This window comes from Zootoca vivipara, chromosome 16 (genome assembly GCF_963506605.1).
Source record: "Zootoca vivipara chromosome 16, rZooViv1.1, whole genome shotgun sequence".
Taxonomy (NCBI): Eukaryota; Metazoa; Chordata; class Lepidosauria; order Squamata; family Lacertidae; genus Zootoca; species Zootoca vivipara.
Window position 1 is genome coordinate 18,913,211 of NC_083291.1, and position 71,621 is coordinate 18,984,831.

General features: G+C 43.9%; 3 protein-coding genes across 3 annotated transcripts; 1 reads left to right on the forward strand and 2 right to left on the reverse strand.

The window, feature by feature from the left end:
* Positions 1-3,729: 3,729 nt before the first annotated feature.
* Positions 3,730-6,533, reverse strand: LOC132591260 (uncharacterized). Its single transcript, XM_060269046.1, has 2 exons — positions 5,261-6,533; positions 3,730-4,949 (listed from the first exon to the last, which is right to left on the reverse strand). The coding sequence occupies exon 2, from the start codon at positions 4,937-4,939 to the stop codon at positions 3,950-3,952; it is 990 nt and encodes a 329-aa protein (XP_060125029.1). The 5' UTR covers positions 4,940-4,949; positions 5,261-6,533; the 3' UTR covers positions 3,730-3,949.
* Positions 6,534-7,190: 657 nt separating this feature from the next.
* Positions 7,191-38,980, forward strand: CHRNB3 (cholinergic receptor nicotinic beta 3 subunit). Its single transcript, XM_060269044.1, has 6 exons — positions 7,191-7,380; positions 24,355-24,506; positions 25,178-25,222; positions 34,759-34,868; positions 35,907-36,780; positions 38,009-38,980. The coding sequence occupies exons 1-6, from the start codon at positions 7,311-7,313 to the stop codon at positions 38,150-38,152; spliced, it is 1,395 nt and encodes a 464-aa protein (XP_060125027.1). The 5' UTR covers positions 7,191-7,310; the 3' UTR covers positions 38,153-38,980.
* Positions 38,981-46,442: 7,462 nt separating this feature from the next.
* On the reverse strand, positions 46,443-60,486 carry CHRNA6 (cholinergic receptor nicotinic alpha 6 subunit). The gene is made up of 6 exons (XM_035097443.2): positions 60,408-60,486; positions 55,973-56,112; positions 54,118-54,162; positions 52,931-53,040; positions 51,816-52,803; positions 46,443-46,745 (listed from the first exon to the last, which is right to left on the reverse strand). The coding sequence occupies exons 1-6, from the start codon at positions 60,484-60,486 to the stop codon at positions 46,623-46,625; spliced, it is 1,485 nt and encodes a 494-aa protein (XP_034953334.2). The 3' UTR covers positions 46,443-46,622.
* Between the last annotated feature and the right edge of the window lie 11,135 nt (positions 60,487-71,621).

Here is a 71,621-nt window from a genome sequence, read left to right on the forward strand (position 1 = left end):
TTCCTCTATCACTCTTATCTTATATCTCCACTCTTTATTTTTATAACCCTTCATATCTTTTTATTCTAAGCATGTGAGCATACCCTCTTTTAAAAAATATTTTTTTTATATATTCATCATAACTTTCCCATTCGCTTCTTAACTTTTGTTTCGGTTGATTTCTCAAGGCTACTGTTAGCTTGGCCATTAATAAATACTCACTAAGCTTGTTTATCCACTCTTCTTTCGTTGGTATTTTGGATGTCTTCCAATATGTAGCTATTAGAACCCTGGCTGCTGTGCACGCATACAAGAACACTGTCTTATTCTTTGGGGGGATCTCTTCACTTAATAAACCTAATAGGTAAATCTCTGGTTTTTTCTTTATCGATTTTTTCATCATTTTCTTTAATTCTTCATGAATCATTAACCAAAACTTTTTTATTACTTGACACGTCCACCACATATGTATAAATGTGCCAGGTTCCTGATTACATCTCCAACATAAATTATTTTTCAATTTATATATTTTGGCCATCTTTACAGGTGTTAAGTACCACCTAAAATACATTTTGATAAAATTTTCTTTTATGTTATAAGAAGCCGTAAACCTTATGTCCTGCTTCCACAATTTCTCCCATTGATCGATTTGTATTGTCTGACCGAGATCCTGGGACCATTTGATCATAGATTCTGTCGTCTCTTCTTGAAATAAGTCCCACCCCAGTAGTAGATTATATGTTCTGGATAGCAAATTACTTTTATTTTCAATGAATTCTCTTTCAAATAATGAATCTTCTTTTGCAAAACCTATCTTTTTGTCTGCTCTAAATATATTGACCAACTGTATATATTGCCAATTACTGATACCATAACATTTTAGTTCTTCATATGACTTTAATTTATACCCCTCATGGTGCTCTTCTATTAATTGTTTGTATATAGGCCATTTTATCTCAGTGGTTAATTTTTTGCGTGCATAAGCCTCTATGGGAGAGATCCATAGCGGCGTTTTCAATTCAATATACCTTTTATATTTGACCCATACCTTATATAGTGCCCCTCTTAATATATGGTTGGTAAATTCTTTATTTATTTTAGCTTTTCCGTAATTCAGGTATGCATGCCAACCATAGCTAGAGTTAAAGCTCTCAAGATCCAAAATTTTTGTATTTTCTAATTTCATCCAATCCCGCATCCATATTAAGCATTCTGCCTCATAATATAATCGTAAATTTGGTAGTGAGAGCCCCCCCTTTTCCTTCTTTTGTGTCAATAATCCAAATTTTATACGAGGTTTTTTGCCCTGCCATATAAATTTAGTTATGTCTTTCCTCCAGATATCGAAGCAATCCTCTTTTATTATCACCGGTATAGTTTGGAATAGGTAAAGCATTTTTGGTAATATATTCATTTTGATAACTGAGACCCTTCCCCACAATGATAAATGCAATTTGTTCCACCTATCCAAATCTCTTTTAACTTCTTTCCAAACTCTCTCATAATTATTTTTGAATAAATTTATGTTCTTCATAGTGATATCTATTCCCAAATATTTGGCTTTATTCACAATTTTTAACCCCACCTCCTCTTCTAATTTCTTTTGGTCTTTTTCCTGTACATTTTTTATTAATAATTTGGTTTTTTCTTTATTTAATTTGAATCCGGATACTTCCCCAAACTTTCTAATTACCTCCAATGCTTTGCTAATGCTCTTCTCTGGATCCTCTGTTGTTATTAGGATATCATCCGCGAAGGCTCTCACCTTGAAAATTTCCTTTCCTAGTGTGATTCCAGTAATTTCCTCCTCAGCCCTTATCTGATTCAGCAGTACTTCCAGTGATAAAATAAACAATATCGGTGAAAGAGGACACCCCTGTCTAGTTCCTTTTTCCACTACAAACCAATCTGTTTTATCTCCATTTATAATTATATTTGCAATTTGCTTTTGATATATTGCTTTAACTCCCCTACAATAATCTTCGCCTAGCCTTGCCATTTCCAAAACCTTATAGAGAAAGGATCTTGATAGGCTGTCAAACGCTTTTTCCGCGTCCACTAATACAAAACCCGCTCTTTTACTGGGTCTCAGTTCCAAGTATTCTATTAAATCAATAACTACTCTCATGTTAGTTTTTATATATCTTCCCGGTAGGAACCCTGACTGGTCTGTATTTATTACATCTTTCATAACCCTTTTTAATCTATCAGCCAGGATTCCCGCAAAGATCTTGTAGTCATTGTTTAACAGAGATATCGGTCTGTAGTTATTTACCAATTCTCCATCCGTTCCTGGTTTGTGTATTAGTGTAATAGTAGCTTCTTGCCAGGATTCTGGAATTGAGCCTTCTTTCATGATTTTATTCAGCAGGATTTTCAATGGCAATACTAGCGAATCCTCAACTTTTTTATAATGTATCGCAGCTAGCCCATCTGGGCCAGGTGCCTTTCCTATTTTCATCTTTGCAATTGCCTGATGTACCTCCATCAGCGATATTGGTTCGTTTAAATACTTCATATTTTCCTGATTTACCATGGGGATTTCCTTCCCTTGTAAATATTTCATTACCTCTTGTTCTGTCTCTTGGCCTTTGCTATATAATCCTTTAAAGAATTTTAAGAAACCCTCTTTAATTTTCTCCTCTGTATCTAGTACCTGCCCTCCATATACGATTTTATTCACATATCTTTCTTTCTGTTTTTTCTTTATTTGCCAGGCGAGCAATTTTCCAGGCCTGTTCCCGCTTTCAAATGTTTTTTGCTTCATCCACTTTAATTTATTCTCCAGCTCCTCCGACAAAAGTGTAGATAATTGAGACTGCAATAATTTGGCTTTGTTTTTTAATTCCTTATCTCTTGGGTTCTTATTTAATAGCCCCTCATTCAATTCTATCTCTTTCTGTATCTGTTTTAACTTAAGCTCCTTCGCTCTTTTTTGTATTATACTCTGTTGAATATAGAAGCCCCTTATGTATGCTTTCCCCGCATCCCAGACCGTTCTTATATCTATATCTTGTGTCATATTTATATCAAAATATTCCTTCATTCTTTTTTGTGCCTCTTTTACTATTTTTTCATCATTTAATAACCACTCATTCATCCTCCAACTTTTATTCCTTCTACTACTCCCTTTTAACTCCAGCTTCATCGGATTATGGTCTGTGATGGATTTTGGCATTATTTCAACTTTAAAAATTTTTGTCATTAAAACTTTTGAAGCCCATATGGCATCAATTCTGCTGCAAGATTTGTTAGCCTCCGAATAAAATGTATACTGTCGCACTTTATCATTTTTCGCCCTCCATACATCCTCCAAACCGTGGTCGTCCACCAGTTGGAAGAAGGTCCCTGGTAATCTTCCTGATTTTAATCTTGATTTAGCATTGTTTTGGGATCTATCCCATTCTACTGATGTCACCCCATTCCAATCCCCCATTAATATCATGTCATCATCATTATAATCATTTAACATCTTATGCAATTTCTCAAAGAAGGGTCCTTGCTTCCCATTTGGGGCATATATTCCTACTAAGAGTAATTTCTTATTTTCTTTAATTACTTGTACCCCCAGTATCCTTCCCTCTTGATCTTTAAATTTATATTCAGCTTTTAATTTGGGATTTATATACATGACAACTCCCCTTTTTTTACCTTATCTGAATTTATATATTCTTCTCCCAATCTTTTGTTAATCAAGATCCTTTTGTGTTTTTGTGCGATATGTGTCTCTTGCAGACAGATCACGTCCCATTTTCCCTTTTTTAATATATGTTCTATTTTGTTTCTCTTTTTCTTATCATTTAGGCCATTTACGTTCCAGGATATTATCCTAAGCTCCATTTCTTATATTCACTACAATCGAAGATATTTAATCACTTTATTTGAATACCTTACAGAATCACCAACAGAAATTCTAAACCAAAAGAAAGCAAAGTCACTTATAAAATGGTTCTTCGTTATTGTGTTCGTTTTACGTTGTCACCCCCAATCTCTCTGCCTCCTCCTCTCCTACTCCTTCCTCTTCCTCTCTTTCCGAATCCCCCTCTTCCCCCAGTTCCTTTCTATATGTTCTTCTAACCTTCTCCATCACATCTACTGATCTGATAACCTTCCTTGTGTCTTTAATGGTGAAGGACAGACCTTCCGGGACTAGCCATTTGAATCTAATACCTTTCAGTTTCAGCGCGTCTGTTAGAACCTTATATTTTTCCCTCTTTTTCAAAATGCGCTTTGGAATTTCTTTATATATGATTACATTGTTGCCATCTATTCTCAATCTCCGTTTTTGCAATATCTTATCCTTTAACAATCTGGAATTCAGATACACCAGACAATCTCCTGGACCTCTGTATTGTTTTTTCCCCTCCGGTCTTACTCTAAATATTTTATCCACATCCATTATCAACTCTTCTTCTCTTACTCCCAGCCATTCCGCTAATTCTTTTATCAATTTACTCATAATATCCTCTCCCTGCACCTCCGGAACGCCCCTAAATCTCAAAATTAACTCCCTCTGATACATTTCCAAAATCGCAATTTGGTCCAGGATATCTTCCTGGGCCTGCTTCAGTTGACTCATTCCCACATTAGTGGTATCTTGGTATTTCTTTAAATCTCTGTTCTCTTGCTGGATTTTCTTTGTAATATCTTTCATCATCTCCTCTTGTTTCATCACTTTTGTATTTACTTCCGCCACTGATTTTTCAGTCTCCATGTTTTTGATTGTTAAATCCTTTATCTGTCCTGATAAGTCCGTAATTATTTTCGAATTTTGTTCTATCAATTTGGAATTCTGTTCTATTTTGAGTCCCATATTGTCCAGCTTATCATTCAATGTTTTGTTCATATTTATTATCAGTTCTCTGATATCTGCATTATGGTCCATTTCCGGAGCGGATTGTCTTCTCGGCAGAGCCGCTGGGATCATCATTTGAGATTGTCCTTTTTTAGTTGATGTCATGGTTCTTCCTCTATATACACAATGTACAAAGTTAATCAGTTGCAGTCCCCACCCTATGTTGATCAATTAAATGCACCTTATCCTCCCCCCCTTTTTGAAGGTATCAAAATCCCCCCCACCGCTCAAACCAACAATCTCCCCCTTAAATCAAACCACAAATTTCATAATTGATCCAAGCTAATTAATCTAAATGATCCAATCTGATTAGTCTAATTGATCCAATCCAATTGATCCAATCAATTCAATTTAACCTTCCAAACTTTTAGCTTCTATAAAAATATAATAATTTTCCCTTTTATCGAATTAAAATTAATTATACACCTTTACTTATACACCTTGATTCCTGGGAGTTTAGGGGTAATTACACTCTTAGTTCATCCTTTCCATTCCACTATATGTAAAAAGAAAAAAAGAGAGATACATTCAATACATTAGATTCACTACATTCAGTTCATTTAATAACTCATTCAATTCCCTTGTCCCTCCACTGGGTGTCGCTATGAGAGCGTTTCTCCAAGTTTCTGTGAGATTCCTATTGCGTACGTTAGATGTCACTGTGGTTTCCTTCCAGGTCTGCAATATGTATAGACTCTATCGTTCCTCTGAGCAAGAAGAAGGCGGAAGTGAACTCAGCGTTTTTTAACTCTCTTTCGTCGCCATTAATCCTTTATTTATTTATTTTCTCGGCGATCTCCTGCGCTCTCCCTCGTATTCCTGATTTCTCCCCTCATCGATCCCGTCCTCTTTCTCCTCCTCTCGCTTTTCTATTTAGCTCTTGTTTTGATTTTATTTCGAGAGCCTCCTCGCTCTTTCTCTCTCCCCCCGCCTTCCCCGCTCTTGTTTACTGCTTTTTGCTATGGTACGCGTGCATTTCAGCATATATTTCAGCCTCCCTTGCGATCTCACAGTTCCTTTGCTTTGTATATATTTAACTATTAGTTTCTCTGCCTGGGTTTTAAAAAGCAGTTCTTTCAACACAGTTCTCTTTAAGCGTTGGGGGTTTAAATCCCCTCCTTCGCTTAATACTCTCCCCAGGCAGTCGCTTACTTTATCCTCCCGGTTTTGGACTTCTGCTCACAGCGTTATAAAGAGTGTGTATTTACCGATATGAAGATCTTCCTGCATTCCAGCCCATCGAGTAAACACGGAGCTCCGGTATGTTTTAAATCTTTTTTCAGCCGCCGTTTTCTCTTACTTCAAACTTATCTCTGGCCCCCTTTGTTCTCTTATAATGTATTTCCGCTTCTTAATTGAGTCTCTTGTTTGTGTTTATTGGTAGTTATAGCCTTATTTGGGGGCCAGCTAAGCGCGGCTTTAGAAACGGAGAGTTCGGCACCACTCACCAGATCGTCGCGGCGTCACTTGGCTGAGGCGGCCCTTCTTACATGCGCTGGGGGGGTCTTCTTCTCCCTTCCACTTTTCAGTGCCGGGAATTCAAGAACCCCTCGTTTTGCGCTGCTCTGGTCACCACTGGTCTGAACTGTCCTCTCAGACCTTTTTTGGGGGGCAGAAATTCGCCGAAACTGCCCCCCCAGTCCCCAGCCAGGAGCGGAGAAAATTTCCCTGATCTGCCTCGTGAGAGTGCCTCGCCGGAAGTCCTATATTTATATCTTTTAAAATCACTTTGAAAACAGCTTCTGGGACAGTTTATTATTGTTGCCTCGTAGACAAAGTGGGGAAATATCCTTGCTAGTTTATATAGGATGGACCGACGGAATGTGTGCAAATAATAACCGATTAATTGCCTAACCTTGTTTCAATGTTGCTCTATGATTGCAGCCCCAAATGCCTTACTTTATGGAAGTCCCATTGCTTTATCAGTTTTCTTTAGTTAAACTGCAGTCCCCACCATGGCCAAGAGCCTTAGGAAATGGTCGGGATGAATCCTGCGCTGCTAGAGGCTCCAGTTACATCTGTGGAAAGCTCATCCATTGGTAGTGGGGAATGGGATGTGTTGAGGGTCGCTGAGTCAAAACTTCTTTGGACTCCTGACACAGTATTAGAGTTGGAGAACAAAAAGCATTTAATTTAAATTGAAAAGCCAGAAGGAAAACGGAATTGGGAGAAAAATCAGATTTGAAATAATGAGCTTTTAAAATAAGTACTTCTGACTTTTGAATATTAGGTACTAGTTGGTGGGTTCCCCAATATTTCTCTACACACAGGAGTGCACTTCCCCAGCATTCTTTGAATAATCTCTCTGCTCCATCCACCAAATTCTGCTCAAATTATGTTTTGTATGTAGGTTTCCCCTCACAAGGCCTGATCTCTGTAAGAAATGGGAAGCTGCGGTTAAAAGGAAAAATTTCAAACCAACAAAGTATAGCAGCATTTGTTCTGAACATTTTACTCCAGATTGCTTCAAAAGAGAATGCAACAACAAGCTACTAAAAGACAATGCTGTGCCAACAATATTTTGCCATACAGAACCAAATGTGAAGGTAAGTGAGGTTTGTGGATCTTTTATAAAACTTCTATTCTTCACAGATGCGTTTGTTTATACATAAGCAGTGGTTCTTTTTCTAAGCAACAGATATTGTGTGAAGAGGAGAGCAGTTATTAATTAGCATTGGCACCAAACAGGAGAAGGCTGAATTGCTCAGTTCCTGCTTCTTGATATACCGTGTTTCTCATATTATAAGACACGTCTTATATTTATTTTTTCCTCAAAAAAACACACTATGGCTTATTTTCAAGGGATGTAATATTTTTTCCCTCCTCCTGCTGTTGCAGCCGGCATTGCTGCTGCGCCTATCACTATGTCTTATTTTCGGGGTGTGGCTTATATTCCTTGAATGCTTAAAAATCCTGCTATGGCTTATTTTATGGGTATGTCTTAAAATATGAGAAACAGGGTAGTAACTGGAATTGGCTCTCTACTCCTTTATTACTCTTTTCCATTTTTTTTTAGTTGTTGGGGCCTTCAGTGTAAAAATGTGAAAGTGGCTTTTTCATTAGGTTGCAACTTTTAAAGTGTTGTTAGCACTTTTAAACACTTGGTCCTACAAAAGTCTACACCCAATAAACTTGATGGCTTCCATAAGAGCTCGGAGAAAGTGAATGAGCTGTGAGCAGTGCTTCTCTTTTAGGGTGGTAATACTATTTGCTTTCCTCACCATTGCAACATACTGTCAAACTAAACATTTGACAGTATGTGTGGCTACAAAGTACCCCGTTTTGCTTTATGATTCCTGGAGAGGATCGCTGCTCCAAGCTACTCACTGTAAGGCCTGTAGCCTTGCCTGCCAAAGGTTCCAGGTTCAGCCAGGAAATGTCCCTGGTCTGAAACTGTCAGAGGGCCTGGTATGGCTACTCTAGAGTAACGACTCCAGCATGGTCTTTTAAGGTTTTTATTTAGTGCTGATTATTTACAGTGTTCAGAGCAGTAAAAATGCATCCTTAAGGTGAGGTGTCTGAACTCCCGAATGGCGATTGGCGCGTTTTCTTCCAGCACCACAGCTTTGGCAGACCCAACCTCTTCCCCCTACGTTTGCGTCGCAATTCGGGAGTTGGGGGAATTGGCCTCCCCCCTGTGCGTCCTACTTCCTGTCCCACCTGCGGCCTGGGCTCCACAACCTTGCCTGAGCCTCGGACACCACTTCCTGACTCTCCGCTGGAGGCAGAGCTCTCCTTACTCTCTCCCGCGCTTGGGGATGGGCTGGAACTTAAGATGGGAGGGACTTCCCTGTATCCCTCGTCCCTCACAGAAACATTGGAGACCTGCGGCCAGACAATGTAGACAGTACATAGACCGATGATCTGACTTTTGATAAAGCAGTTTTTGTATTGCATTCGTAAGCTTCAAACCTTCAGTAGGAGAAATGGGGAGATGAACTGCTGGGGGTGGGGGTGGGGGCAAGATGGTTTTCCTACTTCGAACTCAATTCTTAGTTGTAGGGCCGGGTGAAGTATCAATACAGTGTCCAAAATCAGTTTGAAGTCCACATTGCGGTAACAGCTTAATAGTATTCAACATGGCGATATACTGCAAATCACTGATTACTGTTGCCCCTGTTGCTCTGTACCAGGGGTCAGTGAACTTTATCAGCAGAGGCCCGGTCCACTGTCCCTCAGACCTTGTGGGGGGCCGGACTATATTTTGAGAAAGAAAAAGAATCCCTATGCCCCACAAATAACCCAGAGATGCATTTTAAATAAAAGCACACATTCTACTCATGTAAAAACACATGAGCTGATTCCCGGACCGTCCGCAGGCCGGATTTAGAAGGCGATAGAGCCACATCTGGCCCCCGGGACTTAGTTTGCCTACCCATGCTCTGTACTATAAAATATCAGTTGTAACAATATGCTAAAGGCAAGTAAAAATGTATCAGTTTTAGACTTCTAAGTAGTAGCAGTTGCCAGGATATTACCACATTCGCCTCTACATACTTCCACCCTTATTTCAGACATCAAATGTCAGTATATTGCTATGTTTAGCTGGTGAAATATCACGATGTTGAAAATCAGACGTTGCTCAGCCCTGCTTAGAAATTTAAAAGGAGGCATTCCTACGCCCACAGGAATATCCTCTATCCATGGATAGATTATTGCTTTTACAGCATAGCAGCATTCTCATCATCAGCACCATTTTTTGGTGCCCCTGGGAATTTTCTAATGGGGTTTATCACTCTTTCCCATACACCCTGAGAAGTCCCCGGGTTTCTACATGGTGCAGCAGGACAGGAATGTTTTGATGGTGTTTCCTGCTTGGCAGGGGGTTGGACTGGATGTCCCTTGTGGTCTCCTCCAACTCTATGATTCTATGACAGGGGAGCTGGTGTGTAAATAAGTGTTCAAGTCATTGTGGTGTGGATTAATCTATCCTTGGTGGTTACATTTCATATGTGGCTTGGTAGTGAGAAGAGAATGGTATCTTGTGGAAGGATAAGGCTTTTGTATCACTCCATGGGGGGGGGGGGGGAAATGGAAGATTGAGATGCTCAGATATATACCCAACTGTCTTTAAATAGTGTAAAAATGTATAACACCAAAACACAAATGGATAAAGTTATCAATCTCCTGTTAAAACTGGCTATTTAAATAGATACTTAACACTGGAAATTGTGAGATTGCAGTTTTCTTCAAACAAGCTATATTGATTAGCAAATTGTAGATGCTGCTTAAAAAAATTGCAGATGCCTTTAACAAAACAAATTTAAATGGTATGTTCTTGTCTTGTTGTTTTTAGTCTGAAGGCACTCAAGAACCACTTGAAGTACCCTTTCCCCCTTCTCCTTCACCTCCACCACCACCACCACCTCAAACTGATCCAAGACTAGTAGACCCCAGCATCGGATTATTAATGCCCCCGCTTCATACTCCCAATAATATTGCTGTTTTTTGCGATCACAACTATACTGTAGAGGATACAGTACACCAGAGAAAAAGAATTCAGCAGCTGGAAGAGCAGGTGGATAAGCTGAGGAAGAAGCTTAAGACTGCACAGCAGCGATGTAGACGCCAGGAGAAACAGATTGAAAAACTGAGAGAGCTTGTTCAGTTTCAGAAGGAAAAAGACACCCTGCCTGGCAAAGGTGAATATGTGATTCTGCCTAATGACTATTTTGAAATTGTGGAAGTACCTGCCTAGAAGGCTTATGTCTATATTTATGGGGCACTGCCAAATTGAGCCTCACCAGACTAACTCAGAAGTTCATTTTTAAAATGCAATGCTTTCTAGTTCTGTGAAGAAGATACTCCAGCCGTTAAGCATATTAAAAAATTGCTATATAAGAATTCTTTGACTTTCTGGCATTTTTATTTATCAGTTGCTCAATAATGATGGTTGCAGTAATTGCAGGAGGTGATCATTTCGTGCGAGGGTTCTGTTTCCGGCCCCCTATATATACATACTAGTTGTTGTTGTTTAGTCGTTTAGTTGTGTCCGACTCTTTGTGACCCCATGGACCATAGCACGCCAGGCACTCCTGTCTTCCACTGCCTCCCGCAGTTTGGTCAAACTCATGTTCGTAGCTTCGAGAACACTGTCCAACCATGTCGTCCCCTTCTCCTAGTGCCCTCCATCTTTCCCAACATCAGGGTCTTTTCCAGGGAGTCTTCTCTTCTCATGAGGTGGCCAAAGTATTGGAGCCTCAGCTTCAGGATCTGTCCTTCCAGTGAGCGCTCAGGGCTGATTTCCTTCAGAATGGATAGGTTTGATCTTCTTGCAGTCCATGGGACTCTCAAGAGTCTCCTCCAGCACCATAATTCAAAAGCATCAATTCTTCATGGATCAATACCTTGTCGTGGCGAAGGGGCTTGAATAACTCAGAGAAGCTATGAGCCATGCCATGCAGGGCCACCCAAGATGGACAGGTCATAGTGGAGAATTTTGACTAAATGTGATCCACCTGGAGAAGGAACTGGCAAGCCACTCCAGTATCCCTGCCAAGAAAACTCCATGGACAAAGACAACAGGCATATACATACTAGTAACAGACAATAAATAAGTCTTTACTCTCTCATCCCAGAGAGGGTTCTTTGCTTTCAAAGTCCTTGCTGTGCCAAAGCCCACAGGGCAAGTACTAAGTCCAGTTGTTTTCAAAGTACTGCAACTGTCAGAATTCTCTGAGTCCAGAAGTTTTGCAAGTTGTCCAACCTCTCTCTGACAAGCTCTTCTCAAAGTCTGTCATGTTTCCACAGTTCCATAGATTTCTCCAATGGCCTTCACAAGTCTCCACTAATCCCCAACAGTGAGTGCCATAACTTGAACCCTTTACATACCCAGCACTACATGCTAAACTTACCTGGTTACATGGATAAAACAGTCACAATATGCCTGCAGCTGCACATTTGTGCTGACTCAAGTAAATTAAACTTTTCTTCACTTTCCTTAGCTCTTACTCCCAGGGAAATGGGGTTGGGTTTGAACTGCAGTCCTGGCACAGTCAAGACACTTGTGATTGGTGTTTAAAGGTATGATGGAACAAAGAAGAAAAGGCAGTGTCAGGTATGTAGGGGGCAAGCCATGAAGGTCAAAACCAGCTCCAGTGCCAATAACACCTGTATACAAATCCCTTCTTTTAAGAGTGCTGCTTTAATGTGCTTTCTACAGCTTGCCCACATCAACAGATGCACTGCTGCATCTGCAGCCATTTAAGTTGTCAGTGTTAAGGGTAGCTCTGCGTAAAGCCTAACAATCCAGCCTCAAGATTATGGAGGCATAAATGACCCATTATACCCTGAGCAGATATACAGGCTCACAGTATTTTCACTAGAGCATATCTGGAAGGCATAGCTAGCCACTGCTCCAGTCTTGGACTGCAGGCACAGCTGATCACATGGTTGCAAATCTGAGAGGCTGAACGCTATGTGCAGTGGGTGTCCCTATCAAGTCATGAGACCTGCCAGCCATCACCCTCCCAAATCGGTTTAGGTTCATCTTCAGACAGCTCAACTTCATTTGATACTCAGAGTGGAGTAGATACTAGCTAAGTTACCAGCACTGCAGGAACTGGGTTAGTTGAAAAAGGGGTGTATTCGGCTGACATCAGCACACTGAGTGACACCAAGCTGGCACAAAATCTTTCCTAGCAGATCCATAAGCAGATTGAAAAAGTTAGGTAAGAGCGGACAGCCGAGACCCTGCAGGACATTACTGGATGTAGGGAAGAAGCAGATTGAAAGTTACCATTCTTCAGAAGAAAAAAGAAAAAAACAAATTATTCCCTCTCCCAGACAGCTTGCAAAGGAAGCGAGAAAGAGACGTCCGTAGCAAGAGTGTAGCCCCTTTGTCCCAAAAGATTGCAGTTGTGGCGAAAGGAAGATCAAATTCCAGCCAAATGACTGAAGAGGATTCTTGCGATCTGGATTCTTCAAGTGAAGAAAGTGATACCTTTTCTCATGATGACAGATCTGATCAATATGTTCCCCACAGGAAAGCAAATGTTTCTACAGGGGATAGTCTAGACTGTGTGGCTGATAGATATGCACCATGGCCTCTTCCCCAGTATGTTTGTCATTGTAAAGATGACCGGAGGGCCAGGTCTCCCCGAAGTATGAACTGTCACCCCCAGCGGCCCTGTTTCGTTCATAAACCGAGGGAAATGTGCTGTGCTAGGACTGCCAGCGATGTGAATATGGAAGAGGTCCTATCCTTGCTGCCAGGGCGCCAGCGAAAGACACGCCAGCAGCTTCAACGGGAAAAGGAGGCCGCAGTCACTCTCCAGTCTGCCTGGAGGGGTTGCCGAGTCAGAAGGGATATTGCCAAAATGAATAAGGCTGCCACCCAAATTCAGGCAGCTTTCCGAGGATACATGAGCCGGAAGGAATTGCCTCTGGGACTCTGCAGTTATGGCAAGACCAATCAACAAAAGTTGCAGAAGAAAACGAGAGCTGAAGACGAGAGCAAACCTTTTCCCGCACTCCTAGATTGTCTTCAGCAGTTTGGTTTGGTGTCTGGAAGAAAGCCTCCCGGCCAGAGCATTTCCCTCCCAAATGACAAGCCAAGGAACCATCCAAGAAACTTCATAGAAGACTATCCTCTTTTGAATCCGAATGTCACCTTTTTTGAAATTGAGTCCACCCTCAGACCCAACAGGGAAGTGTTCACATACACCTCTTTCAATGTCTTTGCCGCAGGAATTCAGGACCAGAGGTATGAGGATGCTGCCGCCACAATCCAAGCAGCTTGGAGAGGGTACCAAATCCGACAGAAAGCAAGGCCTATGACAGGAGAAGAAAAAAGACCCAGAAACCCAATCTGTTCTAACTTTGCCATGAAGAAAACCCCTTCCGAACACTCATTGCCAGGGCCGACTCTCAAGGGGACCAAGATCCGTCAGATCTTTGTTGCCAAGGCAGACCTCCATGACAGATGTAAAGGCACCCTCTCGCTAAGAGATGCACCGCAGATTCGAAATATTAATATATATGCAGTGGTAAAGGCCATGCCAGATTCTTCCCGGAAGCCAAACATATCCATACGGGTGCTGAGCCCAAATGCTGTGGTCCAGGGATATGAGAGAGATATGAGCAGCGGGGTGCAGGCTCTCTACACTGTCCAAAATAATAGCGCTTCAATGCCCTCTCAGATCCTCATTCATGTGAACACGCAGAAAAGAAAGGATGTTCTCTTAAAAATTGAAAAGAAGAAGCAAAAGCCCTGAGAGGCCCCTCCAAAGGTGAAAGTGCTTAGTAAAGGCTTCTCTGAGTAACTGCAGATAGATTCAGTTTTGATTGTCGATGACGCATGCAGTCATGCATTGTCTGTCTATACAGGCAGAGGGCCTTCTCGGTAATGGCACCCGTTCTGTGGAACGCCCTCCCATCAGATGTCAAGGAAATAAACAACTACCGTATCTGGCTTTTAGAAGACATCTGAAGGCAGCCCTCTTTAGGGAAGTTTTTAATGTTTGACGTTTTATTGTGCTTTTAATATTCTGTTGGGGACCACTCAGAGCGGCTGGGGTTACCCAGCCAGATGGGTGGGGTATAATAATAATAAATTATTATTATTATACATAGAATGCAGGGCCTTTGGGGGCTTGCAGAACTTCTTCACTGGGGAAAAAGGTGGAACCCAACGTTCAGCCTTTTAAAAAAGAAAAGAAAATTGGATGTGAAAAGACAGGAACACTGCAAAGTAGCCCATTTTCATCACTAAGGTACTTTCCATAAATTACATGGTGATGATCCTGAATTTGCCATTACAATGTCACTAGATAGGGAACTGCAGCCAATCCTGCCTTTGGTGAGTGTCTCCAATACAAGCAAAGTACACATATTAGGGTAAAATGTGTACTAAATTGCATATATTTGTGAAAACAGCATACAAAATGAACGTTCCAAGGGAAAATTGGTTTGCAAAAATGTGCATGTTAGGTAAAATTGCTTGCAAACATGTGTACATTAGAGAACCTTGCACTACAATACTTCTGAATTTTCACGAGGACTTTAAAAAAATAAAAAGGAAGCTGATGTGGAAATGTGGAGAAAATTCAGTCTTGCCTGTCGGAACGGCTTCTTTACAAGGAATGGTGAAGGTGCACTGACTAGTCTTTTGGCTCAGGCAGCAAAACACATTGGGCCAACCCTGATGGCATGCCAAATAAGACTTTCTGGTAAGATAGGAGCCATTAGGAATCAGTGCTGTGTTTGTTCTGTCTTCTTGAGATCACCAAAAGATGCTGCTGCTCTTATTTCTAAGCTCCACTAGATGTCCCCATCTTCTTTTCTAGCAGTGACAATGCTAAAGCTTTGCTCTTGTTGCAGAATTCTCCTACCCTCCTCCCTCCCTTCAAAAAGGAAACTTTGTGCTCTAATAAATTTGTTAAGTTTTAAAGTAAAACTGGACTTTGGCTTAAGCGGAAGAGGTTACACTATAGTGTAGTGTATAATTGGAAGGGAAAAAATGAATGGGAGAACACAAAGAAACATTTTTTGTCATTTCCTTTCACTTTTAATTTGTATACCGCCTTTTCTATTTTACAAGGCAGTTTACAAGCTGAAGAAACAAAATAGTCAGCAAAGATCACACACGTAATAGCAATCTGATCCAATACAAAAAGTCACAATAACTTTAAAATAAACAACTTATATCAAATAAAGCAATATTCAAAGAGCTATAAATCAATATTCAATAATCCATTCACATTAGTCAATAACCCATTAGCAATATTCAACAATCCATTAGAATATAATACAGTAGTAAACAAATAAGATGGGAAAAGAGATGCAAGCATGTGGATAAATAATAAGCAAACAAGGAGCCAAAGAAGGGTTGGTTTGGGGGTTGACTGATGACAAGAGGTCTTGTGGCATGATTCCTGCACTTGCTTTGTAGAATAGGGTGTTATGAGAAAAAACTGCTCCTTTTCCCGAGAGCCCATATAGAGTCCTTTTGTAGGTTCTCTATCGGTAGGAGAAAATAACAGAGATCAGCCAGAGACTATTGAGAAGCAAAGCGGCTAGTAAGCCTAATCTTTATTAAAGCTGTTGCAACAGGGTGTTCCCCCCCACACACAGGAGGGGGGGGGAGGGACCCAGGACAAAGGTGTGCAAGCCCTTATATAGATATTTTAAATTGCCCGCCCTGGAGTCCAAGACCACCCCTAGAAACATCATACATACATCACAAAAGGGGCAAACTACAACAGAAATCTGAGTGCATTGTTTTGTCTCCTGTCTGCTAGGTTGCTTCAAACAAAATAATAAAAATAAAAATCCAGTAGTACCTTAGAGACCAACTAAGTTTGTCATTGGTATGAGCTTTCGTGTGCATGCACATACCATCTCAGGGCTATTTAATTGCTCATCTTCGAACATTGTGTATGCCATCAAATGCCAACAGTGCCCTTCAGCTCTCTATAGGCCAAACCCTACGGCAAAGGATAAATGGACATAAATCTGACATCAGGAATCACAAGGCAGAGAAACCAGTAGGAGAACACTTCAATCTCCCAGGACATTCTATACAAGATCTCACAGTAGCTGTCTTATTACAAAAGAATTTCAGAAATAGCCTGGAAAGAAAAGTTGCTGAACTGCAATTTATCACCAAACTTAAAACCACGGAGAAACCTGGTCTAAATAAAGACATTGGATTCTTATCTCATTATACATGATAACACTATCTTTAGCCATCTCACCCCTTGCTTTTCATGTGGGACCAATTTGCAGTCATAAACAGTCGTAAATTCTTCCTGCAAGATCAAATGCGGCCATAAACAGTCCGGTTTCCCATTTGAGTGGTGCCCCTCCCCACTCTCTCACTATATGTGGGGATCTGGTGACTTCCGTTTCAGTGTATCTGAAGAAGTGTGCATGCACACAAAAACTCATACCAATGACAAACTTAGTTGGTCTCTAAGGTGCTACTGGAATGAATTTTTAAAATTAACTTTTTTCGTTTATTTTCTTCTACCAAGCAGCTTTGCCTAAAACCAGAGGTTCTGCCATCATCTCACGTGAGCCGAGCACACATACACATGTCTGTATTATCTCCCGTCACGTCCTATTCCATACTCGGCAAACAGGCAGACTCTGGATGTCAGGCCCATGTAGACGGTGTGTGTGAGATCTGTTGAGAGAGCGCTGCCACCAGGAGGTCAGCTGTTAACTGCTATAAGATTATGAGCAGTCAGTGCTGTCAAGCTGGATTTGGGGTTAGGCCAACTGGTTCGGAGAGTCTGTCGAAACATTCCCCTGATGCCGAGTCCTGCTAATCGCCACAGGGACAGAAAAGTCCAAAATTTAGTTGTGGTTCCATTTCTGTCCTTGTCATTCCCTTTTCTGCATAAAAAAGAAAGAAAATGTTTAAGAGGATCTGATTTCTTCCCTATATCCTCCAGCTGCTGTTTGTAATAAGTGCAGCCCCAGCTTGCTCTCCTGATGTTGGGAAAGACCCTGATGTTGGGAAAGATTGAGGGCACAAGGAGAAGGGGACGACAGAGGACGAGATGGTTGGACAGTGTTCTCGAAGCTACGAACATGAGTCTGATCAAACTGCGGGAGGTAGTGTAAGACAGGAGTACTTGGAGTGCTCTGGTCCGTGGCGTCATGAAGAGTTGGACACGACTAAACGACTAAGCAACAACCACAAAAATCTTGCTCTCCTATCCATCCTCTAGTGGAGGGGTGTGGGAGATTGTGTCCACCTCCCTCCCCCCACCCCCACCAGTCCTGGCCAATAGAGACGGGAAGACCTTTTCCAACCTGACAAAATTGCAGGCATCAGGAATCACAAGACAGAGAAACCAGTAGGAGAACACTTCAATCTCCCAGGACATTATACAAGATCTCAAAGTACAGTAGCTGTCTTATTTCAAAAGAATTTCAGAAATAGACTGGAAAGAGAAGTTGCTGAATTGCAACTTATTACCAAACTTAAAACCATGGAGAGACCTGGTCTGAATAGAGACATTGGATTCTTATCTCATTATACATGACAAAGCTATTTTTGCTTTTTCCTGTAAGACCAATTGCAGTCATTAACAGTTGTCAACAGGTTTACCCCACCTATCAGCCAGTCACCCATTCCCACCACCCTTCTGAGTAATACCCCTCCCCACCCTCTCACTATATATAAGGGTCTGGTGACTTCTGTTTCAGTGTATCTGAAGAAGTGTGCATGCACACGAAAGCTCATACCAATGACAAACTTAGTTGGTTTCTAAGGTGCTACTGGAAGGATTTTATTTTTATTTTGTTTCGACTATGGCAGACCAACATGGCTACCAACCTGTAACTAAAATTGCAGGTCACTTGCTTGTGACAGGAGCAGAGCATATAATGTGACAAAGGTTGCACACCACCCCCAATCTCTGCCAAGCGGTGAACAAAATTCCAGGGGGTCCCAGGCACTCACCTAGGGTTGTATTTCCATAGGGAAAATTGAGGCACACACAGCGGAGGCTATTGTCTTTAAGAAAAATAGTTATTGTACACACATTTACACCTGGAGTCTTTATTAACTTGAAGTTCCCCATGCCTGAAGTTCCCCATTCCTGTTGTAGTCGAACAACATCTACATAGACGCAGGCTCCCCATCCCTGCTCTGGTTGGTGGCAGCTTTTCATTTTGGGGTAATAACCTTCTCTTGTGATCAGCTAGGAGGGCTGCTCCTTTAAATGAGCTCGTGAAAAGTGTGTGCTTTTGATCAGAACAATTCAGATAAAATCCTCATTTGTACCAAATTCGAAAAGCGCCGCCATATAACTCTGATGATAAAAGTTTTTTTCAGTGACAGGGGAAGAAAGAAAGAAAGAAAGAAAGAAAGAAAGAAAGAAAGAAAGAAAGAAAGAAAGAAAGAAAGAAAGAAAGAAAGAAAGAAAGAAAGAAAGAAAGGAGTGTTTGACAAGAAGATGAGTAGATATTTTTGGTCTATTGGGGTGAAAGGGGAGCAATAAACCTTCATTTTAAAGAGATTTGCACAAGACCATCAAACATAAAGCACTGTTTCCGTGAGAAGAGTACAGAAGGTCATGCCAAGAACACAATAATATTTTTATAGCTCTAGCTGGAAAGAAAGCAAAGGCAAACCCAACTGTTTAGTTATTAACATTTTTATTGAATTTCAAACATGAGATTAACATAAATTTCTACAGTTTTATCAGAAAAAAGCAGCAGTGCTATTATCTCCTCAGTGTGCACAGCCTCCCTCTGCATACTGCGGGTTGACAACCCCCCTACTGAGTATAATTAAGGGAAAGAGGCGAGGAACATTGAACCCAAGAAGAAAACACAACAAGAGAAGGTGTGTGTGCATGATGGAGCGGGGGCGGGGCCCTTTTTTGCCAAATGAGCAAGATCAAGCAAAAGATTTAAGTTCAGTTAAATAACATTTCTGGAAATGGTTGCCAAATGCGTTGAATTTTTTATTCCCAAATAATACTCCTGTGACATATAACGTGTTATTTAGTGGGCAAAGCTTTAAAAAAGTCACCAGCTGCAACCCATTCTTCAATTGCAGGTGAGAATGGCGAGTTCCAAAAGTGCAACAGTAGATTTTGTTTCGCAGGTAGTGAGATTAGCAAATGAAAGTCCTTTGGAAGTGTCCGAATGACTGGGTGTGTCTTAGAATGAGTTGACTGAAGGAGAATTCCAGCTTCAAAGAAACTATCGCTGGCTTCTGACCAGTTACTGGGAACCTGGGACTAAATTGCTCTACCATCTTCATTGGTTCCTGGCTCATGCCTGGGGTCAGTTCAAAGTGCTGGTTATTATATTCACACAACAATGTTCTGCATGTTTGCCAAGGGGGTTTACCCCCAGGTAACTGGATATACGATTGCAGCTTCAACACTGCCTCTCTGCCTCTTCTCTGAAATGATGGGGAGAGAGACCTTGTTGCAGGTCCTAATATCTGAATTTCTATTGGAAAAATGCTTTCACTATTGCTGTGCCACCGGTGCCAGGTATAGGAAGTGCTAGGGGCTCCAGCCCCCTCAATATTTTGAATCAGGGGCCCTAGCTCCCCCAATATTGAGGGCGCCAACACCACCCATCACCACTAGTTGCCCTCCGGGTGCCCAAGCCCCCACCTGGGAGCTGGGAGGGGGGTGGGATGAATGAGGATGAAGATTGCCCTCTGAGCTTGCCATGGGGAGTAGGGCGAGTGGCAGAGCCCAGCACTGCACTCCACCTCCTTCTCCCCATGGCACGTCCCACTGGGGCAGATGCGTCACGTGGCATCACATAACGCGTCATGTGATGCGCCCCCACCAATGTGGTGGGCAGGTTGGCGCCTTTGTCCTGTGCCCAGGCTTTGGAATGCCCCGCCCCGCAAGATCCTCCGTGTTCTCTTTCTGTTGCCGTTAAATGACAACAGCAGGTGGAACAAATCCTGCTCTAATAGTGGAGCAGAGCTGGGGGGAGGCCGCCGCAAGGCAGTGATGATCATGGTATGAAAACCGGGGTTGTTGCAGGCATGCCCCTCTTTTTAACTAGTAATTAATAACTAAATTAGTTATTAACTGAATGTTACGGATTATGATTGTTGGGGCCCTGTTCACAGGCCTCCTTGGGAACAAGTTCTTGTGGTGATGACCCTGAAGCCAATTGCCTACCTCCTCAGCACTGGGGTGGGGGGAATGGGGGGTGCGGCCTGCCCCGGGTGTCATCCCTGAGGGGGTGTGTGACATCGCCGTCCCACCCCCCTAGGATGCCCGCCATGGGCGCACCTTTCTGGGGCACACGGTGCTCACCCCGGGCACGGCTACCCCCACCCCACGTGTCCAACTCTGGGGGGCTCCGCCTCTGCTCCTCAGGGCCCTTGAAACTGAGAGCAAGAGGGGAACTTCTTTTTGTGCTCTTTGAGGAAGAGAAGGAAGACATGACCACTCTCTGAACCTGGGAGAGGTGGCTTAGAATTTTAATCTCCGCAGTCAAAATCAATCCACCTGCCATGCAAAATCATTTCCTGCCATAGAAGCCCCACTGGACGTAGCAGAGGGGCACCCATCATACATTACGCAAAACATTGCTTGAGGGGTGGGTCTTTGGCTGTCACACAGCCCTGCTTTGCAATGTTAGGGCTCACTTTAGGGTTGGACTTTGCTGGACTGATGCCTGCCTTTCCTAGGAACACTCTCAGATCCTACAGAGCCTGACCCTCCCTTCCTTTGTTATCTGAAAGCTAGCTCCGGATACCTGTTCCCCTGGACTACTATTCCCATCACCCCTCACTTTTGGAAATGCGTTGATGGGATATGGAGTCCAACAACGTCCGCAGGGCCACAGCTCCCCCACCCACCCCCTTGCTACAGTCTTAGTCTGTTTTTGCCATCACTTTACGATTACCCATAGAACAGGGATGTGCTGCAGTGAACATATTTGAACAGCTGGAGGAGCACTTCACATTACTTATCAAATGGCAAAGAGATTACGACCAGACATTTATGGAATTCAAATCAGGTTCTAAGTTGCTTGGCTCTATCCTAGGTGTTCTTTGAATTTAGCTTTTAACAGTACCTTGGTTATCCTGGATAAGCAACGAGGCAGAGTTTAGGACCCAGGGATTATTCTTATTTTTGGCTTGCAGCCTGTGACAGCTGACCGAAAATCAATGAAGTGTACTTTAAGAAGCTTCGCTGTGGTGCAAGATAAGGCTCGAATGCTATTCTTCCCGTTTCCAGCCTATTAGCCATTACGGTTTAGAATCGTTGTGTCTAAACTCGCATCTTTGGATGGAAGTCGTTTGCCTATGAAAAGCAAGAGATCCAGTTGCAGATGTGGTTGTGAGGATGAGGGTTCCTGCTTTTATTATAGTGTCCCTCCTTCTTTGTACTAATAGTTCGGGTAAGTGCAATTTATTCGAATTAAACATAAGTGCTTGATCTGAGACTGCTTGCAACAACAGAGAGATGCACCTTAGGTACTAAAATGAAACCACTGCCTCGTGTTCTTTAAGCGTGTTTGAAAATACTTTTGTTTGTGTCGGTGTGTATTAAGCAAAGGACCTGGAAAGGAGGATAAAATAAAATAAAATCAGCTGCACTGGTTAGCCAGTGACTCATCGTAGTATTGCCATCTTCTGATCAACAGCCTTGTCTTTGAGAAGACTTCAGTAATTAAGTGAAATTATGATGATCTCATTCATCCTAACAAATAACAAATGCAAATGTTGTTGTTTAGCACAGGTAGCATACATAGTGCATTACAGAGAAACATGAGCAGAAGGCAGGTCTCTGCCTGAACGAGCTTACACACTAAATTTAGATGAAAGGGAAAGGAGGAGGTGGAGCAAAGGCAATAAGGGACAGGGGTGCCAACTTGAATTAAAATATTGGGGGGGGGCAGGTAAGCCCGGCCCCACATAATTGGTCACATGATGCGGAGCACGCAACCATTTGAATGGCAATGCCCATCAATGGGGTGGGGGGCTCAAAATATTTTATTGGGGTGGCCGAAGACCTCTCAGCCCCTAGGAGTTGGCTCCTATGGTAAGAGATAAATGGAACCAAATGCTGTTTCATTCTCAAAGCGCCAAATGGATTAGATAGCATGTGAGACAGTGAGAGTGAGGTTTCTCGTTGCTGTTAAATTGAAACACTAGCTTTTACTAAAAACACACACACACAAAAAAACCTTTGGGTGGGAACTGCAAAAGAATATAAGTACCATTTGCCTTTTTCATAGAATGCCCATTATTCATGTTCGTACTAAATGGACATTCATTTTGCCAGCCACTCCACGGCCTTTTCTATTTGCTTTCCCTTTCCCTCCCTGTCACCCTCTCCACCCCAGAGCGCCAATGGCCCTCCCCCCAAAGTCTGGAGGGTGATAATATTGTTTGCTTATCCCATATGAGTGGGGGCAGCCTTTTCCACGTTCAATCTCCTTATGAGCAGAAAGTACTGGGGGTTTCCAGGGTAATCCTGCGTGAGTTTACTGGGAATTAAATCCCATTATCTTCGACACAACTTACTTTCGCGTAATTGTTCCTAGGATTGCAATCGTATGGTGTTTTTGTGGTGCCTGTTTTGTTACCTTTCGTTTTTAAGATTTGCGCCCAGTCATAGGTATCCAAAAGAACCTTCTGGGTGATTTAAAACATATTCACAATGACTGATTAAACATTCATGTAACACATTCAAACCCAAGAAAAAAGCAGAAGAACAATATATTTACCAATGTACAGGCTGAGTAGGCAGGAAGCAAGGAAACTCTGCTAATTCTGAGGCCGTCTCAGAAACCTGTCTTTGCAACCTTTTCAAGCCACCTAAAAATAAAAACTAGCAGCTATATAGCACTCTTTTGAGTATTCCAAGCATTTCACATACATTATTTCTGTAATCCTTAAAGCAAACCAGTAAATGGGCCATTTGGTATTATTGTCCTTCTTTGCCAGTTGTGGGAGGGACTCAGATTGAGAGGTCATGGTTTCCCTAAGGCAGGGGAAAAGAGGGCTAGATTTGATGAAGTGAACATGCATGAGGGCCAACCACAGTTGTTGAGGTTTTTTTTTTAGGATTGAAGTTGTTGAGCTTTTAGGATTTAACCCCAAAACTGTTGAGCTTTTTTTAGGATTTTACCCCAGGACCTATACTGCTACGGGGGCCAGATTAAATTGACCTGAGGGCCGGTTTAGGCCCCTGAAACAGACTTTGGACATGCCTGCCAAGGCCACATAGTGACTAGTGTGGTCATGACAGAGTTAAGATGTGAACTGCAGGAGCAATTTCTGCAAATCCCAAATATAGTCAATAATTTGCATTGTTGTGGATGCATTTTTCCACCTGGGAAAGAATTTTTGTCGTTTCAGTTGCGTGAAAATACAGCCCAATAAAACAGGGCCAATGTGCCTTGTGGGAAATCCACCGTGGACAAGTCTTGTTTCAAAAGACTTGCATTCCTCGCTGCAGACTTGGTGTGAATATATGTCCTGTCTCTGTGTAGATCTTAAAAAATGAAATGAAATGCATGCACCATGGATTCTGGTGTAGGCAGTACCATAGGAGGCAGGGGTGGAGGAAGGGGGTGTGGTGCGGTGGGGGCAGACCTCCCCAGATGTCTTCGCTGAAGGGGGTGACATTTGGCGCCACTCCGAAGCCTACCCTGAGCCATCGGGGGAAGGGGGGAGCTGCGCCGCTTTGCCAGTGGCATTCCCCCCTTCCTCCTTCATTTTGACAACTCTGGGAAGGCTTGGGAGTCGCGGACGGGCAGTGTGCTGAATGTCTGGCATTGGCGGCTTGCTCCACCCTCGGCTGCAGGGCATGCGTGCCGCTCAGGGCACCCAAGCAGCTATCCCACGCTTGGGAGGGCACTCTCCCCAGCTGCCATTCTGAATTCTGCATAGCCCTGGGTTTCCCTATGATTAGTGATTAAATTGTGCACATATTTAAATTGTCCTTTGCCTGCCTGCCCATCCACTGAAGTCTCACATGGCAGAACATTTACCATTAAAGTTGGCACTGAATATCCCACCCCACCACTCTACCGTTCTTTCAATAATTCTTAGTTTTGTCTTCCAGCTTTTACTGTGTTCAGCTCATTTGCCGAGAATGAAGATGCACTTTTGCGGCACTTATTTCAAGGGTATCAGAAATGGATCAGACCTGTGAAACATTCCAATGATACCATAAAGGTGTACTTTGGATTAAAGATATCCCAACTAGTAGATGTGGTATGTAACCTATTTCTCTGGGTCCTCCTTTCCTTCTTTGCCTTCTATACATGCACTAGAGCAGCTCTGCTAAATTTTAAGAATAAAACAATTACCACCCAAAAAAATCCGTTGGGCTTTCAGAAACAAAATGCGAATAGGAATGCGGCAATATGTCACACACCCTTAAAAAAAAGCTTACTCATACATAGTGTGCCCACAGTCAGTTAACATGTGATCAGATTATCCTCAGATCAGGAAAAACTGAATTGAATGTAGTAAAAGTGTGGTCTACCAGTTGGATGAGGATGTCATGCGAACAGCATAAAAAAGAGAGAGATGCAAGCAGTTTCAAATCCACATTAAACTCCCATGTGAATGTGAATAAGTCAATCCAGGGGCTGATCTATACTGGTGAGTTATAACATTATAAATGCGTTATAAAAATGTGACACCAGGGGGTGCTGTACAGCAGTTAATGGAAAATTGCATTGAAAGCTATATAACGTTTATCTTAGTGTTTATTAGTTCAGTGTAGATCCAGCCCTTAGGTTATCTGTTTAACACAGGGACTGTCCTGGAAAGTGGAAAACTCTGAAATGGTTGCAGACTCTTTATTCTTGGAGAATGCTGGGAGGTTGGTTTTTTTTCTTCAGAAGAATACATGATTTCTGCTTCTTTCCCCTCCACAGGATGAAAAGAATCAGCTGATGACAACTAATGTATGGCTGAAACAGGTAAGATATGCGACAACACTGTCAGTGTAAATGTTCATCATTGCCAGTGAATTTTTACAGTAAATGTTCTACTGTGATGTGGAGAGGGAGGTTCTTGAATTAAGCTATCTTACATCCCAGATACTATGGCCCAACTGGGTTACAGCTTCAGGGCAATGCTGATTAATGGTCTCTAAAGGCGATAAATGTATTGCACTTGCAAGGCCGACCCACACATGAGGCAAGATGAGGCAACTGCCTCAGGCAGCAGGATCCACAGGGGTAGCAGACCCCCATGCAGATCTTCACTCCTTCCTTGTTCCTGGTGTAGATCTTCTTCTTCCCTGGCGGGGAGGGGGACACACACACCATTTTGTTGTGTGCCTCAGGTGTCAAAATGTCTTGGTCCAGCTTTGTGCGCTTGTATTACAAAATGGGGAAGGGACTCAATTTACTAGACAATTTACTAAACAGCAGTTTTCAAAATATGGAGTCTGAAGTGGCACAAAAAAGAGTTCTCCTGTCAGCTAGTCCACCACAGCAGATAATTCCTTTCAACATCCAGTCTCAGGGTAGTCTGACCAGGACTCTGAGGGAGCCGGCTGTGCATTTCAGTCTTCTAGAATACATAAAGATGTTTGCAGAAGTCCTGTGGCAGACAGGCTGAGGCAGAAAGGGTTCTCTGAAGGAAGACTTTGGGGGAAGCCATGACTGTTGATAGTGATATGATACTGCTTTAAATGCATAGTGCAGATGAGCCCCAGTCTAGAGGAAGGGAAGAGACACCCCTAGAAACTTAGAGTGTGATCAAGGGAGAGATGTCAGCAACTTTATATGGAAGCTGTTTCCTTGGGACCGGGTAAACAGAAAGCATTGGAGCATATACACGATTCCTTCAGGATAACTCAGAGTTTGCTATGAGAAGACATATGGTGTTGTGCTATGTTTATAAACACTTCATCTCCTCAGCTGTTTTTTCTTTCCTTTTTTTAATGAAAAGAGAATGCCTAAGGACAGATTGAGTTTATGAGTTGAGGTTTTTTTTAAAAAATAAACACACACACACACACAAACATTAGTGTATATTTGTTAATATTATAAGTTTTGATTGTTGTTGTTTAGTCGTTTAGTCGTGTCTGACTCTTCGTGACCCCATGAACCAGAGCACGCCAGGCACTCCTGTCTTGCACTGCCTCCCGCAGTTTGGTCAAACTCGTGTCGGTAGCTCCGAGAACACTGTCCAACCATCTCATCCTCTGTCGGCCGCTTCTCCTAGTGCCCTCAATCTTTCCCAACAACAGGGTCTTTTCCAGGGAGTCTTCTCTTCTCATGAGGTGGCTATGAGTTTTGATTAGCTTATTATACACATGGCTGTTTACATTTGGTTAATGGCTGCGTTCCTTTATCTCAGGTCGGGGACAGAGGGTGGCGCTAGGGAGGGGGTTGTCGCCGCGGAATCCTTGGTGTGTGGATTCCCGCAAGGTGCAATCCTTTCCCTGATGCTTTTCAATATGTTCATGCGCCCCCTCGCCCAGATTGTCCGGAGTTTTGGGCTGGGTTGTCATCAATATGCTGATGACACCCAGATTTATCTGTTGATGGATGGCCTTCCTGCCTCGGCCCCGGACACACTGACCAAGTGCTTGGAAGCTGTGGCTGCCTGGCTACGTGGGAGTCGGCTGAAGCTAAATCCTTCGAAGACAGAGGTCCTCTGGTTGGGTCGGGGGGGGCAACTTCCATCTTTCGCTGGAGCTCAATTAGTGTCAGCCCCGTCTGTCAAGAGCTTGGGTGTAACCTTGGATGCCTCCTTTTCCATGGCGCATGTTGCAACCACAGCCAAGGTGGCATTTTTCCATCTCCGCCGCATTAAGCAGTTGGTCCCCTACCTTCTCAGCCTGACCTGGCTACAGTGATCCATGCGATGGTCACCTCTTGGCTTGATTATTGTAACTCGCTCTACGCGGGGCTGCCCTTGAAACTGACCCAGAAACTCCAGCAGGTGCAGAATGCTGCAGCGAGACTCCTTACGGGGTCCTCACTGCGGGATCACATTCATCCAGTGCTTTAACAGCTGCACTGGCTCCCAGTGGAGTCCAGGGTAAGGTTTAAGGTGCTGGTTTTGACCTTTAAAGCCTTATGCGGCTTAGGACCCTCGTACCTAAGGGACGGCCTCTCCCAGTATGTCCCGCAGAGGACATTAAGGTCCACAAATAATAACATACTGGAGATCCCGAGTCACAAGGTGGTTAGACTGGCCTCGACCAGGACCAGGGCTTTCTCAGTACTAGCCCTGACCTGGTGGAACGCTCTCTCTCAGGAGACTAGGGCCCTGCGGGATTTGTCATCTTTTCGTAGGGCCTGCAAGACAGAGCTGTTCCGCTTGGCCTTTGGACTGACTCAGTCTGACCCCGGTGTTACCCTCCCCTAAGGCTTTATCCTACAGATATTTAAATGAGGTTGCACTTGTAGATTCCTCATTTTAAAATTGAATTTTAACATTGTATTTAATCTGTATATTAATTGAATTGTTTCTTTTATGCTTGCTTTGATATTCTTGTTGCTAGCCGCCCTGAGCCTGGTTTTGACTGGGAAGGGCGGGGTATAAATAAATAAAATTATTATTATTATTATTAAGTAATTGTGAGTTTTCCCCACGTGTTCCAATATTTTACGATGTAAGCTTTTTCCTGATATCGTGAGCTCGTTGAGCATGGTTTACAGTGGAAAAGAAGGTCATGTGATTTGAGATGCCCAAATGTGTTGCATTCAGGAAGTTTTAAATGTCTGATGTTTTATTATGTTTTTATATGTAGTAGAAGCCACCCAGAGTGGTTGGGGCATTATTATTATTATTATTATTATTATTATTATTATTATTATTATTATGGCATAGTGAATCAGTGTGGACCTTGGGCTTTGAAATTTCAGTGGTGGCCTGTGCAAAACCAACATTTGATGGCCCCTGCCCAGGGGTGGAGGAAGGGGGCGGGCGGTGGGGGACCGGCCACCCCGGTTGTCACCACTGAGGGGAGTGACAAAATGGCGGGTGGCACTCACCGTGGGGCCTGCAGCATGCCTGAGCCACGCGTCTCTCCTAGGAGTGATGCAGTGGCTTGGGCGCCCGCAAGCTCCGTGCTGCCCCAAACGGTCCGCCCGCCGCTTCTCCCTGAGCGGCTGAGTGGGAAGAGGCAGGCAGACTCTGGAGGCCCCGCGGAGCGTCCTGCCCTGGCTTACCCCGCCCCAGGGACCAAATCGACTTGCTCCACCGCTGCCCCTGCCTTCTCTCACCTTCTGTTGTTCATCATTGTTGCAGCGTCCCCTGCGGTGCCCTCCCAGCTCGGCGCCCAGTGCAGGCAAATTGCTCGTGTTCCCTTAAATTCACCTCTGAGTGTATAAATGGCGCACTGTCCCCTTAAGTCCAAGCAAGTCAATACTCTCTCCATCTTCTCATATCTTGCTGAGCTACATCACTCATGGTCATTGGTCATACACTCATCCTCCTCATGAAGTATGGGCAATGGCCAGGAATAATAGGATTATAGTTCGGCAACATCTGGAGAGCCAAAGGTTCCCTGCACCTGTCATGGGGCAATCTGTAGCAGTCTTTGGGCAGTGTGATCCAGCCGGGAAGCTGAATAGAAAGCCACTTAATCAAATCTGTTGAGTTTTGCCATCAGCTTAAATTCTTTTAAAAGGTTCAGCAGAGAATTCGCTGCAGTGGCCATGCTGGTTCCTGTAAGTCAAAAATATATCTCTGTGGGCTGAAACTCCTTCCCTGTGCACCGCTGGGGAGGGGGAGAGATCTGCTGAAGCAAGAGACTTCTTTCTGCATTGCACCAGGACTGTGAAAACAGGGCCAGAGCCATGGAGTAGAGGGAAGAGCTATAGTGTCCTGTTCTTCACAAGGGCTTGTCAATCCCCGTCCTTGAATTTTCAGCTCTCATTTTGGAAATGTCACTCACCCTTTCATGTATGGCGATTTAAGAAAAACAATCAGTCACACAGGAACTATTGTACAATCACCCAGAGGCTCAGTTAAGACATCAATGTCTACTCCTGCCCTCCACTTTCCAGGTAATTGAGTGGTGGTGTCTGAGAAACACTTGGCACTTTCAAATGTTAACATATGAATTATTCGTATTTAACTTAAATCAATTTTATTTTGGTCACAAATTAGTCTGTAGAGTGACTATTAAGTTTTTGCTTCTCCTCCTGCCAAATTTCTGCCTCTGGGCTTGCTGAACTGGGGCTGAGGTGAGCCACCAGAATTCAAAATAAACCAGAATCTCACTTTCTGAACTGCTCCCTAGCTCCTTACGTGCCTGGCTGCAGTTCGACTTGTACTTCAGGATAAGGCGTGTAAACATACCCTTTGCTTACTGTCTTGGCAAGGCAGATCACACCAGCCTTGGGGGACTATTATTTCTCTCTTAGAGGGCACAAGGGTGATTGGCAATAACATTTGATCGGCGAAAGCTTTCTTCAGTCAATGTAAAAAGACAAAATGGGGAGCAGGGTTAAGCTGCAAGTTGCTGCTCATATATTGGAATGTGCTGCCATCGCTCAGTGATTTATACCAAGCTGCTCTTCGGAAGGTCAGCAAAATGGGGGACCGTCCTTGCCTCCTGGCGGGGAGTGGAACACTGTGACTTTTCCACACAGTCTCTGGGGAATTCCCAGTCCACATACTGAGGACCTAACTACATCTTGCGTTATCCCAGGGCTGGCCCAAGACATTGTAGAACCTGAGGCGAACCACAAAATGGCTTCCCTCCCGCCAGGGGACATGGAAGGAATAAAAATCTATGTCAGGAACAAGGATGGGAGGACATGAGCAGCGCCTCCAAGAGGCCACTGAGCAGGAGGCATTGAGGAATAGGCAGATCTGGCTTAAAGGAATGGGCTATGTGTTCCTTGGAGGCCATAGCTGCAATCCTTGTGAATTCTGCCGCCTGAGGCGGTCACCTCATCTTGTCTCATGGTTGGGCCAAACCTGTGTTAGCCACTTACCTGTGCCTTTATGGGTATTGGATTTTTTTTGTTTTTGTTTTTTACACCATGGTCCCCTTGAGCTGAATGGGAACCATGGTGTGGGGGGCAGGAGGGAGAGATTTAACCCTCTGCTTACTGCTATGATCCCTATCCAGATTGGGGCCCCCGCACCTGCAGTTTGCATAGAGGGGGAAATTTCGCGTTGACTTGAAAGAGAGTTCCCCACTAACGAAGACTGCAAGAGGTGGGAGGAACCTAATATAGATTGGAATCACAATGGGGACAAAGGGTTAATGTCCTCCTGCCAATGGCTAGGCAATTTGTGTAAGACAACCATGCACTTAGAAGCAAAGCACTGCACCTAACATAATCTATAGTTTGCCCCTCAGAAGAACTGTTGCCGTAGGTGAATCCATTACCCACAATAATTCATTGTGGTCTTTAAAATGTGGGTAAACCTGTCCAGAGAGAAGAGCACAAAAATAAATGTAGAAGTCTTGAAGAAACTGGCACAATGGAAAGTAGTTGAAAGCGTTAAATATGTGCCAGCTACTTGAAGGGTATAATTGATTATTAGCATCTGAAGTGTGTAAGCATGAAAGAGGATGGTGATTTGAGTATATTATACAGAGCAGCTTAACTAGGAATAATGATCGGAAATTGAGAAACTGAGGGTTCCAACTGCATGTTGCAGGCAAATCTGTGGTGCAGAGCTTAATGCTGACCTTTAAAACCAAACATACACTGGGGTAGGATTTTGAGAGGAGAAGCAGCAAAAGGAGGGATGCTTAACCCTTTTTTTGCACTTGCTATTTCACCGTTCTAAATTGTTGCCCAAGTGACTTCCACCAATGTGGTTCAAAATGCAGCTAAACACAACTTTTGAGCAGTGTGTGTGTGTGTGTGTGTACACATGCGTATGTGGGAAGCCCTATAAACGCAAGCAATTTGGAGCAGAGAAATAGAAAGGAAGGCAGGGCCGGCCCTACTATTAGGCAAAATTAGGCGACTTTCTCAAGTAGAAAGTCTGATGGCAATGGCAGCAACCCTGCCAGCCATTTCCTTCTGTTGGAGAGCAGATGTCTGAGCCACATGGCCTGTTCTTCACCCCCTGAACTAGCCCACTGCTAGCCCATGTGCAGTGATGCCAGTGTTGAAGTAAAATTCACTCCAGTCGAGTTCACCCCATGGAGCAAGGAGTGGTGCCATATTGTCTTTCGACTCAGGTAGCAAACTATCTTGGGCCAGCCCTGGGGAAAAGGTTCAAGATGCACAGTGGGACATAGTTCTGAAAAAGTTTGCATACAATCAGGCTTCTCATGACACTGTCACAAGACTGTGCCCGGTTACAGGTTATTGTGTGCTCATTTCTTCCTGTTGCTAGAAAAGGAAAGAGCAAATGTTTAATTTTCAACTCAGCATTGCCTGGCACAGGCGATGCAAAGGCAATGGGCCAGGGGTAAAGGACGTTTGTCCCTCCAGGTGTTACTGAACTACAACTCCCATCAACCTCAGCAAGTGCAGCCAGTGGCCAGGAATGATGGGAATTGTAGTTCAGCAGCTTCTGCAGGCCCAAGGGTTCCCTTCACCTGGGTTAAAGAGAGCCCTAAATTTAGTCTACTGACCTCACACCTTCCCCACACCCAGAATAGTGTATTTGAGAAATCCATAACTACTCAGAAGCATAGCTGTCAAGTTCTCCCTTTTTTAAAGGGAAATTCCCTTATGCTGAATAGGCTTCCTCATGAGAAAAGGGAAAACTTGACAGCTATGCTCAGAGGTATCATGAGGTGTGTTTTTTTTGCAGAAGGTAGGATCTTGTAAGAGTCCTGTGCCTGAACCCTCTACAGGAAGATGCTTTCATTGCTGATATTGATTTTAGTAAGCTCACACATTCTTGCTTCTCTTGCATTCCTGCAGCGCAACCTAAAAACTTATAAATAAGAAATATAAGTGGAGAGGTGCTTTTCTTTCCTTTGATTATTACTGTAAGCATGATGCCACTCTGAGATAGCCTGGTTTATCCACTGCAGCATGACGTCAACATATGGTGGTCAATTGACCAGAAGAAAGTGACTTGGCTTGCTCTTGAGCCTTTAAGAGCACTTTGAGCTCTACAAATCATCAGGGAAGCTTTGCACAACAGCAGAGAAATAAGCATTATACCTGCTAATGCCTGAAGTTCAAGATGCTTTTAAAGGCATCTTTAATAATAATAATAATAATAATAATAATAATAATAATAATAAATAGTTTTTTAAATCCATCTGATTCATGGATTTTTCTGTCTTGCACCTGTGAAAAAGAGCTGTGATTAACTATGCTTCAGTCTCAAAGGTCTAGATCGGGGTTTTCCAAACTTGGATCTCCAGCTTATTTTGGGACTACAGTTCCCATCATGATGGGATCATGGGAGTTGTAATCCAACAACAGCTGGAGAGCCAAGTTCGGGAAGCTCTGGTCTAGATGGTACTTGTTGCCTCAATATATCTTGTTTTCCCTGGGAGATCTCTAGCACATCCGTTTAAAAAACACAGAGCCCTGCTGGTCGGGGGTCCTGCCAAATGAACGTGTTAGCACTCAGCAGCCATGTCCTTAAAACTGCCTTCTGATGAGTTTTAGCCACATGCGCAGGTATGCGCTGAAGCAATTGTGTGGCTGTAACATAACCAGAATTTTTTATGCTGTGTCTGAGGCCAAAAGACATACTAAGGGTGTTGGTGTTGGTGGGGAATAACTCAACATGAAGCAACCCAAACCAGTTCTGTAGGTTTTCAGTGACTTATTTCATTCAAACTTAATTCAAAGTGTCAAAGTGTTTCAAAGTGTTGGTTAATCTTCATAGGGACATAGGAAAGCCGCCTTATACCAAGTCAGAACATAGGCTCATCTAGCTCAGTACTGTCTACACTGACAGGCAGCGACTCTCCTGGATTTCAGAGAGGGCTCTCTCCCAGTCCTACCTATTGAACATGGGGCCTTCTGCATGCAAAGCAGTTGATGTACTCCCGAGCTACTGACTTCACATTGATTGATCAGAATGCTGGGAGATGAAGGCAAGTTTACTTCTTTCTTGGCTGCTGGGTAGAATATCAGCCATACGTTTCTACTATGGCCCGCCCTGTGGAACGCCCTCCCATCAGATGTCAAAGAGAAAAACAGCTACCAGATTTTTAGAAGACATCTGAGGGCAGCCCTGTTTAGGGAGGCTTTTTATGTTTCATAGATTATTTTATTTTATTTTTCTGTTGGAAGCTGCACAGAGTGGCTGGGGAAACCCAGCCAGATGGGCGGGGTATGAATAAATAAATAAATAAATAAATAAATACTACTACTACTACTACTACTACTACTACTACTATATTTTTGTAACTAATGAATGGTAAAGACTTAGGGCACTGTGGCAGGGATGCTGTAAGCAAGCAACCATTGCTTAGCTCTTCTTCTTCTTTGGCGATCACTCGTAGCCGGGTAAGATTGTCTTCCATAAACATGGTTTTAACAGTGAGTCCGTAAGTGACTGTGGAGGCCAATTCTGGATCCACATGTCCTTCCACAGTGGGGACATAGGTTTCTGGGTGGGAGTTGATCACGGTGTGGATTTGCCAAGTGTGCCTTCCTCTTAGCATGTTTTTCCCTTTCGTCCTAAGTTTGAGCGTCTTCAAAGCCCATGACCCCTTTGGTAAAGGCTGTTCTCCAACAGGAGCGCTCGCAGGCCAGTGTTTCACAGTTGTCGGTGTCTATACTACATTTTTTGAGATTTGCCTTGAGAGAGTCTTTAAACCTCTTTTGTTGACCACCAGCATTACGTTTTCCATTTTAAAGTTCGGAATAGAATAGTTGCTTTGGAAGACGATAATCAGGCATCCTCACAACATGACCAGTCCAACGAAGTTGATGTTGAAGAATCATTGCTTCAACACTGGTGGTCTTTGCTTCTTCCAGTACACTGGCATTAGTTCACCTATCTTCCCAAGTGATGTGTAAAAATTTTCGGAGGCACCGTTGATGGAATCTTTCAAGGAGTTGGTTGTTTAGTAGTAGAGTACTTGCATTGCATCAAATTTCATTTGAGTAGAGTACTTGCATCGCATCTCCCAGGTTCTTCAGTACCTAATAGGTTCATGTAGGGCTGTGGAAGACTCCCATCCGAAACTTCCAGGAATTGCTAACACCCAGCACAGACAGTACTTAGGTGGTGGACTTGGCATAAGGAAGCTTTCTGTACTGTATTCTGTTTCCTTCCTTAAGTTTAATTTAATAAATAAGCTTCCCATGTTCCTAAACTGGATTCGCTGGAAGGAATTTTTCATTAAAAATTGAGGTGAATATTCAGGACAGAGACCCCCCTGCCCAGGTTTGGCCTGTCTGGTTTCTGTGAAATTCTGTGGATCGTATTTGATGGCAACTGTAATATGTGCTTCTGTGGGCTGAAACTGGATGCATGACTGGGACATCTATGAGGCTGATGGATGCTACAGAATTGTTCTAATTTGGTTCCTTAGAGTATTCAGCTTGTTGTGAAACTGATCAAGCAACAGTGGTGCTTTTGCTGATTATTGCAGGAATGGATTGACCAAAAATTGTGCTGGAATCCAGAGGACTATGGTGGAATCACCGCAATTCGAGTTCCATCTGAATCTCTCTGGCTCCCAGATATTGTTTTGTTTGAAAAGTGAGTATACAGATCTTGACACTCATTTTTTACAGTATTTTTCGTACTTGTGTGCAGGGGTCTCAGGAGAGAAGCAGAAAGGTGGATAATTTATTTTCTTTGTATAGCACCATCTGTGTACTGCATGAAGCAGGTGTGGTGAACCTCCGGATTTTACTGAACTCAAACTCCCATCGGCTGAGATTATTAGCCACGCTATCTGGGGCTGATGGGAGTTAGCACTCAGTAAACATGGAGGGCCCAAGATTCCCCACATCTGGTACAAAGTAACTTTATCAAAAAGACAGATCTAAGGAGCTTACAGTCAAAAATTTGACATACAAAATGGGTGGGTGGGTAGGAATGGTAGCAAGAATAGCAGAAGAATGTGTACATATGTATTTGAAGTTACTTAGAGCTAGTGGCTATAGGAGAACAGTAGATTATTACCCTTGCCTTCTCAACCTCTTTTCTGGCACAAAACACGGCCCTGTTCTCCTTCTCTTCCAAGGGCTTACAGTAGGCATGTCATTAGGGGACCAGCAAGTTGGGGTGGGCTGTGTCAGGACCTTGAGAAGGGGAGGGAGTTATAGACATGGAGTAAAATTATGAGGGAAGGCCCAGCAGGGTAACCTCCCAATATTTACAGTCACCACAAGCATTTGCCTCTATTTGGTCAACCAGTAGCCCTTGAGAGAACAAAAGCATATTTTCAAAATGTCCTTTCTCTACCAGTAAACTTAGGACTCAATTAAGTACCGAATTCTACGTTGTTGAGTAATTTTTGTTTTATTTATTGGTAATGTTGGTTTTAATGTTGCTGCCTTGGGAGCTTGTGGGTGAAAGGCAGATTACGAACATCTGGAATGAATGGATGAATAAGTACTAAAAGGCTGCTGAAACTTGATGCAATTCATTGCAAGCTGTTTATGATTACGTACCTGTCTCCCATTTACCAAAACGATGCAAAGCAAAATCAGAATATAGAGAAAAGAATTGGAAATAGCAGCTTGGAAACACAATTCACAAAGTTTTTCTTCCCTGCTCTCCCCTTTCCAGTGCTGATGGGCGCTTTGAAGGTTCCTTGATGACAAAAGCAATAGTCAAATACAATGGGATAGTAGTCTGGACTCCCCCAGCCAGTTATAAAAGTTCCTGCACTATGGACGTCACCTACTTCCCATTCGATAGACAGAATTGCTCGATGAAATTCGGGTCATGGACCTATGATGGCAACATGGTGGACCTAATTTTAGTAGATGAAAATGTGGACAGGACAGATTTTTTTGATAATGGAGAATGGGAAATCCTAAATGCCAAGGGGATGAAGGGAAACCGAAAAGATGGGTTGTATTCCTACCCTTTCATTACCTATTCCTTTGTTTTAAGACGACTACCACTGTTTTACACTCTCTTCTTAATCATCCCGTGTCTGGGATTATCTTTCTTGACTGTGCTTGTTTTCTACTTGCCTTCCGATGAGGGAGAAAAACTCTCACTGTCGACCTCGGTTTTAGTCTCCCTTACAGTTTTTCTCTTAGTCATTGAAGAAATCATCCCCTCTTCCTCCAAAGTCATCCCCTTGATTGGCGAGTACTTGCTGTTCATTATGATTTTTGTCACCCTGTCGATCATCGTGACTATTTTTGTAATCAACGTGCACCATCGTTCCTCAGCCACCTACCACCCGATGGCTCCTTGGGTGAAGAGGCTCTTCCTTCAGAAACTCCCCAGGCTGCTCTGCATGAAAGGACACATAGATCGCTATTCATTCTCTGATCCCAAAGGGACATGGAAAGAAAAGCCAACGAGGAAACATAAACACAAACAAGTCAAAGACGGAGAAAAAATTGTGATTGCCTTCCTGGAAAAGGCTGCTGATTCCATCAAGTATATCTCTGGGCATGTGAAAAAGGAACACTTCATTAGGGAGGTATGTTAGTTCCAAAACAGGCAGGTATCACCACCACCGCCACCACCACCATTTATTATTTATACCCCTCCCATCTGGCTGAGTTCCCCCAGCCATTCTGGGTGGCTCCCAACAGAATCATAGCTGCCAAGTCCCCCGCTGAAAAATGCGGGATCAGCAGCGGCGCGGCACCGGAAGTCGCTTCTACGCATATCCGGACATGCGTAGAAGCAACTTCCGGTGCCGCTCTACCCGATTTTTGGTGCCCAGGCGTTGGTGGAGCAGCACAGGAAGTCGCTTCTACATGCGTAGAAGTGACTTCCAGTGCCGCGCTACCCATGTCTGGGCACCGAAAATCAGGCGGTGCCAGCACCCAAAACGGAGCCTCCCTGGCAGGTAGGAAATCCGGGGGATTTACGGGATTTTTCCCAATCCAGGCTGCCAGCGGGAAACGGTTTAAAATACGGGGGTTTCCCGCGAAAAACAGGAGACTTGGCAGCTATGAACAGAATATTAAAAACACAATAAAATATCAAACATTAAAAACTTCCCTAAACAGGGCTGCCTTCAGAATGTCTTCTAAAAGTCAGAGAGTTGTTTATTTCCTTGGCATCTGATGGGAGGGCATTCCACAGGGCGGGCGCCACTACCGAGAAGGTCCCCTGCCTGGTTCCTTGTAACCTCACTTCTTGCAGTGAGGGAACCGCCAGAAGGCCCTTGGAGCTGGACCTCAGTGTCTGGGATGAACAATGTGGGTGGACACACTCCTTCAGGTATACTGGGCCGAGGCCGTATCAGTCACACTAGAGGCTGTATCAGTCACACTAAGTCAACATGGGGATTCTAGTCCAAGAAAGGTAGGTTGACTGTGTGTGTGCAGAATCAGGCCAAGTGTCTCCTAGCCCAGCATTTACATGATCCTAGATGGTCTACTGGAAATTGGCTCATGTCCACGAGTGGACCATGTTTCACCTTCTATCCACCCCATTAGATATTTAAAAAGTTATAGTTTGCACCTGACTTGTGTTATGGCTTACGCTAGCTAAAAATGCCATTTATATTCATTTATAAATATCAAAGGCCACAGGGAGTTGTGTTTTTTTTTTGAAAGGCAGAAACTTTGAGAGAACTATTTGCGATAAACTTAATTGTTACATAAATCGATAACTAAATTCCAAGCGTATTTCAAAGCAGCTCTTCAATTGTGCAAAATACTTGTGAAACTCATGGCCATCATTTTCTTTTCCAGGTGGTGGAAGACTGGAAGTTTGTAGCTCAGGTCCTTGACCGTATCTTCCTATGGCTATTTTTGGTGGTGTCTGTGATGGGCTCTGTTCTTATATTTACTCCCGCTTTAAAGGCGTGGTTGCAAAGTGGAAGTAGTATTGTCTAGAAATAAGAACACGGGAATCTGCGGAAGGAAGGAAGGAAGGAAGGAAGGAAGGAAGGAAGGAAGGAAGGAAGGAAGGAAGGAAGGAAGGAAGGAAGGAACTGAATAGGCTCAGAGTCAACACAGGTGCATACTGAACTGGAAACGACACTGCCATTGGTGGCAACTGGTCTTGTTGATGATTGTACCCTCCAATCAACTTTTAAGGCTGAATCCTATGCTTGCTTACCCCAAAGTCCTGTGAACTAAATTGCATTTACTTCTGAGTAGATAACCATAGGATGGCACTGTTAGCCTTTCAAATTGTTGCACAAATGAAGACATCCAATTCTGCATCTGTATCTGTGTTTATCAGCTAATACAGATACAGTCACCATTGAATGATAAGCCTCTATGTATTCAAGCACATAAGCCAGACCCATGTTGACCACAAACATATTGATTTTGCATCAGTTTAAACCGTTGCAAAACCAAAGAATCCTTGGACTTGTAGTGTGTTGTGTTGAGGATTCTCTGAGGAGTCCCTAACACTTCTCTGTCCTTGAGCACTTGAAAGACTAGAGAATGCCCATCAAACCATTTTGTCAGTGGCATAGACAAAATTTTGAAAGTTTTCTTTTTAAATCATGCCCCAAATTATTAATATAGCAATATATCTTTGACACTGGGAAGATTTTATAGATATCTATATGAAATATAAAAAATATGTTAGTCTTAAAAGATCTGCATCAGTAGACCTTGCATAATTTCATTCAGCCATATTCAATCTTGGTTTCAGCACTTAAATGTACATATTTCATTTTATGCAAATTGTATGCAGAAAGGTGAGGTCTTTGTTGCACTCTATGTGTTTTTAAAGATATTGAATAATATATAAAGCTTTATGAAGAGTAAGTATAATAAGCACAGATATTATATATCTATATATAACAATCAATTACTGAGTTTACATTGTATATTTATGCATACCACTCAAGTGACCTGCCATTATGAGTGACATCTCATACATGTATTTATTTTCAGTTTTGAAAGCCATTCTCAGTTCCTCCTTTTGGTTTGCCCAGGTCTTACACCTGTTCTTGGTGCCGCTCAATTTCTGGAAACTTTGGCCAAGTTTTAAGCAATGAATCCTGCTGGAGAGATATGAGTAAGACTTGCCAACATGCCCAGCAAGGGCACATGTATCTCTGCTGCCATTGGAGACTTGCAGGCCTGAGTGGTGTTTGTTTTGTTTTGTTTTACACATGTGGATTTCCTACCTCTCTGGATTTCCAGATGGGGAACATCTTTCACCCCCAAGAGCCACATATATTCATGGGGAACCTTATGGGGGGGCACATACCAGGGGTGGATGGGGCCATAGCTGCCAAGTTTTCGCTTTTCTCGCGAGGAAGCCTATTCAGCATAAGGGAAAATCCCTGTAAAAAAGGGATAACTTGGCAGCTATGGATGGGGCCAGGGGAAAAAGTGGGCAGATCAATGCCTACGACTCTTACATTCTAACCTTGCAAAAGTCAGGTGCTTTGATATTAACCCAAATCTCAATCTCCTCTACCCAGACCAGCAAGAGGCATTTTCATAGTTCAAGGCACATTCCAGGTAAGCAAGGCGGTCCTAGAGCAGGGCTACTGAAGATGTAGCCTGAGGGCCAGATGGAAGGCTGCATTTGGCCTGCTGGCCTGAGGCTCCTCCTCTCCTCTGTTTTCAGATTATAACTTTCCAGGGTTGGAAGTATAATGGTGGAGCTGACATTGTGTGGGGCAACATGTTTATTTATTCCTACGCTATCACAGACTCTGATCCAAGGGGTTTTGCAAGTTTCTGTAGCTCATCAAGCATCACTGGATGAAACCAGTGCCAGCTCCTAGCAGTACCCCCATTTTGGTGTGACGGTTGTGATGGTTCCCATGTATCTGGAGTAGCTTAAAGCTGCCTGGAAAGAAATTTTTTAATAAACATTTTTTTAAAGACATGAAAATATGAAGATATTCCATTAGGAGTGCTTTAAAAACAGGTGCTGGAGAAAATAAACACACTACTTTCTCTTACCTTTACAGTGAGGCTTCCCCCCGCCCCCATTATCCTTGTAAAGCGACCAGTGCTAGAGTGTGTGTGTGGGGGGGAATACTGTTGAAGGAGACCACACTTCCATTGCTCTCCATCTGCGATTGCCTGTATGCAGCCTAACTGTGAAGCCGGTCACGCAAGGCTTCGGTGGTGAGCTAATTTGCTTGGCAGCAGTAAAAACAGCCGTGGAGCTGCCAGGCCTTGTAGACATCACTTTGCGATCCAGTTCCACGCTAGTGAATAGCATCAGCTGGGCTCAGTCCCCTCCAACCATACTGCATGCTGCTACTTAGTTCAATTTTTGACACGCAAGGAACCCTAGATGCCACAATAGTAGACAAGCATGCACACAGATAGGAAGGCCAAGCACAGGGCCGCTCTTCTGCGCAGCAGCGTCCTCGGCAGTAGCGCTGCACGCTGAGCCCGCCCGCCCGTCGCGCAGCAGCCTGCCCACCCGCCCGCCGCGCTGGGAAACGGGGCAGGGGGGCGCTGGAGGGATCCGTCGCACCATGGCGCCAGGGCACCAGAGGTGCTTAAGACGGCCCTGGCCAAGCAGACCTTGGGGGGGGGGTGTCCCAGACCCCCCAAGTGTCCCTATTTTCCAGGGATAGTCCTAGATTTACAGAAGCTGTCCCAGTTTCTGATTTGATCCCGGAATGTCCTGTTTTTCCTTAGGATGCCCCTATTCTCATTGGCGAAATGTTGGGTGGTATGGCATCCAGGTCCACGTACAGGAATTTTACAGTACAAAAGACCAAAGACTGGACTAGAACTCACTTTAGAATTAAAATGCCCCCCATCCATATTTTTTTAAAGTTTATTTTTTAAAGGAAACAAGTGCCAAGTACCCACCAAGCTATTCTGAGACCAAAAATGAAATTTCACCGAAAACGTGCATGCAGCATGAAAGCCTTGAGGCTGGCTGCATTGCCCCATCTGGCAAAAGAGCATATATACTGGGGCGAAATAGACCACTAAGGAAATTGCTTCCCGCTCTGTGTTCACTCTGCACCCCCTAGGCTCAACCCTAGTGCAGGAAGTAAAAAGTAAAATGTCGCAACGTGCTAGAAAACCTATCTGTCCTGTATGTGAACATAGAACCGCTTTGGATGCTAGATTGTTGTCACAGGCAAGAACTGTGTACGGGTGTAAACATAATGAATAAAAGCAATAATGAGACCGAGAGTGTTGTTTTTGTGTGTCGACAAAGAACTGGTGGTGAAACTTAGCAGTGGGAGAAGACTGCGGCTGAGTTCTAAAAATAGGTAGAAAGGACATGCTAAGGCAGCCAAGTGCTCAGGGCTAATTTTCATGTACTTCTTTCCCCCTCTGTCCTTGTGGATGAGCAGAGTGTGACATTACCATTTGCCCCACATACAGCCAGTCCCAGGTGCATGGCTGGTCTCCAGGCCATCTTTGCCATTCTCTTTTGATATCTAATGTTCAATTTCAGATGCCGCCTCTAATTTCACAGTGCTTAGAAGAAACTGAGTGCAAAGCCCTGGACGGAATATATACACACCCCGCTTTTCTGCGCGTTATAATAAGCAAAGGGGCCTACATTTTGAGAAATAACTTAGTTGTGAAACAACAACACCCCACACAGTAACATAATAGGCAACAGCAGCAGGGTAAATAAAACATGGCAGCCATCAGTCGGGATGTTGTATTACCCATACATAAAAGTGTGAGCCCTACATTCCAGTAGTCAGGTCTTCAATGGTGTCAACCAACCTTCTCCAACCTTGTGCACCTCTCTCCCAGCATGGCCAAAGTTCAGGGCTGATGGGAATTGTAGTCTTAAACATCTGGAGGGTGTCAGGTAGAGGGAAACTTATGTAGGCGGGCACATAAAACTCCACTGAGATAAATTTAAGGACCTTAAGCTACATTAGTAAAAAAAAACTTGAGCGGGGCAGGGTTAACTCGAAACAGCCTCTCTGAAACAGCAAAATGGTGTGAAATTCTTCCATAGCATCTTAATTTAATTAAGTCAAATCTCTAAGCAATCAGCAGTGATTTAATTAAAAGGCTGGCACTGATTAACCAATGATTTGATCTATGGTAATTTTATGGTCATGAGACTTGAGATATCATCCATCTTGTGAAATTTCCTCAACAAATCTAAAACTTACAGCAGTTTGACACCTCAGATTGCACGCAGTCACTCCTAAAAGAGACAATAGTCTTATGCATATTATAAATTTCATTCTTTTTGATGTTAACAGCTGAAAGGTATTTCTTAGTACAGTGGTACCTCTGGTTAAGAACTTAATTCGTTCTGGAGGTCCGTTCTTAACCTGAGACAATACTGTACTTTAGCTAATGGGGCCTCCTGCAGCTGCGTGGTTTCTGTTCTCATCCTGAAGCAAAGTTCTTAACCCGAGGTACTATTTCTGGGTTAGCAGAGTCTGTAATCTGAAGCGTTTGTAACCTGAGGTACCACTGTACCCTTAAATGTTAAGGAGATAAGTAACTATGCAACCTTTAGAAGATATTGGAAGGCAGCCCTGCAGGGCCGTCTTAAGCATCCCTGGCGCCCTGGTGCCGTGGTGCGGTGGATCCCTCCGGAGCCCCCCCGCCCCATTTCCCAGTGTGGCGAGCGGGCGGGCTCAGTGCGCAGTGTGGCTGCCGGGCGCTGCTGCGTGGTGGGCGGGCGGGGGCAGCATGGCTGCCGGGCGCTGCACGGCTGCTGGACGCTGCTGTGCGGCACCCCCCCCCCCTGGCGGGAGCGCACCCTGGCACCCTGCGCCACCCAGCCTAGCCATAGGGCCGGCCCTGCAGCCCTGTGTAGGGAAGTTTTTAAATGTTTAATTATGCTTTTATATATGTTAGAAGCCACTCAGAGTGGCTGGGGCAACCCAGTCAGATGGGTGGGGTATTTATTGTTGTTGTTGATGATGTTGGGGGTATTTATTGTTGTTGTTGCTGCTGTTGAATAGGACTTCCCTATTTTCATCGGACAAATGTTGGAGGGTATGACTCTCTCTCTCTCTCCCTCCCTCCCTCTCTCTCTCTCTCCCTGGGTGGGGTCTCAAGGAAACAGTTTGGCAAATTGTACTGAGGCACAGAAACAAACAGAGATTTGCCCCTGATGGCAAGAGTTAGCCCGCAGTGTGGATCTATAGGAATAATGAGAGGAAGTGATACTGCTTTATAGTCCTGCCTCTTGGGATGGCCACTTGCTTCCCTCTGCTCGAAGTTCATAAAATGAACCTAGATGTGTGTAGCATAGATTACACACTTACGGTATGTAAGTGAATAAACAGAAGGCTCCACAGTATCTCAGTTACTGCAGCAGTTAAGACCCAAACATAAAATACTGTTTGTTTTATTGTTGCTATGGCCGTTGGCTAATGCGAATAAAGTTTACTACTTATACTTAAGATCCAAACATATACGGTATCTACGGCCTTCGGAATTCCAGACCTACCGTTCCTCTTCTGCAAAGGGCACCACAAGCCTACAGCTTTAAAAAACTAGGAACTACATTTAGATTGGCACTTAGCCACAGCTTCATCCAAAGAAGCCTGGGAATTACGGGCTCCATCTACACACGCAGTGTGATAGAAACCTGAGGTGGGAGAATGGACCTCACCACATCATAAGGCAGGTGGGGTAAACCACATTTGTGAATGCTCCTTAAGAAAAATTCGCTGCCAGCAAAAATAAGTAGCACAGCAGGGGGAGAGAGCTAGGCTGGACACTTTCACTCATAGGTGTTAATTAGCTCCTTAATGTAATGTATGTGGAAGGGCATTCAGAAATAGTGTCTCCTGCATGCTGTCCGCTGTGGTACAGTCCATTCTACCACCTCATAGATCGTTGCGGGTGAGACAGGCAACCCAGTATCCCTAATGGATCATCTTCAGCACCCTCACCAAGCTATAATTCCCAGGATTCTTTGGAAGAAACCATAACTCAGTGATGTAAAGCAATATAAAACTGTCATGTTGATAGGGTCAAAGTAAGCAGGAATCTGGCTATATTTTTTATATATTGAAAGGCCAATTTATCTGGGGAGTTTAAATGGAATATCACTAAATTATACTCCAGATTTAAAACCAGGGAGTTTCCATGGGGGGGCGGGGAGCCATATAGAGTGGGTATCACCCATCGTATTATCTGACACAATATAGTTTTTCTGATTGAACCAGCAAAACACTGGCTGATTATGAACTAAGGAAAAGGTGTCACTCCAGTCCAACTGTGCACAATCCTATAACATCCTTCCCCAACCTGGTGCCCTCCAGATGTTTTGGACTACAGCTTCCATCAGCCCCAGCAAGCATGGCCGTTTGGGTGTGAATCTCAGCAGTGCTTGCATTTTTAAAAAAGTGGTTAGTGTGAATAATAATCATAATCATAATAATAATAATGATAATAAATTTTTATTTATACCCCACCCTCCCCAGTGAGAGGCGGGCTCAGGGTGGCTGACATCAATAAAGTTACAATAAAATGTAAAAGAAAGAAAAACAATTGATTCAAATGCAGATTAAAATACAATTTAGATTTAAAAATTGTTTTAAAATGCAGTCTCATTTTAAAATGGCCCAAATCAAAACCCAAAGGCCAGGCGGAACAGCTCCATCTTGCAGGCGCTGCGGAAAGATGTCAAATCCCGCAGGGCCCTGGTCTCCTGTGAGAGAGCGTTCCACCAAGACGGGGCCAATACTGAAAAGGCCCTGGCCCTAGTTGAGGCCAATCTAGCCACCTTATGGCTCGGGCTCTCCAAAATATTGTTATTTGTGGACCTTAGGGTCCTCTGCGGGGCCTAGACTTTTGAAGCAGAAAACGGCGTTCCTACACTTTTAAAGCAGAAAAAAGGACGGCTATTTTAAATAACATGAATACTTAATAAACTGTTTTTAAGTTTTTTTAATTTGAAGCTACTTAAATATGTGACATATTGTAGAAAAATACAAACATATTCCAAACAAAACAATAAATACTGAGAATGGAGGAAATCGTGAAAGTCAGAACTGCATCGGTCACCATAAACAACTCAGCACATTGTTAGGCACGTGTAAAACCATTCGTTATCACATCTAAGTCTGTGTTGGATTGCAGTAATATATGTGTGTAATATATAGAGAGATGCCTATTGCGTGCTTAATATATTTCAGGTTTGTCCCGCATAAGCAAGTAACAGTACTAGTGTACTATAAACTACACTGGAAGAATAAGCAGAGTGTAGGATGCAAACCACAACATTGTTCCCTGTCTATACTCCTTATCAGTCCCAGACACTGATCTAGTGCAACCATCGTGGGACTTCAGGCATGCACAAGCTACTTCATGTTTTTTTCTGCCCCCACAAGATCTGCCAGCTAAAGTTAGGTACAAAATAATGACTCAGGGTGGTAGGTGGGGACAGTAACCATTGCAGAATTAACTACAGGATTATTCCATTACCTACAGTACCCCATGAGTGGGATAGCCTTCATATACAGTGGTACCTCGACTTACGAACGACTCGACAACTGAATTTTTCGATTTACGAATGGGGCTAATGGCCGCGCGCTTACGAATGTCTCGACATCTCAAAGGAAACCACGGCGGTTTTAAATAGGGATTTTTCGACTTACGAATTTTTAGATAGGGTTGCTTCGACTTACGAATTTTTCCGTTTCCAATGCATTCCTATGGGAAATCGCGTTGCCAATGGCACTTTTCGACTTACGAATTTTTTGACCTACGAAGGTGCCTTCGGAACGGATTAAATTCGTAAGCCGAGGCACCACTGTATAATGTATGGAATTGACATCTGAGTTACAACACACCAGATAATAACCATTGCTCTTTCTTTCTTTTGCAAGGTGTGTGTGTGTGTGTGTGTGTGTGTGTGTGTGTGTGTGTGTGTGTGTGTGTGTGTGTGTTGGGAAGGCAGGGGGTCATCTTTTTGCTGTTGCTATTGTTTTTTTTTATGGGAGTTTCTAAAAAGTTATCAGCCTGCTGCAAATCACCCCCTGTTCCGCCAGTAGATCTTAATCTACTTTCTGTCTAGTTCTGCTGTACAACATCCTCATGCGTATTCCCCAAGGATAAAGAATAAATATAGGTCCCTATAGGTGAATGTAGCCATTGACCAAGAAAATGTGGGGCTGCTTTCCCACAGACATATATACACGTTGAAGCAGCCATCTTTTGTTTGCATGCTAAGAGTTGGAAATGATCAATGGTGTTTCCTTTGTGGGAGCTGAGAGTTGCGGATGTTCTCGTAATGGACAGTCTACCTGTTCTGCTTGCGTGTTGCTGGTGGGAAAATGTGAAAGCCAACAGAAATAAAGAAGAAAACATTGCTCTTTTGACCTGAGGTGAAAGCAGACATTCTACTGCAGGCGGACGACTTGAATATAAAACTGAAAGGTACACGTGGAGCAAAACTTGAAGAGTCAGTGGATTATGTGTCTGCTATCAGGGGCTGTAGGAATAATCCTGCTGTCCCAAATACACAGAGAATTATGAACACCCACAGGAACACTCTGTCAATTACCATGGCAACATATTTCCAGTCATCTTCCACCTGTAAACACACAATAAGACATATACTATTTAATGTGCTAGGTTTAGACAGAATTCAACTTCCCCCAGGTAATAAAACATCATCAGTTTGAGGTTCTGCTGAAAGAACTGTTTTGCCCATTCAATTGTGACGTTTTCCAGCTTGCACATGAAACTGCAGCATTGTGAAGCGTTGACATGTCCTAGTATCACTGAATTCAACAAGCTTAGCTGAAACCAGGCTGACTTCAGGACCAATGCTATGCCCATTTTGGAATAATTGTATTAGGAAACAAGCATATTTAAGGCAAGCATCAGATATTTTCCATCTTCAGCTGTTTTAGACCAGCAGAGAGAAAGTGTGCGTGATTTAGAGGTCCAAACAAAGCTGAAGAGCAATGTCCTTTTCAGGAAGCCTTCCCCAACCTGGTGCCTTTCAGATGTTTTGGACTACAACTTTCCTCAGCCCCAGCCAACACAGCTTTGGCTGACGGGAACAAGTAACCCCAAAAGATCTGGAGAGCACCACATTGGCAAAGGCTGTATATTAGAGGATTGTGAACCATGTTTTGGAGCCCTGAACTTATACATAAATGACATTCTCTTTAAACCTGATTGCCACTAGTTTTACTGGAGAGCCACTTAGATGAAGAATGCTAAATGCACACAAAAACAGCCCCCCCACGACCTTCAAGACTAATTAATTTATTGTGGCATCAGCTTGACAACTGAGTGAGATGTGGCTGACTAAAACCTCCTGCTTTAATGCTTCCTGCTAAGTCCACTCAGACCCACACTCATATTTGGTAATGACAACTGGGAATACAGATGAAATCACTCAAAGGTCCATGTTAGACCCAGGCCTCCATTTGCTCATAAAATGTCTGCCTGTTATCTTGTTCCCAGGGCTACCAGTAATGTCAATTTTCCTCTTCCAGGAAGTACAGCTACTGTTCCGTTTTATTACAGTGCGCTCTTCAAAGAGCTCAGTGGAAAGAGCAAGATGGAAGGTGGCCATCCTTTCTCTGTGTTAGGAAGCTTTCCAGTAATTCCACTACAGGCAAAGACCCCCAAACTGGCTGGGAGCCTATGCTGTAGTAGCTTACTTTGCATAATGGTTAGCCCAGGCTTGGCCCCAAAGCTCCAGTTCAACCTTATGTTTGTCTTTTGGGCTCTCTTCCAAGACAGCTCCTTCGCACAGCTCTACAGAATTCAATAGGGCTACATTGATTGACCACCATCCTTTGATGAGGGCCTTCATATCTGTAGAACTTCTAAGTGCATATTCAGTGTCTTCATGCCAAAGCAAATTATACCCTGCTTAGCATGAAATATTTATCCATTTAAATACGCAAACCTATTAGCATAATTGCTGAGTCCCATTTTTAAATGCTGTTGCTCCTGTTTGTTTACTTACAAAGATGGCCTCACAAAACAGTGTTATTTAACTAGCAGCAAAATGCCCACACAATGATAAGAAGGAGTTTTGCTGGCTGCTGCTTACCACCAGGTGCCCATCTTCACACCTGATCCTTTGCTTCCAGGATGGCCAGTGTATAGGGATTGGCAATGTCAGCGACCTGCTGAAACCCATTCCTGGCAGTGGGTTGGCTGCTTAATCCCAGAGCTTCCTATCCCTGCTACTCTTGCTGCTTCTGCTTGTTCACCTGCCCACTCAAAGTGAGCAAGCAGTGAGAGGATAGAGGAGGAGGAGAAGGAGCCGCTGCAAGCTTTTTCCTCTCCCTCTGGAAAGTGGTACAAACTGGGCTTAGAGGGAGAGGCGAGTGACTGGGCAGTGGAAACAGTGCTCAAGAAGTGGAAAGCTCCCAAGGAGGGAATTTACTGAGGACACTTTGCCAAAGGACCCCTAAAACCTGAAATGGGCACTTCTTCTAGACCTGTTAAACACTACAGTCTTTCCCCCCCTGTCATTAGTGTTGGGGTTTTGGATTGTTAGACATACAAATAGGTATGAGATGAAGCTGGAGATTGGTACAATGGTTGCTGATGTCAAAAAGGCACTGTTCCCCCCCTCCACCTCAAGCCTGGCAAAGTGGTATTATCCCAGTATGCAGGTAGCTACATACTGGGGCTTGCAAGCTTGCCAAATGCAGTCAATTGACAGTGCCTCTCCTGCTAGCACTGGAAGAGGAGCAGGAGGAGTAGGTGAGCCGACAGAGAGTCATGCGACTATTTAATAAGACTATTTAATAATTTGTTGATAGTTATGCCCATATGGAACAGGGAAGACGCAGAGGGACAGATCCAGAGCGTCTGGGGCAACCTGGTCAGATGGGTGGGGTATAAATAATAAAATGATGATGATGATGATGATGATGGAATAGGACGTCCCTATTTTCATCAGAGAAATGTTGGAGGTTATGAGGTAGGTCTGGGAAAAGACTCATATTTGAACCCTTGAAGAACTGCTGCCAGTCAACATAGATAATATTGACCTAGACAGGGGTCAGTGAATTTTTTCAGCAGGGGCCTGGTCCACTGTCCCTCAGACCCTGTGGGGGGGGCAGACTATATTTTGAAGGGGGGAAAAATTAACGAATTCCTATGCCCCACAAATAACCCAGAGAGGCATTTTAAATAAAAGGACACATTCTACTCATGTAAAAACATGCTGATTCCTGGAACGTCTGCAGGCTGGATTTAGGGTTGGAAATTAAGCAAAGGGTCTGCTGGTTTCTCTTTAAGGTTTCCAGACTCAAAAGAGAGCAGGCCAATTAAAGGCAAAGAAGTCCTGTCCTCTATTGAGTCTGGCAACCCTAGCTGGATTTAGAAGGCGGTTGGGCCGGAATCGGCCTATGGGCCTTAGTTTGCCTACCCATGACCTAGATGGACCAATGGCCTGACTTGGTATTGTTCCCAGGATATTCTCTCTCTCTCTCTCCATCCAACAGATCCCACACAACACAGCCTATTCTATTGGCACTAACAGAATGCTTCTTCAAGCCTAATTTCAGTGGGGAGAGGGGGGCCCTGTGTTAGATCTCACAAGAGCCCTGAGGACCAGAGAGCTCAGAGGCGGAGGCTGAAGGAAAAGGGAACATGCCGTGTAAAACTTTCGCACTTGCGTTAGATGCTTTTTCCTTTCTAAAATGCAAAAGCTTTCCTGGTATGGATAACCATTGCAGTACTGCCCACATAAAATCACAGGTTTGTTCCCTCAGGTGCAGTCTTCATTTCTGTTGAAACCATAGGGAGCTTTCTTCCCTCAACAGCTTCCATAGTAATTACATTATTTACATTACAACAGCTGTTCAAGGATCCTACTGAGATTAACATCCTCGTTATGCTGCCACTTTCTCAGAAAGACGCCAAAGCCAAAATGCTTCTAGCCTAAGTACACAAGACAGATGGGATCTGGGGAAGGTGAGAGATGGAAGCACCTTCATATTATAGCGAGGGCTCTGAGGTAAAATAAATGGCGGCAACATTTCTTAGACACTGGAAGACTACTGTTATGGCGTGAGCCTGAAAATCAGTGACAGCCAGGACTCTGAGGAAGAAGGGGAAGGGCTATAGTTCAGTCACAGCATGTCTACTTGACATATAGAAGGCCCCAGGGTGAACCCCTAGCATGAACAGGTAGAACACTCCCCAAGTGTCCTTATTTTCCAGGGACAGTCCCAGATTTACAGAAGCTATCCTAGTTTCTGTTTTGATCCTGGAATATTCAGCTTTCCCTTGGGGCGTCCTTATTTTCATCAGAGAAATGAGGTAGGTCTGGGAAAAGACTCATATCTGAAGCCTTGGAGAACTGAACATAGATTGAACTGAACATAATATTGACCTAGAATCCTAGATGGACCAATGGCCTGACTTGGTGTTGTTCCCAGGATATTCTCTCTCTCTCTCTCTCTCTCTCTCTCTCTCTCTCTCTCTCTCTCTCTCTCTCTCTCTCTCTCTCTCTCTGTGTGTGTGTGTGTGTACACAGCCTCCATCAGCTTTATTTAAGTGCCTCTGCTAACAGGCATTAGCCAGGTTCCCAGGTTCCTAAGAATCACCTGGCTCAGGAACACCACTGGTGCAAACTGTGGAGGTGCTCTAAATTCAGGACTAGGCCCCAGCACCAAGCCAGAGTCTGTCAGTCAGGTGCCCCTTGGACCAGGGACTCCTGATCGAGAATCCCCAGAGACAGCACCCCTTAAGCCTCATTCTCCTGGGGAACTACCCTTTCTGCTGACATCGGTGCCTGCTCGTCAGTGTGAAACTGGGCATGTACCCATTTAGCAATGATTCCCCTCTCTTCTGGAGTTCTACAGAGGAAGGAGCTGCATTTCATTTCAGGGAGCGTCACTGTTTGTTCCGAAAAAAGGCCTTCACCATTTTCCTCATAGTCTTATTGATGCCCTGAGAACTAAGCTTCAGGGCTAGCACCAACCAAGGTCTTGAGCCTTCTGCCATTGCTTGTGTTATGCATCAAATTTATTGATAATCATAATTTATTTATACCCCACCCATCTGTCTGGGTTTCCCCAGCCACTCTGGGCAGCTCCCAACAGGATATTAAAAACACAAGAGAAAAAAAATCAAACATTAAAAACTTTCCTAACAGGGCTGCCTTCAGATGTCTTCTAAAAGTCAGATAGTTGTTTATTTCCTTGACATCTAATGGGAGGGTGTTCCACAGGACAGGTGCCACTACCGAGAAGGCCCTCTGCCTGGTTCCCTGTAACGTCCCTTCTCGTAGTGAGGGAACCACCAGAAGGCCCTCGGAACTGGACCTCAGTGTCCGGGCAGAACGGTGGGGGTGGAGACGCTCCTTCAGGTATACTGAGGACTTTTGAGGACTTTTGACCAATACCAGGTGCCGTTCAGCTGTTGTTGGACTATAACTCCCATCAGACACAGCCACCCCAGCTAATGGTCAAGCATGGTGACAGCCATATGTCAGGAATGCTTCGATGGTGTTTCCAAGACTGGATGGCCCTTGTGGTATCTTCCAACTCTATGATTCTATGGTGGAAGCTATAGTCCAGCAACAGCTGGAGGGTACCGTGTTCGAGAAGACCGACCTCTATAACTCAGCTGCTGATTCTCAGATACAAATTCATTCTCAAGACACCAGAATGCTTACCTCTTTGGTCTCATTCTGACTCCTCATGTTTTCTGCGATGAACTGGACACTGCTAATGACTTCTTTGACCTCAGGGGAGTATTCTGCTTGCTCAGCCCCCCATTTAGCTGACTGGTGGCTTGGTCTCCTTTTCTTACCCGTGGACAGTTCGCTGGGTTTGTCGCAGTGGCAGCACCTGTGCTCGCTGTAGACTTTCGCTTCCCCCGGGTCATCGGTCTTTGGCTTGCTGGATTTAGCGGCACCATTTTTCTTGGTTTTCTTAGGCTGGGCTTCGATGTGTTTCTGGACGGGTCTCTTCATCATCAAGACTTTGGGCAGGAGACGGAGGAAAACAGTTTTGACCCACTTGGGCATCGTGTGAGTCATCGGAGTCCTGTAGTGGATGTTCAGTACAAAGACAGTGACGACGATAGAGAGAGTCACGAAGATCATGGTGAACAGCAGGTATTCTCCAACCAGAGGGATTACCAGAGAGGTAGAGGGGATTGTCTCTGTGATTACCAACAGGAACACTGTCAAGGAAAGTAGGACAGAGATACAAAGGGTGACTTTCTCTCCACAGTCAGATGGAAGGTAGAAAACCAGGACAGTCAGGAATGAAATAAATAGGCAGGGGATGATCAGATTGATGGTGTAGAACATGGGCAGCCTTCGGATATAAAACGAGTAGGTTATGTCGGTGTAGATCTCCTCACAGCAGTTGTACTTGATATCGTGTTTATAGCCAGAAGCATCAACTATTTCCCATTCGTTATTCTCCCAAAGGTCATTCATATCCACTTTGGAGCCAACAATTAGCAGGTCAGTTTTAGCTTTGTCGTAAGTCCATGACCCAAATTTCAGGGAGCAGTTTTGGTGATCGAAGGGGAAGAAGGTAATATCCATGGGGCAGGAGCTTTTAAAGATGGCGGGTGGCGTCCATGTGATGGTACCATCATATTTGAGAAGAGCTTTGGTCCGCCCTTCGACCTGGAAATCTCCAACGGCACTGGAAATGCAAACACAAGGCAGCCTTAATTTGTACCATTCAATGTTAATACAGAAGGATTTGGTTTTGTTTTGATTTTTTTAAAAAATAAAAAAGCTATAAAATGATGAGGAACTAGAGTTCATACTTGTTGTATAACACAATATCAGGTTTCCATATTTTATCTGCTGGAACACGGATAAACTCAATCCCTTCGTATTCCATTGGATTCCACCGCAGTTTGTAGTCATTCCAAATCTAAAAGAGAAAAACAACAACTAGTTTTTGGATCCTAGAAAATTTACCTTGCACCCGCAGCTTGATTTTCAGGGCTTTTGTTGATATTTCATCCTTCACCCCAAGCCTCTTTGCTTAGCGAGATTAGATTTTGGGCATGATGGCTATGTTTGAGATTGGATTTTGGGCATGATAGCTATGTTGTACTTCCACTATCTCTGAATGCCAGTTGCTGGGAATCACAGGTGAGCCAAGCGCTGCTGCACTTAGATCTTGCTTTTGGTGTCCCCACAGGCATTTGGTTGGCTACCGTGAGAACAAGATGCTGGACTTGATGAGCCAGTGGCCTGATCCAGCAAGCTCTTCTTATGTTCTTCTGCTCAAACACCACTTGAACACAAATGTCACTGTGTTGCCTTAGACAGCAGTGTTAGAAAACCAGGCAGAGGGCCTTCTCGGTAGTGGCGCCCGCCCTTTGGAACGCCCACCCATCAGATGCCAAGGAAATAAACAACTATTTAACTTATAGAAGACATCTGAAGGCAACCCTGTTTAGGGAAGTTTTTAATGTTTGAAGTTTTATCGTGTTTTTAATATTCTGTTGGGAGCCACCCAAAGAGCCACCCAAATAATCCCATATATTTTATTTAGTTTTATTATATTTTAATAATTTATATACCACTTTATACCATAGTGTCTAACAGTATACAATAAGGATATACCATACATAATAAAAAACAGTTAAACTCAATAATAATAATAATAATAATAATAATAATAATAATAATAATATATTAGATTAATATACCTCCCTTCATCATAAGAACTCAGGGTGGCTCACAGACTGTGTTTCGAATTTTTGTAACTCACCCTGGGACCCTTGGGTGTAGGACGGGTAATAAACCAAAATAATAGTGATAATAATAAACACCACAGTAATCCATGAGTGGTTATACTATGGATGTTGTGACAGCAAGATCCCCCCCACAATAGATTCCTGCTTCCTTATCCCAGGAACTGTTTTGGAGCCACCCCAACCATAACTTTGAAGCCCAACACTAATGTGAAATACACCCTAGCGCACAAATATCCACTTACATGTCGCAGCCATAGATTGGTTTCCATAATCTGATTGACTTCATCCTAGAGACAGAAGAGGGCAAATGATTTACTCCTACAGTTGTGTCACAGGGCTGCTTCACACAGTCCCTTAGGGTGCAGACGGGGGTATGGGAGGTAATCTCAGAGGCTTCAAGGGCCCTCCTGACTGCAGGCAGAACAACACACAGGAGAGATCGGGCACATTTGTGGAGGGTAGGTCTATTATCAAGAAGAAGAAGGGTTTGGATTTAAGGAGTCTCAGAGCAGCTAACAATCTCCTTTCCCTTCCTCCCCCACAACAAACACTCTGTGAGGTGAGTGGGGCTGAGAGACTTCAGAGAAGTGTGACTATCCCAAGGTCACCCAACAGTTGCATGTGGAGGAGCGGGGAAGCGAACCCGGTTCACCAGATTACGAGTCCACTGCTCTTAACCACTACACCACCATTAGCCATGCCATTTTCAGAGGCAGTGTATCTCTAAACTCTGGGTACCCACAAAGTTTGTCTGTTGCCTTCAGGTCACGCTTGGGAACTGACAATGGTATCTGGCTAGTTACTGTTGGATGTAAGACTAGGCAGACTTTTGGACTGATCCAGCAATGCAGTTGTTATGCTCTTAACATGTTAACCTCCTCCTTTTCTATATCTGTCAAGATCCAGCAGTCATAGACTGCATATGCATGCAACCAATCTCTCCTCGGCTTTCTTTAGGCTTGCCATATTTCAAAAAGTGAAAATCCGGACACAAAAGTTGTTGAGCCTTTTTGGCAAAATTGCAAAATAAATAAATAAAAAATTGACGTTTTTGAGCTATTTTTAAGGAAAATCAGCAAAAGCAACACTGCCAACATGGGTTGACATACGTCCAGATTTTCCCGGACATTTCACCGATTTCCACCCGGACACTGCTTCCGACTGCAGATAGATAGATAGATAGATAGATAGATTTATTTCAGCTTTAAGCTCATATACACATAAAAATAGACACAAAGAGACATACTTGCTTTACAATCAGTAAAAATAAATATAGGGCTAAAAATATAATAATTACAGATGATATAAAATTAGGAAAAACAATATGGTAAAAGCTTTCAGGATTCATGTAACAGTCCATTTCGCCTCTTATAGGACAGAACAGAAGTTAAAAATCTTGCCACTTGCAAGGTTACAAATGAGTCAGTGTCTTGCAGTAAAAGGGCGAGATGAGTCTCTACTGGAAGTCCAGACAATTTTTGGACTAATGGTCTCAGTAGGATTATCCGGACAGCACTATACCGAGGGCAAGTAAAAACTATATGATGAAGGGATTCCGTTCCAACTGCAGTATTCCAGGTGTGTCTCGGAAATTCTGGATGTATGGCAACCCTACCTCTTTTTGTTTCCCTTGTGTGTTCTAGGAGACCAGCGGGTGGGAGGGGGACTGACCACAGCAGGAGGGGGAGATTCAGCAGCCGGCCTCATTTCTGTCTCCTGGCCCTCCTCCTTCTCTCCAGGATGATTTTAATGATTTCTATCAATTCTACACACACCAAGCAAAACTAAGCCACCCAGAGTGGCTGGGAAAACCTAGCCAGATGGGTGGGGTAATAAAAAAAAATTACTAAGCTATATTAATTTAAGCAAAATATATTTGGAATTCCCAAATCATGCTACAACTTTTTTGAAAGTTGAAAAATTCAACTGATCCATTGCACACATGCAGCACTTCATGAACCACAAAGATGGGAATGGAGAAAATTCTCAAGCACACTGAGCAGTACAGACCCTGGGGTAAAGGTGAGTCTTCTATGACCAGGAGTTTGGATTCCACGGCACCTAACTATCTGGCTGGCACTGCGCATTTAGCCTTACCACATTTGCAAGCTGTGTAATTGCCACTTCAAAATACACTGTAACTGGATCTGACACGTTTTCCACAGGTCTGATGTACTGGTTGTAACGGGAGAAGAGTTTGTGAAACAGCCTTTCTTCAGATTTGCACGCCAAGCCGTCTAGGGAAGAAAAGGAAAGAGCAGAAGGAAGAAGTCACTGAACACGGGGCAAGAAAGTGGAATAATAATAATAATAAAAGATAAGCCTCCAGACATTTGAATATTCATTCACACCTTTTAAAGGCTTTAATCACATCACAATACCAACTGCAGCATGCTGAATTAATGCCCGATAAGCCACTGAATTATTCTGCAGCAGAGAGATTTGGTCCTGGCAAGCACCTGTCTCCCACACACAAACACAACTGGATGAATGGCCAAGGATCCATATGTGTGACAGTATCACGATTGATAACACTGACAACACAATGGGCATGGTTGGCTAAACTGTGGCCTGAGGTCAGGGCTGGATTTAGGTTTGATGAGGCCTTAAACTACTGAAGGTAATGGGGCCCTTTATATGTCCAGCTGTCCTTTGTCAACAACAAATTATCACTGTTTTTGTGTTGAATATATGCTATATAGTAATTTTTTGGACGTAATAGGTATCTAAAGCCATTTGCACACAACAAAATATGTATTTTATCAAAGTACAGTGGTACCTCGCAAGACGAATGCGTCACGCAACGAAAAACTCGCTACACAAAAGTGTCTAGCGATTCTTTGTTGCCTCGCAAGACAAAGCTTTCTATGGTCACGTCTCGCAAGACGATTTTTTTTTGCCGTCCGCCGTTTGTTTCCGCAAGATGAAAATTTTCGTAAGATGGCACGACCCGCGGAATGAATTAATTTCGTCTTGCGAGGTGCCACTGTAATTGATATATAAATGAGCAAACCAGTGATATTTTAGGCAGCCGGCTAGCAGGTGGGGCCCATTACTTACATCATAGGAGCCTACACAACACAAAACACTGTTGCTGTATGTAGGCTTGTTTGTTTTTTACTTTTTATCTTATATTTTTGGAATGTACATCCAGTTTTTTTCCTTTAATTTTTTTGGGGCCCCCAAGAGAGTGGGGCCCTAAGCTATAGCCGGGTCCCCTGTAACTTCACTTATCCTTGCCCTGGCAACCTACAGGATCCTGTGATGTGTTGTACACAGGGCTGCCTTGGAGAACTGCTCAGAAATTGCAGTTAGTACAAAACACAGCCACTAGGCCAAGCATAGGCAAACTCGGCCCTCCAGATGTTTTGGGCCTACAACTCCCACCATCCCTAGCTAACAGGACCAGTGGTCAGGGATTATGTAGTCCCAAAACATCTGGAGGGACAGGTTTGTAGCCCCAAAACATCTGGAGGGACAGGTTTGCCTATGCCTACACTAGACTGACAACTGGAACCAGGTATTAGGACCAGGTCTTGTCAGGACTCAGGCAGGCCCACTGGCTCCTACTCAGAGTACTGGGGATTATCCTTAAAGCCCTACACGCCTCAAGGCCTGTGTAACTGAAGGAACAACTCCTTCACTTGCAAATGGGAGAGCCAACTGCTCTACTGGCATTGGCTCCTGTGCTTTTATCAGGAATATTATTTCATAGCTGCCAAGTCTCCCGTATTCCCCGGGAAACCCCCGTTTTTCCAGCCGTTTCCCGCTGGCAGCCCGGTTTAAAACCCCCCTCCATAAATCCTGCGGATTCTTACCGGCCTGGGGAGGCTCCTTCTGCACATGTCTGGAGTCTCTGGACATGTCTGGAGTCTCTGGACATGTGCAGAAGCGATTTCTGGCACTGTGGCCATTTTGGAAATGAGCAGAGCATGCATAGAAGCAACTTCCGGTGCTGCTCTGCCCAGTTCCAAAATGGCCGCAGCACGACGTCCAGTGCTGCGCCGCTGCCGATCCTGGATTTTTCAATCTGGGAGTTGGCACCTATGTATTATTTATTGTTATAGACGGGGGTGGTTGACTATTTGGGATGTGAAGGGAGAAATACAAGCTGCAGAGGAATTCCTGGGCTAGCCTGTGCAAAATGACTTAGCCAAGCTAAGGCCATTGAGAGCCATTTGCAATGCAAGAAAACTGCCCTTCCCCTTCATGAAGTGTGAGCAGAGACTGGGGGGGGGGGGTTGGAAGGTTGCCAAGGTAACTGGGTGTGAGATGACAGAAAAGGAGAGTCTTGAGCAAGAGTTGTTGGGAAGAAGAAGAAGAAGGAAGAAGGACTGGGATCCATCTTGGGCAGGCTGGCTGAAGGCCGGCTGGGAGAGATTTCTTGGACTCTATGGCTGCAGGGCTGTGCGGTACAACTCCCTCTTGAAATGACCTTGTTGTAAGATCCGGACTCCATCCATGCAGACTGAAAGTGTAAATTGGCGAAGAAACCATACTTTTCAAAGCTACGGCAGTCTCCGCCACGTCTTAGGACCACAGACCCTGGGTGGATGCCTGGAACCCCATGGGCTCTTGCCACCGCTTGACAGAGAGTGGGGGGGGGAGGCACCCAACTTTTGTAACATTATTGAATGAATGAAATCTTTATTACGGCCAAAGGCCCACAATATAATCTTATGCAACACAATGTACAAAAACACTGGGCAAGACAGGATAAAATAAAGCAAGAGTAAATAAAGTTTAAAAAGGACTTAAAAATTCAATACATATAAACAGATATAATTTGCAATAATTCCTTGGATAAAATAGATGGAACAGTACGTTTGTTTCGACAAGTTTCGGGTAATAGAACAGATTTTCAGTATTATTTATTTGGGAAACACCCACCCCACCTTCCCATTTAGGAAAAAAACCCAAAGGTAGCTATCATCATATTAGTAAGTGAGACTGTAACTTTATTTAGATGTTATATGAATGCATGGAGAGGGAGAGCAAGGATGCTTGTATCTGGCCTCTGTTTAAGTCCTTAGAAGGTCTGAAAGTGCCTCTGCACCTATAACTGTATGCATAGAAGTTATGTGCCCATTTAATGCTGCCTCGCTGCCCCTCAGCATGTTGATACCATATCAGAAAAAGGTTAATGCCTATCTCCATGCTGAGAAAAGCTTCACCTGCTGGTTTCTGTACATTATGGTACTTTGGAAGACACAGGAGCAGGCCAGACTTTTGTGGGGGGTCAACTGGCAAGTATAGTCTGGAGAACAAGCTGCTGTTAAAGGCAAATAACATTTTGTTTGGAGGGTGGTGGGAAAGCTGACAACTCAACTTTTTGAGTCTCAGCCTCTGTAGCAAAGAAGAAGAAGAAGAAGTGGGAATTGCTGGCTAACAAGCATGAGCTATAAGTGGGTTTGCTGACATTTCAGTGTTGCTTTTAAAAAAACACAGTCTTGCTCCTAAGTTTTCAACAGCAGCCCGACTTGATCAAATTAAGCAGGCAAAGTCTTTTCCATTACCCATTTCATTGCCAGGTTCACTTTTGTGCACATCACTGTTTTTGTTAAAGGCAGAGAAGCAAGATCGGGCCACCCTAACTGTGAGAACCGCATTGATCTTCGTCTTAAATTCAGCCTCAAAAAGAGGGCCTTGCATGTTCTGGCAAGCATGACTCGACAACAGTTTGCGAAGAAACTGTAGCACTTTGGTGTGAGAATCCGTCTGTTTTTTTTCTTGGTCCTTGTCCTCCCCTTTCTCTCGGCAGGTGGCCCCGATCCACAAAAGTGCCATTAGCAGCCAGATGCTACGCAACCTTGCTCAAAGGTAAGTTCTGCTGAGTTTAATAGGGTTTTCTCTCAAGGAGGTTTGCATAGGCTTGCACCTCTCTAGCAACAGCTTAGTGGTAGAACATCTGATTTGTGTGTAGAAGGTCAGAGTTCAACCCCTAGCATCTTCCGGCAGTGTCCCCTGAGTGAAACCCTGGAGAGCTGCTGCCAACCAGGGCAGGCAATACTGAACTAAATGAACAAATGATTGGATTCCTATGTTCAGTCTGTGTGGAAGAAACAGAGGCCAAGAATCCCTTGCAAAACAAAACCACTTCGTCTTTTGAAATAGCCACTTGTGTTTGGTGTTTTGTGACAGGATTTCTGCCTAACCCTCGCAGGGTTGTTGTGAAGATAAAAGAGTGCGTACCCCACCTTCAACTCCTTGGAGAAAAGATGGGGGGTAGAAATGTAACAATAAATAACGAATAAATAAACTTATTTCCAGATAGATACATCTCCCCCGCTTCAATTAAACTAGATTATAGAATATAGAAACCTCATACTTTGCATTCATAAATACAGCTGCCTCTTTAACCAAGTATGTGGGTCACCCACCTAGCATTCCAAATAATAAAAAAGCACGCATAAAACAATCTTTTCTTTTGAGCTGGATTCAAAAGGATTAAACACCAGCATTATAAATGTCTAACTAGAAATATAGGGCAGGCTGGGGGTGAGCAGAGAGACACAAGATAAAAGCAACTTACCTTGAAGGAGGATGAATAACACGTTTGCCCACAGATAGAAAGTGAAATAAAGAAACCTCAAGCATTTCTGAGAAAGCATTGTCCAACGAGCACAGATGCTCTCTCCTCCAAGAGAGGAACGGAATGGGCTTTGGAGAAAGAAAGAACAAGATGTTGGGGAGGTGAATAAGTCCCTCAGATCTTCAGTGCTGCAATAAGTAGTTCAGTTTAGCACCTCAAGCTGCAGCCATACTCAGGCGATGGTTTTAAATAAATGTGCCTTCCTTGGAGAGAGGGAGGGAATCTTCCGTAGAAGGAAGAGTTTTACTGCCTGCTCGTTAAGAGAAGACAACATTGACGGGCATCGGTGACTCCTCACATTTCACAAAAGTGTGTGTGTGTGTGTGTGTGTGTGTGTGTGTGAGAGAGAGAGAGAGAGAGAGAGAGAGAGAGAGAGAGAGAGAGAGAGAGAGAGAGAGAGAGAGAGAGTCTGCACAGCAGAGACTGGCTGCTTAGTGCAGAAGGCAGTTCCCAAGTACTGCTCGGAGACTTGTGCAGTGCTGCAGTGTTGATCTGACTCAGGAATCTACCTTTTAAAACTCCCCGGTGTTTCATTTTGGCTGCGGAGATATTGTGGGCAGCGTGTGGCTCAAACCAGGTTGCCAACTTCAGCGCTGGCTCAGTTTCTGTGCTGATGCAGAAGTGGCAGGCAGAAGTGGAAGCAAGGGTAGCTTTTCCCAACAGGGATATTGAGGGGATGGAGAAAGCTACACCTGCTTCCATTTCTGCCTGTCACCTTTCTGATTTCATTCTGCTTTATGTATTTTATTTTTTGTAATGGCTTTGGCTATTTTGACAAATATTTGTTCAATTCCTACATCTGCTTGATTTCTGCATACTGAGTGGCTGTTTTAAAAGGTGGCAGCCATGCACCCAGCACCTCTGTTGGGGGGCATCTAATTTTATTTGTTATGTTGGTGCTATTTTTATCATATTGTTAATATTTGGTGCGGTTCCCGCCAATAAGACCCTGGCTGGATGAGTTTCATGAGAGCTCAGTTGGCAAAGCGGCTCAGAGGGGGAAGTCTCTCATTCAAAGGCCACTCCCATGACAAACTCAATGAATGGCTTTAGGCTGCATCCGTTTCCAGAAACTATGCATACAAATGAATGTGCACAGGTGAGGGATTTGATGTTGTAGATGGTGACCCTCATGGTTCATCTCAGTAGAGGGTCCACATTCCATATACAACCCATATACAAGTGGTTCACTTGTACAGTTATTCACATGTGACCTTCAACGAACATGCAATCTCTCAGACCCTCCAAGGGTCCCTATTTTCCAGGGACATCCCTGATTTAGAGAAGCTGTCCTGGTTTCTGATTTGATCCCAGAATGTTTGGCTTTTCCTTAGGACGTTCCTCTTTCCATTGGAGAAATGTTGACGGCTATGGAGTTATCTGACCCCCTAAGCTGTCTGAAGGGGAGGTTTTTAAAAAATGTTTAATGTTTTCTTATGTTTTTATATATGTTGGAAGCTGCCTAGAGGCAACCCAGTAAGATCTGTGGGGTATAAATAGTAAAATTATTATTATGGAATAAAAAGGGGCCCCTGACCATCAGGTCCAGTCGTGTCCGAGGGAGCCGGCGTTTGTCCGCAGACAGCTTCCAGGTCATGTGGCCAGCATGACAAAGCTGCTTCTGGCGAACCAGAGCAGCGCACGGAAACGCCGTTTACCTTCCCGCCGGAGCGGTCCGTATTTATCTACTTGCACTTTGATGTGCTTTCGAACTGCTAGGTGGGCAGGAGCTGGGACCAAGCAACGGGAGCTCACCCTGTTGCAGGGATTCGAACCACCGACCTTCTGATCAGCAAGCCCTAGACTCTGTGATTTAACCCACAGCGCCACCTGGGTCCCTATTATGGAATAGGACACCCCTATTTTTTATCAGAGAAATGTTGGAGGGCATGGTCTCTGTGTACACTCTGTGTATAAATCAGCAGGTGTACACCTTTCCACAGAAGCACTTGTACATGTGCAGTAGAGACAGCTTGTGCCTGTGTTCAGTGTAGCATATAACCAAGCCCAGTGTCTGAAAAGAGTCCAGGCAGGAATGCACAGAGGAGCGGCTATGAATAGACAGGTGCCTGCTTGTAGAATTGTTTCAATAAAACTAACATGGTGGGTGGGTGTAGGCAGGGGCGTAGCAAGGGGGGAGTGGAGGGGGCGGCCCGCTCCCAACTCCGTCTTTTGGGGGGCAGCGTGAGCGGCAGCGCCGGCACCCCACTACGTAGCACACATGTGCAGCGTCGCTACGTAGCGACACATGTGTCATATGTAGCAACGTATACATCGTACGTAGCGACACATGCGTCGTACGTAGTGATGCTGCGCATGCGTGCTACGTAGCAACGCCCCTCCCCCGGGTGCACTTCATGTTTGCCGCTCTGGGTGCCCGAGTAGCTTCCTACGCCAGTGGGTGTAGGGGCAGAGCCCGTCACCACAACAATGATGTCATCAGGGTAGGACTTTGGCAATTACTTAGCAGAATGCGTAGGCTTAGAGCCCAAATGCCTCAAGGGTGGCTCACCACATTTTGATTTGCAAGTGGAGAAAAACATATTTCTATCTAAAGAGGTGGGGCGCTGTAGGACTATTAAAGGCCCCATCTGTACGATACATTTACAGCAGTATCATACCACTTTAAATAGTCCTGACTTCTCCCACTGAATCCTGGGAAGTGTGGTTGGTTAAAGGTGCTGAGAGTTGTTGGGAGTCCCCTGTTCCCCTCACAGAGCTACAATTCCCAGAGCCTGGAGCCTGGAATCGCCTAAGTATACCATTGCATTGCAATGTGGCCTACACAGACTCATGTCTGGTAAGGGCTTGTATTTCAGCCTCCGCCACATCATCTGCAATATGGAGGGTTGCAAACACTGGCCTACCTTGCGGAATCGAAACTTAAAACACTAGGTAGAAATGCCAGGTATGGCTATTACTGCAGTTGCAAAACAGCAACAACACAAGTCCTTGTGGATCAAATAGCGCGAGCCCGGAACTTGCACCGTCATCACAATTCATAAGACCACAGACCCAGTGTCCCCCCCCCCCCAGGAAAGTCACTTAACTTGTTGAGTCTCCAGGCACCAATTCATGTTGTAAGAGCTCTAAGGGGTATTTGGAGGTTGCCAGGAAGGAGGAACCATGCACATCTAGCATTTGTGAAGACCAGCTCTATGCATCGTTGGCAAGGTCATGAGATTTATGGCAATTCCTGCTGTAGCGGTACCTATTTATCTACTTGCACTTTGACGTGCTTTCAAACTGCTAGGTTGACAGGAGCTGGGACTGAGCAACGGGAGCTGACCCCGTCGCGAGGATTCGAACTGCCGACCTTCTGATCGGCAAGCCCTGGACTCAGTGGTTTAACCCACAGCTCCACCTGCGTCCCATCATATTGCTTACCTCTGATTTAATATTGAGCGGGGCATTCAAGTCTCATTTTGTACCCCTGATCAGGTATGTTTGGGGCAGATGCATACCCTCCAACATTCCTCTGATGAAAATAGCGACATCCTATTCAGCAGCAGCAGGAACAACAACAGCAATGATATTTATACCTCGCTCATCTGGCTGGGTTGCCCCAGCCATTCTGGGTGGCTTTCAGCATATATAAAAACACAATGCAACATTAAACATTTGAAGCCTTCCCTATACAAAGCTGCCTTCAGATGGCTCAGGGGTTGGATAACTCCACACCCTACAACATTTCTCCAATGAAAATAGGGACATCCTACGATACCACCCATCATTTCTCCAATGAAAATAGGGACGTCCTAAGGAAAAGGGGGACATTCTGTGATCAAATCAGAAACCGGGACAGCTTCTGTAAATCCAGGACTGTCCCTGGAAAACAGGGATGCTTGGAGGGTCTGCAGATATATCATTCTGCCCAAGGTGTCCTGCTACAGGGGGGTGTAGATGCCGGATGAATGTTGTTCCCCTTTAAGTTGCTGGACCGCTGTGATGGGGCGGCAGTTTGTGAGGAGCTGGCAGATTACACGGCTTTGCTAGGTAGTTTTAAAACAAGCCAGGAAATCTGTGCTAGCCCTGGAAAGCACACAGCTGTCACAGTCTTTCATGCACAATTATTATTACACTAATCCATAATCAGAGAACACGGAGCAGTGTTCTGCTGGGCATTATGTAAGTGCAGAGTATCTGGGGCAATAACCTTTGATAGCTGAGGGCCAGGGAAAAACAAACAACAAACGGAACTAACTCTATATGAATTAGGAAATGCAGAGCTCAGGTAATCCGAATGTCAGATGACCAGACATGCCAATGTAGATCTCTCAGGGTTGACACTGACAAGACAACCCACTGAAAAGTCACAAACATACCAGACGTCACAAATGGTCTGCGCACAGTATTCCGTGTTTGTTATGATGGCTTTTCAGATTAGAATTCCCACACTTTCACCAAAGAGTTTAGGATGGCAGACAATATTACGACGCAGGTTATTTGAGAATAGGGCTGTATTTGACTAAGTTGTGCTTACACAAGGATCAGTGCTATTGCAACTCATCTCCATCCTTTCCCTTAATCCCCCCCATTAAATTATTCCACACATTACCACATCATACAGACGAATAATGAAATATCCCATCCTATCACAGAAGCTGGTGTTTATGCAACATGCAAAATCACAAACACGTGATATAAGTTCTTATCCCAGACTACTTATTTTCATTAAAGGCAACAAATAGTGCTCCATTTTCATCTTAAAAAACTGTACCATTCAATTACAATAAGTATGTGTGCTTCAAACCTTGTGCCAATTTTATTTTATTATTACATTTTTTCACAAGTGCTCCTTGCCATGCTTTGTTGTACCAATTTGTCAGGGAATTTGCCTGTCATGTTAGCAACTGACTGATAATTATTAAGATCTTCTGGGTTCAGGGTAGATTTTAATCAAGCAAGTCAACTTGCTGCCTCTTTCAAAGCAGATGGGACTGTTTCTTCCCTCAAGGAGACATTTACCAGCTCCTAAAGGCAGATGGACAGTCTCTACCTAAAACAAAAAATTTAAAAAATCCTTCCAGTAGCACCTTAGAGACCAACTAAGTTTGTCATAGGTATGAGCTTTCGTGTGCAATGGTGCATGCACACGAAAGCTCATACCTATGACAAACTTAGTTGGTCTCTAAGGTGCTACTGGAAGGATTTTTTTTATTTTGTTTTGATTATGTCAGACCAACATGGCTACCTACCTGTAACTAGTCTCTACCTACTTGATGTAATGTGCCAAATGGGCATGGGTGGAGCAGATAGGACGTGGGCCACACTTCTCCGAGCAATTTGCCCACATCATCAGACTTCAAAAATGAAAATTCACCCAACACCACCAGAAGGTTTCTGGACACTTTCATAGATGAACTTTGTATCCAAGCCACGGTGAATGTGAGAAATGTTATCCTCAAATTGTTGTGCAAATATGTCCCAGCAGGCTTCTGAGAGGTCATTAGCATCACCAGATGGGCCAGACTGCAGAAGAGCATCTGGACAAGTTCCACTGGATGGCACTGTGAGGATGCAGTGGTGTCGGAACAGAACTGTTTCTTTGCTGTCATCACTGCCATTAAGAAGGCTTGATAATGAGCTCTGATTAGTGTTCAGATTCACTGGAGCTCTTCCCATCTTGCTGTTTGCTTCATTGCCCTCAGGTCTTCTGAACACCAAGGAGCTGAACACGCTCTGTTCAGCGGAAGAGGGTGCTTAGGAGCAATCACAGCAACCGCCCAGTTCACCAATGTATTTCGCAGAATGACCCGGGCATCAACAGTGGTGCCAGCCATGCCAATCAGAAACTCCCCAAGGCCTCTCTGAGACTCTGTGGATTGCATCAGCCTCCTGGCGTAGGCCATCCTAACTGGGCCCCCCACACCTGCATAGGGAAACCCTTGCTGCGAGTCTAGTAATCAGCAGGAAGTGATCAGACCCTGAGAAGGAGGTTCAAGTAAAATCCCTCACTCTTGGCTTCCCCTCCTCCTGTCCAGTTCATGAAATCTTGAGCCACTCCTGCCAAGGAAGTCTCCCCCAGCACTAACATCTTGGGGCTGCTCAGCACCAAATCTGTGACTATCCATCTTAACTTAGGCAGAACTACTGCTGCGCAGACCAACTTGCTATTTTCTCTTATTGAATACTGATAGTAATTGCAGGTGGAAGAGAGACAAATTCAGAGATATGCAACTTTTGCTAGTTCCTTCTGACAGGGTAACAGAAACCTGCAGGAGATTTGCTCATTAGCTCCTGATCTGACACACAACACAGCAACAAACCACTAGGGTATTCAGTGGCATTTAGCACAGAGAACCTGGATTGTCAACAGCATTCAACCATTTAATGTTTGTTTTTGTTTTACTTCTCCTAGGCTGTACCAATCAGGGGATCACATATATATCTTTGTGTTGCTACACAGTGCATATAATGTTTGGAATCATTTGCATGCACACATTCTCCAGGTTGTTAGCTTGCAACCTTAAGTTACCTGGCCATTTAAATAGATGGGGAAGGGAAGGAAGAGAGAGGCAAGAATAATGGGGGGGGGGGGTTGAATGTGAACAAATGCAGTTACATGAACTCCTTCTGAGTTAGGACAAGCCACTAAATGACTTGGGACCCGTGTCACCTGAAAAAAGCACACTTTCTCATTATTAATGCTTAATTCACAGGCAGGACTGAGAAATATTGCTCTCTGAAAGCCTGGTGGAAGGCACTTTTGTATGTTCTAACTATTTTCAGATGTTACCTGTTTATTACCAGTGACAGGGCCTTTTTTACGGTGGCCCCTGACTGAGTAAATGCCATCCCTGGACATATTTGCCTAGTGTCTGCACCACTCTCTTTTAGATGATGGATAACGGCCGTTTTACTTTTAGCTTGGGTCTTGCTTTTATGCTACTGCTGCCTTTAACAGTTTAAATTGTAACTGCACATTTTGGTTCATTTTGTTTTTGTTTTACAGTTTGAAAGCTGCCTTGGGGAGCCTTTGTGTTGAGATGCCTTAAAATAATAAATAAGTAGGGCTGAGATTCTACACCAGGAACAGAACACAACGTGTTCCCAGGAACAGCAAGATCTTTTATTGTAATATGCATTGAGAGGTGGGCTAACAACACTCCAGCAGACTTCAATGCGTTTTCTATTTGTATCGTTGATAATGACAACTTGGGATGCTTTTTGTGAATGTTTCTTTGTACTGAAGCTGAACCCGATCTATTACACATCATTAAAAATTAAACTGTGCTGAATCCCAGTAGGGTGTCTTGCTGGTATCTTTAATGTGTACACTTAGAAAGAAGATTAAAAAGTTTCATTTAGCAACTCAAATATCTGTTGAGTAGGCCTTTTGTATATGGATTATTGGCTGAAATTCTGCACACAGTAGCTTGCCCACCAATTTAACTGAAGCCAGTGGAGTTTGGGAATACGTAATCTGATGGACCACACTCATTATTTGTTGTAATCACAATGTTCTGCAGATTTCCTCAGCATTCTCCCGCAGGTTGTAATTTCCCTTTATCCTGGGATATTGTTTCTGTTGCTAACTATGGTATGTACTTTTGCATTTTTATATTATAAACTGCCCTGCGATCCCCAGATGAAGGGTGGTATAGATATTTAATAAATGAAATGAAATGAAACCTGTGGCAAAAGGATGTGTGTGCTGAGGGCAGAGAAGGGGTATCTCTGAGTGAAAAGGATGGAAATCAACCGCAAGCAAGACACAGCAAAGTTCAGCACATCATTTATTAACCAGGCTTTGAAAACATCAATAATGTAAAGATGGAACATCATTGAATATGATTTTGGGCAACTTCTTGTTCATTGGCAAACTTCTCCAATAATACTATTCCTCATTAGCTGCCAGTTTTGCTGAATACATTCTGAAAAGTGATAATTTCGGGGAAATGGGAAGTGTGATGGGAATATTGCTGCCACTTAAAGTTAAAGGTAAAGGGACCCCTGGGCCTTAGGTCCAGTTGTGGACGACTCTGGGGTTGCAATTTGGTCAGTTTGATTGAACAGCATTTGCTTGGAATTTTTTTTAGTTAAGTTCAGCAATCAGCTAGCATTGCAGGATAGTGATCTGTAGTGGTATTCTAGTAAAGGTAAAGGGATCCCTAGCTGTCAGGTCCAGTTGCGGACGACTCTGGAGTTGCGGCGCTCATCTCGCTTTACTGGCCGAGGGAACCGGCGTACAGCTTCCGGGTCATGTGGCCAGCATTACTAAGCGGCTTCTGGTGAACCAGAGCAGCACATGGAAATGCCATTCACCTTCCCGCCAGAGCGGTACCTATGTATCTACTTGCACTTTGACGTGTTTTCGAACTGCTAGGTTGGCAGGAGCAGGCACCGAGCAATGGGAGCTCACCCCCGTTGCAGGGATTCGAATCGCCAACCTGACTGAGGTGCCTAGTTGTGATTTGGACGCTGGCTCAGAGGGAGGGGGGCCAGCTGAGTTAGTAGCGTCACCCAAAGAATCAGCAGCTCTGATTCCTGACACTAAGCCTGAGTCCAGCAACCAGGAACCATGGGACTCTCTCTCTCTCTCTCTCTCTCTCTCTCTCTCTCTCTCTCTCTCACACACACACACACACACACACACACACACACACACCAAGACAGGATCCCCAGGGACTGCTGCCTCTGAGCTGAACTCCACTGAGAAATCATTCTTCTTATTAATTAAATTTATATGCTGAAGTTCACAGGGCAGTTTACAACAGAAAACTGCAAAAATATTAAACGTAATAATAGCAACAAAGCAAAACAAAAACCCAGATCCATTTAAAAGGTCACCGATTGTCTAATCAGCCAAAGGCCTGAATGAATGTTTTCCCTGGCACTTCAAAATATGTAATGAGGGTGCCACAAAGAGGGGAGCAACCGCAGAAAAGGCATGTTCTCATGTTTCCAACCCCTGGACCTACGGTAGAATGAAATTAGCTTCTTTGTTCGCCAAGAGCAGGCACAGGCAACCTTGGCTCTCCAGATGTTTTGGAACTACAACTCTCATGATCCCTGACCACTGGCTCCGTTAGCTAGGGATCATAGGAGTTGTGGTTCCAAAGCATCTGGAGAGCCAAGGTTGCCTCTGCCTGCCCAAGAGCCTCACTTGCTAAACCTGCTCAGAGGCAAAGCGCCCAACGGAAGCTGATGAAGCAATGACGGAGTACTGTACTGTATGAAGCTCCCCGGACCTGTCCAGGGTCCTGAAGGGTCTGTCGCTGATCATTCTTCCTAGGTCATTTTCAAAGTGAAGCAGTGCAGTGGCAGAACACCTGCTATGTACTCAGAAAGTCTCATGTTCAACTCTCGATATCTCCAGGGAGGGCTGGGAGATACTTCTTGCCTGAAATCCCGAGGAGCTGCTCTTGAGCTATATACTCAGTATGAGGCAGCTTCCTTTGTTCCTGTGTGCTGCTGCTCTGGGTCAGATTGGGGTAGCCTTTTCCCCTCTGCAGCACAGGATAAGGCAAGGGGCATGCCTGAAGTCCCTCCACCTCTCTCTCTCTCTCTCTCTCTCTCTCTCTCTCTCTCTCTCTCTCTCTCTCTCTCTCTCTCTCTCTCTCTCTCTCTCTCTCTCTCTCTCTCTCTCTCTCTCTCTCTCTCTCCAGCCACCAGAGTTTTTATTCAATAGCTTCTCTCAGAAAAACCTCTCCTAAGATCTCATCTCACCTAATGCTGCATGAGGTCTTGTTGATAGTTCATGTTTGAAGGTTGAAGGAAGCAATGGACCAAGAGGGAAGGAATGGAAGGAGCAGGGGGGGTCAAGCCTGTTAGTTCCTTGATCAATATTAAAACAATACAGGATTAAAACTAGATCTACAGTTGCACCCAAAACCCAGGGGCGGCAAATGTGGGAAAGTCATTTTGCCAACAGCTTGGGAGCAGCTTGAAAAAGAATACAAAATTCTTTTCTGAAAATCAATTCAAGCTTCCTTCCTTCCTTCCTTCCTTCCTTTCTTTTTGTTTATAATATTTTATTAAGTTTTCCAATTTAATAATCCAATAAAAACCACATTATAACATTCCAAATTACAATACAATAAAATGCCAAAATATATTGCCAAATTATATATCTTTGGGTGACTTCCCATGCTCTGAATTTTGCGGAGTGCTAATCATCTAATATCATCTAATATTATATATATAATCATCTAATATTAGTCAATAAACCATTCCAATGTTGATCCTTTACTTAATTTTCATTTATGTGTGCAACCACTGTCTGTCTTTCCTTCTTTCCGTCTTCCTTCCTTCCTTTTCTATGTACCAGAAGACTTGCAGTGAGCTGGGGTGCATTTATGTTCTAGAGCCCTCTTCAAGTGCTGAAAAGAAGAAGAATGTGCAACATCATCCACCATGATTGGCAAACAGCATGAGATCTCTGGATTGGGCAGATTGAGTATAAATTACCTGGAGCCAGAGCTTCTTTGCCTGCTCAACAAAACAGAACACTATTTCAGGCCTGCTCTCATGACTCCAGAAATGCTTGCACTGATGGGACAGTCGTAAAAATGTGATGCTGAATTCTACCTCCTGTGGCATTTTATCTGTGAAGACAACCCAAATAAGCCTTTACTAGGTTTCCATTGTTGCTGATGTTTCTTCCTTTTTGCTTTTTAGACTCTTTAAATATTTTATGTGCTGTGTCATTGTATGTCACCTTGCTGCCATTGGATGGAAAGTTGGTAAAATATATTTTTCCGAAATAAATCTTTCAAGCTGAGAAACAGCAAAACATGATAGCTTTTTTGGGGGGGGGGAGGGAACCTACAGGTTGCAACTGAATCCTCAAGGTTAACGGTGAGATAAAACAGGGGGAAGCCTACGTGCTTTATTGAATGCATGGCTCTCTGAACATCATGTGTTTGGACGTTTCTGGGGCAGCAAAAGCCTTCTGTGCCTCCCAGGCCTCAAGCCAAACAAAAATTAAGCAGAAATTCTGATGTCATTAGGATCGGAAGGAAACCTCTATATATCTTGCTTGGATGGGCTTGAGAGAACATATGGTTGGGGGTGGAGATTCAAGAGGAAGAGAGCATCTTATCTTGCCTTGCCACAGAAGGAGAGAGTCAGTAATTAAAGGACTGGGTAAGCTAGGTAGGTCACAAATGAATGGTGCTTGCGGCAATGTTGGAGTAGAGTGGTCTCTTT

Coding starts and splice junctions, on each gene's coding strand:
- CHRNA6 (XM_035097443.2), bottom strand. CDS start 60,486: ATGCTTTCTCAGAAATGCTTGAGGTTTCTTTATTTCACTTTCTATCTG. Junction 53,041..54,117: donor CCAATCTATGGCTGCGACAT/GTAAGTGGATAT, acceptor TTTCTCTTTTAG/ATTTGGAATGACTACAAACT. Junction 52,804..52,930: donor GATATTGTGTTATACAACAA/GTATGAACTCTA, acceptor TTGCATTTCCAG/TGCCGTTGGAGATTTCCAGG.
- LOC132591260 (XM_060269046.1), bottom strand. CDS start 4,939: ATGACATCAACTAAAAAAGGACAATCTCAAATGATGATCCCAGCGGCT.
- CHRNB3 (XM_060269044.1), top strand. CDS start 7,311: ATGCAACAACAAGCTACTAAAAGACAATGCTGTGCCAACAATATTTTG. Junction 25,223..34,758: donor CTAATGTATGGCTGAAACAG/GTAAGATATGCG, acceptor TGATTATTGCAG/GAATGGATTGACCAAAAATT. Junction 34,869..35,906: donor GATATTGTTTTGTTTGAAAA/GTGAGTATACAG, acceptor TCCCCTTTCCAG/TGCTGATGGGCGCTTTGAAG.